The 72,089-nt window shown below is 40.4% G+C and overlaps 1 protein-coding gene across 1 annotated transcript in view; it reads left to right on the plus strand.

Moving 5' to 3' along the window:
* Slob (Slowpoke binding protein) overlaps nt 1–792 on the plus strand; it is a 221,837-nt gene extending 221,045 nt beyond the window's left edge. The window contains exon 12 of the mRNA XM_080282981.1: nt 523–792. Within this exon, the coding sequence (XP_080139107.1) occupies nt 523–792 (270 nt within the window). The remainder of the gene's footprint in view (nt 1–522) is intronic.
* The last annotated feature ends 71,297 nt before the right edge of the window (nt 793–72,089 follow it).

The following is a 72,089-nucleotide window of genomic DNA, read 5'->3' on the forward strand; positions in this document are numbered from 1 at the left end:
AGCCTGTACTAAGGCATTATGTATATATTAACCCTTGGGCTACATTTAGATATCCAGATCTGTCAGTATCAGTTTTATTTGGTCAAAGAAATGGAGCAAACAGCTTTTCACACAACTGGATGTCAACACCAAGACATATGAATGACTTTCTTGAGACTTTAGAATTGTTTTATCATCAGGTATATGCTGTAAAGGAAGTCCTACTTGATTTTTGTCAGTCTAGTGGTTAAAGGGTTAATTTATGATAATGCAGTTAGTACCAAGTGATTACATCAATATGTTTTTATTTATTTTGATGGTTACCACTTCACGTCACAGTACAATACTTATTTCCTGCAATTTCCTTATGTAAGATTATCCCAGCTTTGCATCTTAAACAGTATTAGAAATTTCAAGTACAATATCCATTTAACTTTACATCACATTGTGTAGATATTTCACGTGTATTGTCTCAGTATTGTAGCTTTGACTGTGTGTTGTGTGTATGCTTGCTGCTAGTAGCTTGGCCTGGTATCTTTGCAGCACCCCACGCACCGCCTGCTGGAAGTGTCATCGCCCCAACGCCAGCACCCATCCAGCACTTGTCAGGACGTATTCCACACCCCACCCCACACGCCGCCCACACCCCAGAACCACCCCATGCGAACTAACCACATCAGCCATGCCCACAATGACCGGCCACTCACAACGACTCGATATCCGCCCAGAGACTCTCGCAGTTCCCAGTGGTCCAATGCAAACCACTTGACTCAGAACGGTCATGCTGGAAGAAAGGGCCAACCATGGACTTGACCCAGTAGCTACCCTACAGGCATCTTCCCCATGATCAATCCCCTCCTTTGGCTCCCTTTGTAGTAGCTCTGTACTGTCTATAATTTATCATAAACAGTGAAAAAAAGTAACCTGTTGATTTTCCAGGGCATCCGCTAGCAACTGGATACAACACCAATGCTCTACTCACCTGCAGTTAAGGACAGAAAGAGATCAGAGAGTGTGACAGTGGTTAATCCTAAACTAAATGTAAATTATGCTGCTCTGACACTACAGTGTTTGCTAATCATGCTGAGTGCAAAGCTTATTGACTGAAAGTGCTCACTTGCTTTCATATCTGGAAAACTAATCTTGAAAACTATAATATCCAGTGAAATGCAAAAGGAAAAAGTGAGAGACCTAAGTGCAACAGTTTTGATGATGTTTACCTTGCTTGGCACTGCCTCATTTCTTTAGCATTATCATCATGATCCTAACCTATTTTCCCACCTAAGGATGGGATTAGGTAGGGTCCAGAAAACAAGGAATATCATGAAAGAGAGAGAACTGTCAACAGCATGTTCAGTGAAGTGAGCCAAACATTCATTCACACACCATTCAAGCTCCCCAAATTGTGGATCCACCTCGCAGGCTGCTCTGTCTGCAAGTAGATGCCACAGGACTGTTATTGTGCATCTCGACAGTTGGAGATTATGCCTGTAGCACTTGGATGTTCCTTGACAGAAGTGTGGATAGTGTTCCTTTACTGCCTCAAGGTGTGTGAGATGTTAGAATTCTTGGCTTCCTCTTCTGGTCAGCGTAGGAGCCTTCCCAGCACCTCTTTCTTACCATTTTATTTCTGCATATGGCATGTTACTGTTCTCTTGTATTTTATTTATGCAGGCTATGTCAGAGTGTAAGACCACATCCACATCAGATGCTTTCTGGCACAGGTTGGAGTTTGCATCACTGTAACCCATACATGTGGTCCCAGTAGACATGGGTGGGCGTGAGAAAGAACTTGTGTGGACATGGCCTATGAGATATAAACAGCATATAAGAGAATAGTAAGATACAACTACAGAAAATAAATAGCGAAGGGAGAGATGCATGAAAGCCTCTTAAGCCCACAAGAGTACAGGCCTTGGAACACTTCTGTCCAATGTTTTCTATAGTTTTTTGTTCATATTGTAATATATAATCACATTGCTGCAATAATTGTTGTTGGAATTTTATTTATATATTAAACACAACACATGTGATGGGCTACGCATTAATATTAAGTATTTTACAATGTTATATAACTAGAAAGTGAAATCTTATATGACATTAAGTACAATTTTCACCAAAAACTAGAGTTTTATATTATGCTCTTATCCTTATGATCCCAGTTCATGAACATAACTTCCATACATTATAATCTACCCCATTATCTTCCTGTATTGACATATGTACTGTATCTCATTGCTTAATATATTCTAATCTTTGGATAAATTTCTTTCAGAGCAAACTAATATGTGTGATAAAGAAACAGCTAATAAGTGGAAAATGGGTGACGTCTTTTTAATTTATTCCTGCTGCTACCAATATGATTTTATTCAGCCTAGAAAAGACCCCTCGTATTGTTGGGGGTTGTGAAGTATCCAACCTCTCCTATTCAAAAAAAAGTCACAAGCTGAATAAAATCATTTGGGGATAACAAGAAGCTTTAAAAATGTCACCAGTTTCAAAGGGTTAAGTGGAGAGCGCTTGAAAAAATGCAGTTGTTAACCTCCTCAGTTGGGTGATTTATTCTTCATTATATTCATGCTGTCTTCAGACTCTTTTATTCAGCTTAAGGGAGATGTTCTCCTGTAGCAGTTAAAACCCCAGACTCACCAGGACATGAGCCCAGTGGACTGCAGGCTAAAGTTGTCATCCTCCTGCAGTCTGTCATCCTCCTTTCAGGGGATAGGGAGGAAATTGAGGGACATTTGTATAACCAAGCATTGGAGCCACACACCCATATCAGTGGCACCACATGAAGGCATCCCTCTCCAGCACCACTTTTTTTTTTTTTTTTTGCAGTACAGGGCTTCAATGTGGCTTTCACTAACTCATTCACTGCTACATATCCTTCCTGAAATGAATAAAATCATCTGGAGGTAGCAAGAACAAAATGAAGAATTCATCATCAGAAAGAAGAGGTTACAGTGTTACAGGAATGGAATGCAAAATCCAGTATATTATCTGTAGTGGAGTTAACATACATATGCAGGGGTGGATCCAGCATTTGTTAAAAGATGGAGTTCAAATTTTCCTTTTTAATTACAACCATGTATTAAGAATTATAGTGATTATGGAAACATTTATTGCTTACATTAGCACAGGTTATAATACAACCATTAACTATAAACATCATCACTAGTGTCAAATTCATACAGTAAGTAATTTTCAAACAATCATTGCTGTTTTTCATGCAGCAAAAACATTTAGAGGTGCCGTTTACATAACACAGTCCATTTTACTTTCATATACAACAGACCTCCATCAGTTGGGTCAAATTCATACGATAAGAAACTTTCCAACATCTTGCAGTTTTTCATTCAGTAATTCTTTACGTTGTACTTATTGCAGGAATTAATACACATGAAAAATGAGGGGGATTCAGATTCCCCAATCCCCCTGCCCAACTTCTGGATCTGTCACTGTTACTGTATGTGTGTAGTCAAGTGACCTGCAAGCGGAGAACCTTAGGCCCATGTTATTCAAACTTGAGTGCATGGAGGTGTTAGGCAAACCTCTGATTAATGATAGTCAGTTTCAAAATACCTGTGAGGATAACAGCTGATTAGCCTGCATTCCACTTTGCATAATGCAGTTACAGTTAGCAGTGAGTCAGAAATGTCAAACTTCATTCATTTTTCTGTTGTGAATTTCAGTAGTGTAAAAATTTGGGGTTTGCCTTCCCTTTTGCAGTCTCATGTTTAATAACACAGTACTGTACATCCATTAGTCCACTTCCTGTTTTTCAATTATTGTCATTGCTCAGAAATTATAATCTTTTATATCCAGTATAGTGAACCAGTCATAAGTCGTAGAGTGGTCCTGTAGGTCCCGTTAACTAGTATTTTTTTACAAATTTCAGAATGGTTTTCACAGTAGTTGTACAAAGCCAAATTAGTCTCATCATTCTGTTAAAACCAGATATAGATATGCTTATAGAAATATCATTATTAATGCAAAGTAGAAAATATTTAGATTAATATTTAATTACAGCATCATCACATTTTGTAAACCTGCGGTTTACTGGGAGCAAGATAAAGAAGAAGACTTATGCATTTTTTATTAGTTTGGCAACACTTTTGAGAGTACTGTACTGGCTGAATTAAATGTCTCTCATAGCTTGGGCATATGTGTAGTAGAAATAAAGTTTTGTCCTGCTAATTTATCAAGAGGTAAGTGTACTGACAGGTACATGATATCAGTAACATAATGATTCTTATCTCAGGCCTCCAGTTCAGTCTGAGTAGCTACTATAATCCCTTCAGTAGTGTAGGGGCCCAGGCCTAGCCTCCTTAGTCCTAATAGGGTGAGTGCCTAGTCACATTTCCCTGAGTGGCATTGTGTGAGCAGTAAACCCTAACCAGTCCTTGGATGTAAACCCTTATGGGCCAGCTCTGGTTGGAGGGCATTAATGAAGTAGTTCACCATGCATTATGTGGTTAACAGCCATTAGAGCAAATGGTTTCTTGGGTGATGAAAGAAAAAAATAGCTTGTCATTCAGTGCAGAGTCACCTGAAGGTTGCAATCTATCATTAAATGAATGATAAATCACTTTAGTCTCTGCAGAGAACTGGAGGCCTAATATGTTCCAAATGTAGGCTTAGAAGACTCAAAATATTTTGTTGTAGATAATGGAAAATGTAACCCTTAGTTGCCATTGCAGTAATCATAAATCATATTGCAGCATTCAGCCACATTATGGGCCTCACCACTCTGAAGATGGAACTGAGCATATTCTAACACAGCATGTCCTGTCATGTACTCTCCTATTTGTATTTAACAGGAGTTGAATTATCATCATAAACCCGTCTCCAGCATTACAGTTATCTAACTTTTTTTAAGTATGGATATTTTCAGCACTTAACACTGTCTTCTAATTGGTTCCATTTAGATGTACTTCACACACAACAGGGTTAAAGTTTGGAAGAAGAATGTAGTGTTTTATTGGGCTATGCTGTGAACATTCCTGAACATTCCATTTTTTAGTGCCAGACATAATGTAGGCGGCAGTGAGAAAAGGAATGTGTGGAACTTCATCCTATATATTGGGATGTTCTTCCAACTTTCACTGTATACCCAGTCTGCAAGACTGAACAATGTGCATCACATTATGTCCAGTTCGTACTTCATTTTTGTGAGGTTCTGTGAGTAACAGCCAGTCACATACTACCCCCTTTGAGGTGCAGAGGCCAAAGTGAGGTTACTGTATAGTAGTCCCAAACATTTAAAGATAGAAAACCAACCAATGCCTCTGCTAGCATAACATGACTGCAAATCTTCCTGCAGCCTCGGAAAGCTTCAAACCCATGTACGCTCATAAGCCATAGTTTCTGCCTACCCTTTACCTCCACCCTTGGCTGAAGGGATGTGATTGTCAGAGTTTGATGCCAAATGAATTGATGCTTAATAGTCTGTGGAAAGAAACGTGTGGTTATTTTTAAACTGTACAACAGAAAAATAGTTACTCTCCTGTACTCAGGAAATCATATCATGAATGGGTTAATGGGAACTGATCTTAATGCTGCCAGTAGGCCCACAGGTGGTTTCTTCAGAGTTAAGAAGTTCATCTGGAGGTGGCAAAATTAAACTAGAAAAAAAAATGTCATTGGATTCAAAGGATTAACTACAGTACTGTATATACAGCCAGCAGCAGTCATGTTGTAAGACTTATTTTATAATTCAAAATGAACACAAAATGTTTGTCACTCCTCGGTTATCCTCTCATATGCCTATTCCATTTTGTTCTGTATTTCTTACTCAGTCAAATACTTGTATGTAAATGAATGCAAATAGAAGCCTGCTAAACTTTGGTGTGGCTATACTGATGGGTTTACAGACTTCATTTATAACAGAGACTCACTACTGAGCCATCAGCAACATTGTATAAACTAAGTATATTATCTACTAACTTTTGCTATGTTGGGAATATATTTTAGCTTCTTTTAACATACTAAGGCTTTTATAACACTTTCTGAGCAGAATAACGTCTTCTAATGATAGCAGGAATTGAATACTGCTGTTGTACTGATCATCTTGTAGTGGAGTCTGTATAAGCATGCATTGCCAAAGGAAATGTGGGGATCATCTCTTTGGCTCAAGTGTAATGTGCATGTATGTGGAGCATGGAGGCTTCCTTTCGAATCTCGGCCAGTACAGTGGTTAATTAATAAGTTTCCTATGGCTGTTAAAGTGTAAGAGTTAATGATTACAGTATTAACTCTCAGGCTCCTATGACTTACTCTCAGCTGAGTAAAATAATCTAACTTTAACTGGAATGAAATACTCGAGTTATCTTAATTATGAGAAATTTTATGCCACTGAAAGTTGCAGAAATAATTATGTTTACCCCAAGAGGCAAATTTATTGTAATATATCATAGGACTGACCTTAGTATGTAAGAGACACTAAACATGAGAGTGGCAATGAAGTATGGAAAGTCCTCATTACCATATATGTCGGTCTTTTTTCATTTGATTTTTGCAGTGGAGTCTGCAGTACTCTGCTATGCTTAATAGTAATAAAAAATGTGTATTAAAGCTCCATTTGTATCTGTAAATTGAATATCCAGTTTCCTCAGTTTATAAAAGTTGTTATTTTTCAAACATGCCGTGGGTACATCATGAGGACTTACCATACTGGACTGGGATTGGATTCACAGGTGAAACTTAAAATGCAGTTCCTGGTGGTAACTATACTCTTTTTACCCTAACTTGGTTAGAAGTTGCCAGTGCTTCATCATGAGTGCTATGCTGTAACACTGAAATATCCTGCTAGTCTTAAAGAAGTGCCATGAAAGGGATGTTGATTTGTAACATTCTTCTTCTTCCACAGAGCTGTGTGAAATAAGCTACCAAAGGACAAAAATCTAGGTCACTTTCATGTTAAAGGACTGTAGGATTTGTTTTACAGGAAGGATTATGAGAGCAGAATTTTCCCATGTCTGTCAGACACTCCTCACAAACAAACCTTGACTACAAGAGAAAAATTGGTTAAAGTTACAGACACGGAGTACAGTATTTTATTTTGTAGGAAAGATAAAGAAGAGAGAGTGCAGAGTCTGTGCCTCTTTCTAGGGTGAGGAAAGGAGAGTGCAATATGTTTTTGTCCCTCTCTTTCCCTACATAAACAAATCCTGGTATGAGAGGTAATTGATCATGTTGTGAATCTCAGCCCTAAACTGTACATTAATGCAGTGTGGCACTTATATTTTTAAGTGTAAGCTGTATTTATACCCATGGCTAGACATTCCTATTGTATATCTTTATTTATAAGATTGACTGAATTCCTGAAGCTATGCATATTATACTACTAATTATATTCAATGTGTTTGGAAGTATAGTTTCATGTCTTTCATAAATGATTACTTTCATGTATTATACTACTACAAATCACTTTATCATATTAGCTTGAAGGTATTGGTGATGTGATTTATAAAAGGATATTGAGGTGGCTGGAATGTTTGGATGGAATGGATGATGAAAATTGTGTGAAAAGATCTGGGAGTTTGATAGAGGGATGATCAAGCACCATAAGGTAGACTTAAGAAACGTGAAATGAGGTTCCACAAATGACCTGTGGGTGAAGGGACTGAATGGAAAAGTAACCCTTCCAATATCCGACGTAATAGAGCCCAAGTAATGTCCTGGTCTTGGTCTTGTCCAGGACTTGGGCAAAATGCCCCTGGACAGGTACTTGTAGACCCCAACTGAACCTAACCTTGAAAACCACCTAAATAACTCCCTACCAGACATGCACAGCACCTATTTAAGACCCTGTTCACACAAATAAGAGACGGAAACCATAAACTAAATGAAAAGGAACCAGTGAATGAGAAAGTAAGGAAAATATTTAGCACTGTATAGGGTACTTACGACACATATGTGGCCATCGGGAAGATTAGCCCGCCCCCTCTATGGCTCTGACAGTGGTGGAGGTGCAATTGAAGCACGTACAGTAATCCATTGTTGCATTGCACTTAATCCTTTGCACTGTGAACTGTAATTTTTTAACACTGCTTATTCTGTTCTTACTTGCACTGCACTTAATCTTTTGCACTGTGATTTATAATTTTTTAACACTGCACATTCTGGTGTTTACACTTGCGCTGCACTTGAAACAATCCTTTGCACTCAGAATTCAAATTTCTTAACACTGCGCATTGTGTTGTTAACACTGCACAACTACACCTCGTTGGAACTACGCACCAAAACACAGCTATTCATCACCGTGCAGCATATTTGAAGAGTAGGGATGAGCACATTTTTTTTTCTTTATTTTTATTTTTTTTTTTTAATGTATTTTGGGTATTTTTCGTGTCCCAGATCGTTTCGGACGTTCATCCAGATGACGTTTTGTCTGGATATCTTAGGGAATATCCGAGACTTGGACTGATGGACCCAAGCGCAAAATGTCCAGGACTTGGGGTGAGTGGGTCTTGGTCGGCCGGGTCCTAGAAGGGTTACTGTACTGCCAAACTGTGTAGAAATGATCTCTCTTAATCCTGTTAATTATGTACATGCTCCCCAAACTAAATAATATATCTAACAATAGCAAAATAAAATAAAAAGCACCATATTTCTGAAGGGGATCATTGACCTTAAGCTCTGTTGATCACTCAGCCAAATAAAATCATCCGCATGTTGGTTGGAATAGAATAATTAAGTTATCCTGACCAAGAACCGGTTAATAGTCTGTTCATCTGTTACCAGATGCCCTAATCCCATAAGGGGTGGTCACAAACAAATCTCTTCCACGTCGCCCTGTCCCCTGCCATTTCACTGCCCTCCCCCCAGTCCACACCCCCCTCTCTCATATACCTCTCCACTCCATCATCTCATCTCATCCTAGGCCTCCCTCTCCCTCTCGCCCCCCCTCCATCTCACTCACATACGCTCTCCTCATTAGTCTCTCGCTCTCCATCCTCTCCACGTGGCCAAACCACCTCAGTGTATTTCTCCTAACACATTCTATCACATCCACACCACAACACTCTTTCACTTCCTCATTTGTCAGTCTGTCTCTCCATCTAACTCCACATGCTCCTCACAAATAACTCATTTCCACTGCTCTCACTCTTGACTCGTGTCCTTCCAACAAGGTCCAAGCTTCACATCCAGATGTTAGTATCACAATACAGTACTGTCATGCAGTGACTTTTTTACTTCCATGTTCAGTTCCTTATTTTTTATCTCTGCTTTCAAAGATCCAGCAACCTTTCTTCCCTGTTGTACTCTTTCATGCACTTCATCCTCCATAATCCATCCTTACTCATCACACTACCCAAGTACTTAAATGAACTCACATTACTGATTAATAGTTCCAGTAATAATACTCTCATGCTCCTGTGACTCATTCCTGGCGGACTATAATTGTTTGATAACAGATGGAACAGAGTACTCGAGTTGTTGTGACTATGAGAAGGTTAACATTTCACTCATATTTTATACATGTGTATAACAACATTCTGTAAGCAAGCGTCCTTCAGTTAATCCTGTATTTACAAAACTTAAATTTTATATTTTGTACAGTGCATTTTATCTTCATCATTACACAATCAGATCCCTCAAAAGCTTCTGTAATTCATCATAGAAATGACCTGGTGTCATTATTAACCTCTTGAATCCAGTTGACTTATAACGTCAGAATAATTCTTCTGCAACCAGGCAGTTTTATTCAACTAAGGAGAGGCATTTTGTACTGAAGGGACTAAGTAGCCTAGCTCTGGACCCCTGTGCTCCTGTTTCCTTGGGGTAAAATGGGAGTGGATGATAATGATGCATTCCTAAGACTATACAGTATCAAATTCCTCCAGTTGAAAGAGCATGTTCTAATCTGAATACATTTCAGATGATAGCAAAGATATAAAAGGATATCACATGGATCAATGGGTAAATATCACTACAATTTTCGTCATTCATTTCAGGCTGTATTTGTTCACTAGTCAGGCTATAATTATCCATAAGCAGGAATGAAGAAAAAAGGGGGAGGTTTTTAACTGTTTATATACTTTATGCTTGCTGTGATATGCTGTACTATAAGTATTTCAGTCTGAGGCTTTATCTTTTTTCCCTGTGAATATTCACTTGTTCCATATAAGTTATAGTAATGACACCCAAAGAAATTACAGTAGCAAGATAAATTATGTGAGGCTGAAGAATACCCTGTAACATTATAGGTGGTAATTTGAATAGCTTTAAATATTCATTTTCAGACATAAAGTATTATGGTTATCTTTCATAAACATGATTTATGGGGGGCAGTTTTTTGTTTATAACTTTTGTAAAGCTTCATCATGCACTCATGGAATACAATGATGCCTTTTATGTTTGTATTCCTGCTACTAACAGAGTACTTTTTTCCACTTAGACGAGATATTTTGGATTCAAGGGTACAGTGAATGAAGTTCCAAATTGTATCAATCCAAAAAGAGTCTTTCATAAGCTGAATAAAATATATTATGGTAGCGGGAATAAAGCAAAAAAAATTTCTTGTACTGAAGCTCTTAACTTTACCAGTGTGTTGGCTGCCTCTGTTGAGATTTGCAGTACGTGTACTGTATGTACTGGGGTCGTATTTATAAAGAATCCTAAACAATTTTTATGATAACCGAGTCTCCGAGGCAGTTCAGTAGCATCAGGAATAATTTTCTGTCATATTTTTCACTGTATTATATACACGTTTGGTTGCGAAGCATTTTTGTGACTATGTGAGTGAAGACAGAAATACAAGGCACTCTGTAAGTAGTGCTTCACTTGAAACTCACTTGGCAGTAGCTTGTGTTGTAGTGATGGCATAGTCTGCTGGTGTGGGTGTGGGTGTGGTTGTGGGAGTAAGAAGTGAATATATGATGCAAGGTAGGCACTGATAACGCTGACTGAGTCATTCCCCTAACACACAAAAAATGGCCTGGCAGAGTCAGAGTGGAGCATTATACAGTATTTAGGGCACCTTGTATAAGCATGAGATTTTACTGAAAGCTTAAGATTAGGAGAATTTATAAATACTGCCCCTGATTTAGAGACTTCTTTTATGGCATATCAATTTTATAGCACTGTGTAAAATGTCAAACTGATGATGCAGTGCTGGATTTTATCTCTACTGCAGTAAGTCCTTGTTATAAGTCTGCCATGTTATTTTTATATTTGCCCTTAACTCAATTATGGTGCTGGAGAGGGACACCTTTTTGTGATGGCATTGATTTTAGCAAGCTTCTCTACTTCCTGGTTATACAAACGTCCCTCAGTGTCCTTCCTGTCCCCAAAAGGAGGATGGTGGACTATAGATGAAGGGTAACTTCAGCCTGTAGCCCACTGGGTACACATTCAGATGATCCTGCTACTACTACTACTACTACTGCTACCACTACTACAACCAGTTATCCACAGTCTGGACTACCAGTTGTATGGAGAAAGATGTGATATTTTAAAATTCATCTTTGACTTATAATGAGAACTGCCTGTATTATATGATTCTATTTCATCCAGCTTTGAACAGTTTCAGGCCATATAGGCTGTTGATATCAATAATTATATATTTTATACTGTATTTTGATATTGCTGTGTGACTCCATCAAGCACTTGCCTTTTTTCACCTCGTCTGTAATTGCAGTTGTCTTTTATTGATACATTTCATGCATATCTTGTCTTCTCTCTTTAATACATCCATTTCTCAGGCCATTTATATTTAATGCATCTATTTTCTCATGTTGCAGAATATATATTTGGTAATACAACTCATATGATCTTTTGTATTTGAAATTTTGTATTTACTTATGAATCTTTCCCAATGACATGCTCCATTTTGGCTCAGATATATTCCATTGCAAGAAACATAATATACTGTAATGTTGTTAAATACTTGTTGCAGCTTATCTCGTACTATCACATACTTAATTGAAAGTCTGTCTTTATTATGAGGGTTTTACTTTATGTACACATTATGTTTTTAAATGCATGCTATTTATTTATTTGTAGAACCCTTGTAACTAGTTCCTGTATTATGTAGCTGCGTAGTTGGCTATTAACAGTTTGAATTTCCTTGCGTATGATATGCTTGACAGGGACTGAAACTCTCAGGCTCCTATGACTCACTCAGCCAAGTAAAATAGTCTGGCATTAGCTGGAGCTGAATACTAAGAGTTGTTTGGACCATGAGAGGGTTAATGAGTGATAGAAACTGTACACTGTTCACTCTAAGGAGAACCCATGTTTGCTGAATTGTAGAAGTGTTCAGTAAGGATATTATAATTGCATACTCAAGTCCTAAAACATTCCTTTGGCCAGTCAGACTCTTGGACAGAATTTGTTTCCCCCATGTTCCTGTTAACCCAGCATTACAACTGGGGACCTAGATGTAAACTCAGTTGTAAATGGGATTCAAGGGGAAGATTAGAATATAGCAAATATTGATTGACTGCTTAAATGATGTGCATGATGCTGGAGTAGGATGCCTTCACATGGTGGCAATGATATAACCAAGCGGCACCTTTGTCTGGTTATGTAAATGTCCGTCAGTGTCCCTCCCTAGTCCCCTGGAAGGAGAATGGTGGACTACCAAATGGGGCAATTTAAGCCTGCAGCCCACCTTGTTCACATTTCAGATGAACTTTACAACAGCTATTACTGATGACCTGCATGCAGTCAATAGGCGTTAATCTAAGGCTTCTCCTTGAAACATCCAGCATTGCAGAAATGATCGCACCCCTTGGCCCAAATTCACAGGCAACCTAAATCAATTCTTTGCTGTAGCTATGATTAGATTTTTCCAGAAGACCAAGACACAATGGATGTTTCTAGGCTGCCCTTTTCTTGTCCTTCATAGTGAAATAAATCATAGTTATGACAGGGAATTGGTTATAAGTATTTTTTAAAATCCAACCCAAGTTTAAAGCAAACTAAGTAGGTCAGTTAATGTAGTCAGGGACAAAAGCCTGCCTATTATTCTACCGCATCTTCTTCACATTTAAGGCATGTTCGTCAGCTTCCTGTCATGTCATGCCACAGACAATCACCTGTGGGTAAACAAATACCAAGCCTCCCTCAACTTAAAAATATTAGCCAGCAGTGGAAAGTGAGAAATAGAAGAGTTGAAATGCTAAAAAATAGAAACCAAGCCTCTCTTAGCTTAGGAACATTAGCCAGCAGAGGAAAATAGAAGTAGGAAGTACAGGAAGTCCTCTTTATGTGTCACCTTTTCTTGATGTTCTTTTTACTACCATACTCTATTGGATCCACAGCACAGTACTTAAGACTGTATAAAAATGCCTATTTAATTTTCATTGCTGCCTAGAGAGCTGATTTACCAGTTTCTTAAATTTACAGTAGCAGTTGTTTGGAAAAGTTGTGATATTTTTAAAACATCATTAGCACAGAACAAGCACACATTATATTGGCAAACAGAGAAAAGTATAGGTATTAAGTAGAAGAGATGGAATATAGTACTTGGCAAGCTTTTTTCCTTGACTTTACAGTTGCAAGTAAAAGCTCACTAACACTTCTCTGCCAGCTGTGGTGATGCAAGGCATGTAATGAAAAAAATGTACAGTATATGTTATAGGTGGCAGTTTGAAGTACTCAACAGAAAAGTGTAAGGAAGGATACTCTGATGTTTGGGAAGAAGTGAAAAACAGTCGTGAACATAGTGCCAGCGGGTAACCATTGGAAAACTTTTGCTTGCGATAGGACTGTGCGTGTAGTCGGAAATATACTGCCACAATCAAAAGTTTGCTGACATTTCCCTTCCAGCTGTGGCAAAGTAAGTATTGCATGAAATATTTTGACATGATAATAGTAAAAAGCGTGCAACAAGTAGAGCATGAGAAAGGAGGATTCCCCTGGCTTATTTGGAGTTTGAGAAATTTTCATGAACATAATACTGGCTGAGGATTGTCAGTGGACTTTTGCCTGTAATGATATATGTAGCCAAGGGTATATGCAGTGGTGTAAATTTCTAAAGTGTACAGTGCACACAACCTGTCCAGAAGAAGCCATGGAAAGCATTGTCATTGCTCATGGCCCAACTCGTAACAAGTCCCTCCAGTTTCTATGGGTTGTCAGCTAGGTACAAAGCTCACTATAATGTTCGTCATTTTAAACTGTACTAGTTTTAACTTCTTTTTTGCTCTCAATAAATCATGAAACACATCCATTCTGACACAATGTTTTTGTTTTACTGAATCCCTCAGCAGGATGTAGATATTTTTTATGGAATGTTGGGACACCTAGTGACCTACCATCCACTCACTTAGGGTTGAGGAACCTTTAGGTGATACTGCAATGAGTAACAAGCCATGTGCTGTCTTGTAGTCCAGGAAGCCACTTAATACATCCGGCTGGTAACCAAATAGCAAACAGGTGGCTGTCCAGTGGTTTGGTGGGTTAAAGCACTATGGCCAGATGTGATCCAAGGGAAGCTTGCCCAGAGACAGACTGAGAAGGACTTGAGATGAGGCCCTGCTTGGAGACCTTTGAGTAGGGGTTTGAGAAGAGGAATTCCTAAGATCTTTACACATGAATATATGTGTTGTAATCTGATCATGAATTTAGTCCATCTTTTTTTGTGAGAATAATGATGACTTTGTTCATGGTGATGATAATGAGTATGATGATTTTGTTAATGGTGATGCTAAGGATGATGATGAAAATGAGGGATGTCATTTAATTTACCCCATCTTTTGGTGGGAATAAGGACAGGGGTGATAAAATGTTGATAATTATGAGAATGATATTAATGATGTCGATGATGAGAATGAAGGTAACTACTCATGTAAGCCCGTCTCCTCCCTTTTTCCTCCGGGAAGTCATCCATCCTCCAACACGCCCACCCACCTGTTCACTTATCCACCCTGCCCATCCACCTATCCACCCTGCCCATCCACCTATCCACCTTGCCCATCCATCTGCTTCACATGCCCACAAAGTTTTTCACCCTTTCACCCACCCAACCACCCTGCTCATCCACAAACCTAAGTACACTGCCCACCCCACTCATCCATTTACCCACTCTGCCAACCCACCCACCTGCAAACTCCACCCATTCACCCCCTCTGCCCTTCCACCCACCCTGCCGGCAGCCCACATACCACTCCATCCTACCTACTCACTCTGCCTGCCCCACACATCCACCCACCAGTGTTGTCTACCACGCCTACCAACACACCCAACCACCCACAATGTCCACTGTCTCACCCATCCCACCCATCCACCTAGCCACCCTGCCCACCCACCTATTTACCGTATCCACCCTTCCCATCCACTAACTTACCCACCCACTAAGTTCTGTGCCCACTCACCCACCCACCCTGCTCTCCCACCTACCTACCTTGCCCACCCATCCAGCTTACCCACCAACCTGCCCACTCACCCACCATGTGCCCCACTTACCCACTCACCAACCCTGCCTTCCAACCTATCTACCCACCCTGTCCACCCACCGATCTACCCACCCACGAAATTCTGTGCCTGCTTACCCACCCTGTTCACTCACCAAATTACACACACTCTTCACCCAACCCATCCACCCACACACAAAATCCACCCAATCACTCACCTATCAAAAAAAAAAAAAAAAAAAAAAATCTACGCACTCACTCGCCCCACTCTGCCCACCCACCCATCTACCCACCCTGTTCACCCACCCACCTACCCACCCTGTCCACCCAACCAGCCTGACTTGGAGAGGACGAAGTGGGGGCCTAAGCATGGACCGAATGAGCTTCACGACTACGAGCCTGTAAATGAAGGGCACTACGTCAACCACTTTCCCCGGCAACCCCGACATGAAGAAACTTATTAAACAAGAGGAGTTAAAAAGGAACAAAAATCTTGGAAATTTGCCTCTTCAAACTTCTGTCTCTTCCTGTGATTATACCATTTCAAATAACTCCTCTCTCTCTCTCTCTCTCTCTCTCTCTCTCTCTCTCTCTCTCTCTCTCTCTCAGCCAGCAGTGGAAAGTGAGAAACAGGTGAAATAACCAATGTTTAAAACACTAGTGAAGGCTCCACCCGTCTCACACACAAGGAAGTTAGGGGCAAATCTTAAACAACAAAATTCTTCGAGCATATCACCACTCGCGTGTAGTGATAATTATCTAACAGCTTGTTAAAATAATTTGGTAGTTAGATTTAGTTGAATTATATAGGTTAGGATACATAACCTAGGTTAGAACTGCTTTAACCCTTGATCCGGGCGACGGCTGGCACGAAGAAGAGCAAGCTGGCAGGCAGATAGACAGTGGTTGGCAGACTGGTTGGCTGGCAGGCAGATAGGATGCATGCCAAGAAGTAAGCAGGTAAGCAGACAGGGTAGATGGCAGTCAGCAAGACTGGCAGGCAGGGTAGGTGTCAGGCAGACAGCCAGGCCGGCAAGCAGCAAGGTAGATGGCACGCACTCTTTCAGGCAGGCCAGGTAAGTTACTGGTAGTCAGACTGCAGGGCAGGCAGGATAGATGGCAGGGAGGCAGATCGTCGAGCAGGAAGGCAGCAGGGTATGGAGCAGCAGATAGCCAGAAAGCTGGGTAGGTTGCAGGCAGGCACGGGAGATGGTAAGCAGATTGCCAGGCAGGCAGGGTAGGGTAGATGGCAGGCAGGAGGGCAGATTTCTCTTCAAGCTGTTCTCTGTCCAGTAATTATACATAAAATGGGCAAGAATTAGCCAGACTAAAATATATACAGCCTTGATTAACCCCTTCAGTACGAGACGTCTTTGCTAAGCTGAATAAACCCGTCAGGAGGCGGCTGGGATAAAATATATATAATACGTCCTTGGTGTGAAGAGGTGAAGGGCTTTAAAAACACTAATAATGAATAAAGGCAATAAATGAACATTATTATTACACTGATATATTTATTCCATCGGTATCAGTGGAGAGAGAGAGAGAGAGAGAGAAAGAGTTCCTCGTGCTCCGATTACAAACTATTCTAATCTAATGCTATATTTCGGGTCATTCAACTAAGTACAACTACCGGAGATAAATAATATGAACTAATTCAGTCGTCAAAGTACATTGATGAGACTAAAACGACATTTGACGGGCCTGTCTGCTGGACTGCCAACCTTCAGGACTGTTGGCCAGGCAGGCAGGCTGAGTGACAGGCAGGAAGAGTGGCAAGCGAGCAAGAAGCCAACAGGTAGCAGCTGGCAGACGAGGAAGGCTGATAGGCAGTAAGGCAGGCAGGAAGAGTGGCAAGCGAGCAAGAAGCCAACAGGTAGCAGCTGGCAGACGAGGAAGGCTGATAGGCAGTAAGGCAGGCAGGTAGGCTGATAGGCAGGCGGAATGGTAGGCAGACTGGTCAGCTTGCTAAGATGTAGGCAGGCAGGCAGTCAGGGTGAATGACAGGCAGACTACCAGGCAGGCAGGCAATTGGAAGGCAAACTGCCAAGCACGGAGTCATGGTAAGTGGAAGACACTACCAGGCAGGAAAGTAGGGTGGGTGCCGTTTAGACAGGTCGGCAGGCAAGGAAGGCAGGGTAGGTGGCAGGCAGACTGCCTGGTAGAGGCAGTCTGCCTGCTCAATAATTAGCCAGAATAAATATTATAGAGGCTTGATTTAACACCTTCAGTAAGGAGGCGGCTGGGATGGCACGTCTTCGAACGCGAAGCGCGAAGGGACAGAGAGGCCTCGCCGTACCAAGTAAAAAGTCATCCTACTCCGTTTAAATTGCCTATTTAAGTCAATATTATGCTATATTTCGGGTCATTCATTAATAAGTACAACTAACGTAAATAAATAATGTAGCTAATTGAGTCGTCAAGTACATTTTATGGACTAAAACGCCATTTTACGGGCATGCCCTACCAGTTGGAGCGTTCAAGGATTTCAAGCGGCGGGTTTGGCGAGTTACAAACAGCACAACATAAGACCCCTTCCCTGAAAGAACTCCTGACGTATTGTGACGTCACGGATTCTCGGGATTCCCCCCTTCATTCCCCCTACCTTCCCGCACAACCCAACTTAATTGACGAGCGTTTTAATATTGCGACAAGATCAAACTCCATCATTTTTGTCAGATTTGACACTGCGATTATGCAATTGCTTTTATAAAACACCGTGGGATATAATAATGATTAAAATAATACATAGAGAACGCATAATTGTGGCTAAAAATGAACAAAACCCGTCAAATTCGGATGGGGAAGTGACGTCACAGGCAACCCTGATAGTAACGCAGGAGCCTTTGTGCTAGTCCTCCCATCCTTATACCGCTTCTTCTTTGCTGCAGAATTACTCATAAACCTAATATAAACATACTGGGATATCTAATTTCAGCTGATATATGATACAAGAGGAAGTTTGGATGTGAATTAACGAAGGTGAGAGGTGCGTAGTCACAGGTTCTCTCCCCCCAACCCCCGCCCAACACCGAGCTGGTAGAATCACCAGTGAGATGCCAAACTAAATTTTTAAATATCGCCAAAACTTCTTTTATTAAGGTGCTAGAATGTCACTAAGGATATGAATCTCAAGAAAACCGGTAAGATATATGCAAGCATCACTAGATTACTGGTGAAATTTTGGAATAATGGTGAAATTACGGTTTGTAAAGAATTCACCCGTCAATCATCGGCAACTTACGGGTTGCGGGTACGCCGGCGGGACCACCGTCATTCCGAGTTGAGCCGTCGAGAAGAAATGTGTTGGCTGCCTCCCTCTCCAGCACCATTTCTCTCCGAATCCCATTTGTCTTAGCTCTCGCTTCTCATATTTTCTCCCAATTGCTGTCTTATTATTTTACTTCGTTTTTTTTTTACTTTTATTATTTCATTTCCTTTTATTTTGTCAGTGTACTCATTCATACGTTCATATTTACTTACATGCATTCATACATTTCATTAATATGAATAATGCATCCATACATGTACGTATACACTCATACATATGCAGGTTTAATACATAGGTTTGCGTGTAAGCATGTTGGAACGTTTTAAAAGATATTTGATACGACCATACACAGTATACATACATGCATACTTACTGTACATATGTATCCCTAAATGCATTCATACACACATGTATATATGTACATACTGTACCTATATATGCCTACATACATACAGGTTCATATTTATACATACAGATACATTCATTCACATTCACTTCCTATAGTACAGTAGAGTATTGGACTACTGCCTACTCGTGTGACGCTTGGCATGTATTAATAGATATTTAAAACAATAAATTTAGTACATACATTGAAATATTTACAAGGACAACACTTGGTGGAAATAAACTGTGACTCTCTCTCTCTCTCTCTCTCTCTCTCTCTCCATGGCTTGGGAGATTCTTTTTCTTCAGATCGAGTATGTTCTTGCTGACGTCGGGGTGCAATGAACAGGGCTTTTTCTCGATGGGTATTTGCCCCAGCCAATGCAAATTCCTATTATTAGCCCTAATTAAGCCTTCATTAACCAATATCTTTCCCTAGTTGAAAAGTATGGCTTAATTTAAGGCCTTTATTCTTGTGTTAGGGATTCCGTAACACATCTTTACCGGTTTCATTTGCATAATACAGCTTATTTATCATCTATTGTATATTAGAATCACTGATTATACACAAGGTCTATGAATAATACACGCAGAAATAACTAAACTAACGAGATCAGCTAGGAAGAGGCATTTCGTGCCTTGGGACTTTTTATAAATAGTCCCCGTGTGTATTATAATGTATATATACTTTTATTGGTTCCTCACAACCTATTTAAGAAGTGTAACTCATTATATCAAATAAAAATGATGAAGTAAAATGTGTTTGTGAATTAGTTCACCTCAGTAGGTAAGAGGAGACGTACTTATAAACACCTTTTAGGCTTCAGTTGTGTATAAGATAATGCTATACCTTTTCGTAACTACAAATACTTCACAATGTATATTTACTAATAACATGACTAATGTGACAAGAAGAGAGAATGTCTTGACGATATTTATGATTATCCCTTAAAGATCTTTTGTAATTTCTTACTTTTCGTGTTACACCTTCCAAACAGGATAACGTAAAGACTCCTGTAGTTAAGTGCCAAGTACAAGCCTGCCTCCTACTGATCATGCAACAAACTAATACACCTCCCCTCAAGCATCTGGCGGGAACGTGACGTCATCACTCAACTCAGGACAGGGTCTTATGTCCTGCTGTTTGGAAGCGGTTCAGGCACCACGAAAACTATGCATTTATAAAGGATTTTAAGGGGATATTTATAAATATCCCCTTAAAATCCTTTATAAATACATGATTTTTGCCTGACCTGAACCCCACCCGAACAGCAGAACATAAGACCCTGTCCTGAGTTGTGTGATGACGTCACGTTCCCGCCAGATGCTTGAGGGGAGGTGTATTAGTTTCTTGCATGATCAATAGGTGGCAATGCGATCTTTCAGGTACATGGCAGGCTCGTGACGTCATCAACGACCAGCACCGCTCAGGGAAGGAGTCTTATGTTTTGCTGTTTGATAGTGGCCCAGGCAGCTCGAAAATTAGGTATTATAAAGGATTTTAAGGGGATCTTTATAAATATCCCCTTAAAATCCTTTATAAATCCATAGTTTTTGTGGTACCTGAACCCCTCCCGAACAGCAGAACATAAGATCCATGTCCTGAGTTGTGTGATAAATATATATATATATATATATATATATATATATATATATATATATATATATGAATGAACATGCCCTTGGTTGCTACATGGTCAGGTTATTAAAAAACAAACATAACTTTATTTTTATTTCATCTGTTTTACTACACATATGTTGGGGTCAGTAGCTGCAGTGTTGCCCCAGGCTTATCTGAAATATGAACCCAGTAGACTGCAGGCTGAAGTTTTGCCCTTCTGCAACCATCCTTCTTAAGAAGTATAGCAGAGGGGTTAATGAGGCAGTACAGTACCTAACTCCTCCAGGTTGAAAAGTCTCTCCTATGCTGATAAAATCGTCTTCAGACAGCAAGAGCAAACCAAGAGATGACCATCTGTTTCAATAGGCAAAAATTTCTCCATATGGTTTATTCAAGGTCCTTTTTTTCTCCAAGTATACAAAGAAAAGCAGAGTAAATAAAGGCAATTATTAATACTACATGCTACATTTAAAATACATCTTTTCCTACAGTTTTCTCATCTCAACTTGGCTCAGAACTTTATCTTTTTACAGCTTATGTTTCATGTAGGTCTGTAACAGAATGGCAGCACAATACTATGGCTCTAAATCCTTTCCATAGCAATCCTTTGTGAATAAACCCCTTTCACTCTAACCTGGTCTAAACAGTTACTTCTTCATCTTGAATGATTGGTTGTAACATGAGATTAACACTATAATATTTTGCTACTGCTGTAATGAAGAGGTGCCACAGAAAGGATACAGAGTTATAATATTGTCTTTTTCTGCCGATGACATACATAAGCTTAAAAAGGACAAAACTCTGGGCCAAAAGAGCATGAAAGGCCTATGTGTCATTTTAATTCCCAAAGTTAAGGCCCTTGCATGCTTGAGCTGGGATGAAAGTTTTACATCTGTTCATTCGTCCCTCTCTGTGTTTGTTCATGCTGTAGAGCCCTAAAATATTAGCCAAATGACAACTGAGGTATCAAATGACTCCTCTTCATAGTCAGAGTATCCTCAGGTCACACACACACACACACACACACACACACACACACACACCAAGGCCATACAGCAAACACCGTTTACAGGAATGCTGCATAATGCTGATATCAATGGAATGAAGTAAATTATGCCCTCATCAAAACTTTCATACAACTCTCTGAAAACTGGCCAACTGAACATAAATTTGAATATGCACTTGTGTTTCTACCTCATTCGGTGGTGGTGGAGACAGACAGGGAGTTAGGAAGCAAGATAGGTAGGTTGAAAGGTTGGTAGGCAAGCAAGGAGGGAGGGAGAGCAGTGGCTAGGCAGAAAAGTAGGTAGGTAGGTCAGCAGGTAAGAAGGTAGCCAGGCAGAGAGACAGGTAGGGAGTTGGGTGGGCAGGTAGGCAGGAAGGAAGGTAGGCATGGAGGATGGTAGGGAAGTAGGCAGGGAGATGGCTAGGAAGTATGTAGGTGCAGGAAGGCCTTTGACAGAGTCCCTAGAGAGGTGGTGAAGTGGGCAATGAGAAAGCTTGGCTTGGAGGAGTGGCTGGTTAGGGTGGTTATGGCCATATATGTGGGTGCTCGCACCCAGGTGAGAGTGAATGGAGATTTGAGTGATGAGTTTTCCGTTAATGTTGGTGTGCATCAGGGGTCAGTCTTGAGTCCCATGTTGTTTATCATGGTACCTGAAGCCCTTTCACGTGACTTTAGAAACGGACTCCCGTGGGAGTTGTTGTATGCTGATGATTTGGTGTTGATTGCAGAGAACGAAAGGGAGGCGGAGGAAAGGTTTAGGAAGTGGAGAGATGGTATTGGACACAAGGGCTTAAGGGTAAATGCAGATAAAACAAAAGTGATATCTAGGGTTGGTGGCGGCACTGTCAAAGACGAGGGAGAGTGGCCATGTGCAGTTTGCCACAAGGGCATGGGAAGTAATTCCATCTTGTGCGGTGTGTGTGATAAATGGGTGCATAAGAGATGTAGTGGTATCAGAGGTAGACTGCAAGATAATGCTGATTTTATGTGTACAGCGTATCGGGAAGAGCAGGTGGAGATTGTCAGACATGAAAGGATTGAACTCGCTGGTGAATCTCTTGAGTGTGTGGAAGAGTTTTGTTATTTGGGAGACATGTTGTGTGCTGGAGGTGGGGTTGTAGCTAGCTCTGTGGCTAGGGTGAGAAGTGGTTGGAAGAAGTTCAGGGAGCTCTTGCCTCTCCTGACATTAAGAGGACTCTCCCTACGTGCTAAGGGGTCTTTGTATGCAGAATGTGTTAGGAGTGTAATGCTGTATGGTAGTGAGACCTGGGCAGTGAAGAAGGAAGATATTCACTGGCTCAGACGTACAGAAATGACAATGATTAGGTGGATGTGCAGTGCGTCCCTGTGTCCAAGGCCTGGAGGGGCTGGGTTTACGATGGAAGAGTTGAGAGGTAGGATGGGACTGGAGTGTATTGGTGTTGTGATGAGGAGAGGTAGATTGAGATGGTTTGGACATGTGGAGAGGATGGGGGATGATAACTGGGTGAGGAAGGTGAGAAGTGTTAATATTGGGGGTGGGGTTATGAGGGGTAGACCGAGAAAGACATGGGACGAGGTCATTAAGTGTGACCTCAGGGTTAAGGGACTGAACAGGGAGGCTGCAATGGATCGTGCACCATGGAGAGTCGCCATTAGGTGACCAAGGCCGACACATGCAAGCATGTTGGAGCCTTTAAAAACGAAAATGAAACGAAAACGAAAAACTCTCCCTCCATTTCACACTCAGATTCCTTCCATATTCTTCATCCACTTTCTTCTTACCCTCCTTCACCAGTCTCTTCACCTCCCTTCTCCTGCTCACATATACCTCTCTCTTCTCTTTCTCATCTTCTCCCCTACCTCTACTCACTAGCCATTCACTATATGCCTTCTTCTTTTGATCCACAGCTCGTTTCACCTCATCATTCCACCATGCTGTCCCTTGCACACCCTTGCATCTCCTCCTCACTCCACAAACGTTTTTGTGAAGCTAGAATAAGTGGTGAATGTTTTTGGCGTATCAGATACAGCCAGGATTCCGGAGGTTTGAATGGTGAGTCAATGGAAGCATGGTCCATTGGACTGGGCAAATTTGGGCTCACGGGATGTTGCTACTCCTCACCCTGCCCTAGGGTGGGAAAGAAGGTCCATGTGATGTTGATGATGATGATGATGATGATGATACCAACCACTGAAAGGATTGCAGAGACTAACAGAGTGCTGCAAATCCTGAGATCAGTGTATAACAAAGAATCCACTATACGTGTCATGGATTTTACAAGGCCTCATCTTTGGGATCCTAACATGGCAACACGCAGCTACAGGGATGAAAGACAGGTGGGACAGAAGGGAAATGGAAAGAATATGAAATGAGTGAGACAAGAGGGGAATGAGACACATGATATAGGAGAGGGGTGAGGGTTGACAATCTGATGTTACAAGTCAGCATTCAAAATGGGGTGATCACAATTTTATGTTATTATAGTGAACAAAGTATTGATGTTATTGTACATACTCACTTTACCTTCTAACTCACAAAGGTTATTATGGCCTTCATTAACCATTTAAAAACTAAAGAGTCTTCAATGACATGTTAACTAATCCGGTGACATCAAGAATAAAATAAGATAGGGTTAGGATTCAGCCTTCATTAACCCCTTCACAAACAGAGATCCTGCCAAAGCAGAATAAAATAACTTAAAGACAGCAAGAAATAAAACAATAAGGGAGCCACAACACTGAATAGGTTAACCCCTAGACTATAATAATTTACTTCCTTTTTAGTTGACTCTTGCCATCTCCAATTGATTTTACACAGCTTAGGGGACTTTTAAACCTGGTGGGAGTAAATACAACCTTCTTACTATTTATGCTTTCTCCACACGATTATATTCAAATTGGAGGGGTTAAAGCCGTCATCAATTCCATCAGTACTAAGATGCTCTCCTGCCCTGAACTGGTTGCAGCAAAAATAAAATGACTCCCTCAGCACAAGGGGTCAACCTACTCACTCCAATATAATGTCCTTATTTTAATTATTGCTACTTTCACTGGCTGATTCTGCTTATGAGAGACTTTTCAAACTAGAGGAGTAAGATATATAGCTTTCACTAACCATTCCACAACTGTTACAACCTTTCTAAGCTGAACAAAACAGCATGGAGACAGCAAGAACAAAATAATACAGGTTCTTAGGAAATGGAGTTTGAATACAGGTGCAAGAAAGAAAAAAAAATAAAAGAAATAAAAAGATGAACAGAGATAGCTTTCATTAATTCCCTGAATATGAGTGATGTCCCTTTTAGTTCATTCCTGCTTCTACCAAACAATTTTGCTCAATGTAGGAGAGGTCTCTCAAACTGAAAGGGTTTGCTAAGGCTGCATCTAACCCCTACAACTCTTGCCTAAGCTGGGATTACAACATTTGAACATCAAAAAAGAAGGATACTCCACGGAGGAACGGGAGGAGGGGGTGCTGATGTAAAAAAAAAAAAAATAGTAATTTATCTCGATGTTTTCAATGTGCTATGCACTGTGCATTACATGTTGCTTTTGTGAAGTATCGAAAGTGTTGTGGGACCAATCTTTACTTCAATTCTTCAAATTTTACTCAAATGGAGACAGGTGAGGTGGCGATAGTACGGTTTCACAATGAAAGTGAATCACAGTGACTTATGTCAGTCCTGGACTGAACTGACATGTAAATCTGTGTTTCTTTCAAGATTTAATCTTATTCCTATATCTATTCCATAGTATTACCAGTTTTGCCTGAAAAATTCTCATGAAATGTAAAATGGGCAAAATTCCAGAAAATTTTAAAAATATTTGAAATTCCTCCCCATACAAGGATAAAAGGACGATAAGGGAGGACACGTCTGGAAAAATAACGACGCATGGCAGCCATATCCAAAGCTGAATAAAACTGCCAGGAGAACAGTCAAATTTACATCAAGGTCCCTAACTGTACTGCTTTTATCTGCGGCCACAACCTTCCCTTTATAACATTACCCACGGCAGTTAGATTTGCATGAAGATCCCAATTACATAGCTTTTTTTGGGGGAAGGGGGTTTACAATCATTTTCCAGAGCATGACTTGCAGCAGTCAAATTTCTATGAAAGTTTCCAACTGTCCTGCTGGGCAAAATGAGGATGAGACAAGGGTGGTCCACTAGAAGAATTCTTTCCCTGAGCATCATCACCATCTTCTTGTTCTTCATCTTGTACTACATCTTGTTCTGTACTGCTTCCACAGTCTGACTCCTCTCTGATGCTTTTCTGTGGGAGAGAAAATACAAATGAAAAAGAAAACAATTTATACCTAACATAACCACCACAGGTGGATCAGGGGTGTTGCCCATGCTGCCCAGCCAACACCCCTGTTTTATCACACTGAAGATTAGTAGTATACAGTACAGGCATAACCCAGTTTAATGATGCAACTGGTTAAGTAAAAACCCATCGTTAGGCGGGGTACTGTATCTCAGGGTAGATTTAACATGTAAAGTACAGGGATGCGTTTCTCAGCCTTGGGTTCTGCCCCAACCAAGTCCTAAACTCACCCAAATGAGTCCAAAAAACAAGTTCCTAGTTGACCTAGACCAACACATGGCTTTAAAACAAGCTAAACTAAGCCTAAAAGCAGTTTATAACTCACCTGAACCCAAAAAAAAAATCTGAAAATCATCAAAAATGTCTGGAAAAAAATCAAACTTAGTAAACCATACCCCAAAATGACAATGTTCACCCCACCTATGACTAAAACACATTAATCTAAGTCTAAAAACAGTTTATAAATCAACCTAAACACAAAATTTAAGTCTAAAATATCAAAACCAGTAACAAAAATATACAAAAACCATCGTTATACCAGGGTTTGGCCATCATTCAGCAGGGTAGAGTGGTATTTCTATACCCATCGTTGGGCCGGGATGTTGCATCTAGGGGTATCGTATCTCAGGGTCTGCCTGTACTCTAATACATATACTTTGCATCTTCTACTGGCTACCATGATTGTTTCTACAACAGAAATGTCATGCAGACCATCCACAGTTGACAGATGTTACTAAGGTTGCTGAGGGAAAGAGGATGCTAAACTCTCATTACTCTGAAAGGTGATATCGGCAACAACTCACAAATATTCCTGGATTCATCCCTGACTACAGCCATTACCTTTGTTAGAATACAGATACAGGAAATAAAAAGGGGCACCATGCATCTTCTTATGAAATCCCTATACAAGGTTGGCCATTACTGTAGTTTCCTCACATTCACTATATTGCACTCTCACATGTACTGTCCTTGTACACTTACTGAACTGCCCTTATACTTCTTGCACTGCCTAAACACACTGGATAACTCTCACATTTAATGTATTCCCATTGTGGTACTGTGTCTCCATAAGTAGGGCATCACACTGTCACTGCAGCCAACCATTTTCTGCCCAAGGGATGGTTCTGAAAGGCATCTGTATAGCTGGCCAATTCCCACTCTCAGATCATACTGCACAAAGGTATTTGTCTTCATCAACGATGGACAACAGTGCTGGCGAGGGATGCCTTCACATGGTGGCACCAATATAATCAAGTGGTCCAGTGCCCTTAATTCCTTCCCTATCCCCTGGAAGGATGATAATGAACTGCAGGAGACTTTGGACAACATCACCCTGCAGCCCACTAGGTTCACATCTAGATAAACCTGGGACCACAACATGAGAAACCCCTGGAAAATAAAAAATTCTCTCTACCTTTGTACAGGGGACGAAGTCGCGAGGTGTGTGTTGATCCAAGCAGCTTCCTCTCTCCAGACGTACTGGCACCACACACAGACATCCCTCTCCATCACCTCCTGTGGACAACAACAACACTGAAAACATCTTACAAGCAGTTCATGACCACATCAGAAAATTCCCCTATGATGATGGATGGACGCATGGACATAAAAAAACTTACAGACATCTTACAAAAAGTTTATCTGCACATCAGCAAATCACGATGGATCAAGTCTTATTACACATCTGAGTTTTCTTTTTTCCCAGCAATTTTCAGTAGCTGTTAGGAGATAATTAATTGGTTCTGGCACTTGACTTAGCTTCCAGTCCATTGAAAACATCAGATGTACCATGGCCCTCAGTATGGGGATTCCTTAACTCCTTCACTCCAATGATGTATTTCTAGTTTATTCTTGCTTCCTCCCAATCTTATTCAACTTACAAAGGTCTTCTTGTATGGAAGGGGTTGGAGATGGTGAAGGCTACCATTTTTTTCAATCACTCCAGTTTGAAAAGTCTCTTCTAAGCCAAACAGAATCACCAAAATGTAGAAATGTAGTCTGTAATATGTCATCAGACTGAAGGTGTTAAGATGAAGCATGGCATCATCTGATTTGATCTGATCTAGGGAAGGGGTATAATGAGACAGTGCATGGCTTAATAGTGACATTAGTGTGGTCATCAGCAGGGTTGGCATGATTTAAATCAAGTGATTTAAAACAGTGATTTAAATCATGATTTAAATCAGCAATTTTTGACATACAGTTTTTGTGTCATAAATGTCATACATATAAAAAATATTACATGCATAATTTCACAAAGTTTTATTTACTCATTTTCTCCCCAAAAAAATGCATTGCCTAGCATATGTTTATATCTTATTTATTAATATACTGTTATTGCCTCTTCCGCAGGGGTTGAGAGAATATTTTCGGCATTTGGTCTTGTCCACACAAATGTGCGAAATGTACTTGGAAATGACAAGGCAGGAAAGTTAGTCACTGTATTAAAGCACCTGAACCAATGAAGTATTATGCATATAGTGAAGTCCTGTATAGTGATGTATATTTACTAAAAACCATTTAATATACATAATACATAAACATAACAAACCAGTTACAGTTGAGCATTGTAGTTATTAAATGGAAAAATGTTCTTTAATAAAATTTAAGAAATATTTTGCAGTACAGTACCCTAAATCGAAATGTTTATTCTTTTTATTTGAAATCTTCAGGAATAATAATAAAATTTTAGTTTCAGAAAGAATAATTATAAAATTTATAATTTATTAAAACAGTAGAAAAAATATATAATTTTTTATCACTTCCATCAACTCAGAAATATTTAATTTTATCTTTTAAGGAGGAGCCATTATAACTTATGCATGTATGATTGTACTGTATGGTTTTGTTTCATTTATGTCGTCAGAGTGTAGTGAATTCTTGGCCAAGTAAAGGTGAACTAAAATACATGACATGTTACTTTATTTGTCCTTATCTGACATTCTGAATGTAGCTATGGTATTGTGGGACAGCATGAAATACAGCTTTATATACTGGTAAATTTTCATAGTTTCTCAAATGTATACAATTTGGTACATATTTTTGGAAACTTGGGATGTTATATATTTAAGACATTCATGACATTTATGACTGATTTAAATCACTGTCTTGTCATAAATCATTTATGACATGCTTTTTTCCAACCCTGGTCATCAGGGAGAAAAACAATGAGTGGGAAAATTAATCTATTTTACAGGCATTTTGCTGGTGGTAAAACAAACAAAATGCAAAAGATTGGTCCATGTTATTGAATCTATCTATTATTGTACACATATTGTATTACTTTAGTCAAATAAACAGTGCTCCCTAAATTACAACCATCAGGCATTTCCGTTCCTCCTTGACATACAGTATATGGTTCTCAATTTTCAACCTCCACTCCACTCCTAGTGGCAGGTGGTGGTGACCATCATCCACTCACTAGATGTAGTGCTGCCTACTTCTTCCTTAGCCTTTATCATTCTTTTTCTGTGCTCTGCCCTCCTCTCTTCCTATTTCTACCATCTTTCCTGTCACTTCTTATTGCTTTTTTTCCCTTTACAGATGACTTTACTTTGAGTGACAAACCAAATGGTTTCCTGTAAACAACACCAGGTGGTAACCATATAACCAAACCATACGTGCTCCCTACGTGTCAACAAGTGGGTTGGTGGAGGGTTAGTGCCCCTCCCCGTCAACAAATAACTCAGTGTCAAATGGCCACCCCTTACGGGATTAAAGCATCTGGCAATAGATAGACAGATAGATAGACTCCACAGGGCTTGCATTCCAATAATCCTGTGGCCACAACAGTAATGACACTACAGTATTTTTTTGTACCTACCTATTACTTGACACACATTCCTGTACCGAACCTATGTATTACTGTCCTTGACATTTAATTCTGTACCTATCTATCACAGTATTTGACACTTATATCTGTATCTATTTACCGGTACTGTTCATCCACCTATGGTATGTATGTTTTACATTAACTATGTACAGTACTAATATATCTATCACTATACCTATGTCTTCCCTGACAATTAATCATGTAAGGTACAGTATTTCTGTCGTCCTCCAGCCTGCAGTCCACCGAGTTCACATTGAGGTGATCCTGGGTGTACAACAACTACAACACCATCAACCCTCCACCCAGGCCATATCACAGCACTGTCCCTTATATGCTCCATCATCTTGGTATGCTACCTGTGCAATGATGGAACAGAATAAGTGAACAAGGAACGGAGAAAAATTTGAAAGGGAAGAAACTATTATAAACATGGTTCAAAATAATGGGGAAAAAAAAAAAAAATGCTGAGGAGAACAACTGTGCAGTCCAGCCCTGCCACTGGTTTCTCAAGTGAAATTTCAAATGACAGGTACAGTAGAGTATCGAGTGCATGAACAAGTGCACCGCGTTCAGCCAAAACAGGGCTCTGCTCCACCATGGCCCTTCCATCCATAGAGACCTGCCTGCACCACTGTTAAAATACTGTACCCAATCATAAATAACTCACTTCCTGCCCAGAGGAAAAAAAAAATCTGATTGCACAGGTATGATTATGTTTGGCTGGGAGACGTTATGGCTTATGACGTCATAATTCACTCATTTTTGCATACTGTATTTCAATCACTTACCAAGTTATTAAGCTCTGATTTTTCCTACAGTATATAAAGTGATTTAAATGGTCATTTATATAAAAAATGGTGGACAGAAGTATGCAATTCACATTAAAAAAGAAAAAAAAAAAGGAAAAAGCAGAAATTGCTGGTGAATCCACTGGGGTCTGCAGGTTAAAAATTATTCTGAATTTCTGAGGTGGCTGTTTATTGGGTGGGTTAAGCCCTATTTTATTTTTTTTTTTTTTTATTTTTTTTTTACTGCAAAAGCAACTAGCTAAAACGATCAACATAACTTTCCATCAATCAATTTGGTCTTAAAAGATAGGGACAGTGCTATATAATTATCAAAATAAAACACACACCAAATACATCCTAAAATAATGCCTTCTTCTTACATACCAAATAATAAAGGTTGAATTATTATGAGAAATGAAATAACTGCTGTCACTCAATAACGTAACCATCTTTTCTGTGTCCCACATTAGTCAGCCTTTATTACAAACTAAGATAACTAATTCTGAATGTCCTGTGTAATGAAAGCTGTGCATTTTTAACCTGAGAACGAGAATAACAATAAATGGTTTGGATAAACAGGAAAAAAAAAATAACATGGTGCCCCAGTTTTGTCCCCTTTGGCATACCATTTCCTGTCCTGTCTCCCCGCTTACTATTCATTCCGTAGACCATGACGTTCCTACTCTGCCATAAAAATACCAGCTTTTTCTGCCTGTGGTGTATATAAACTATCTGGCTGCCATGATCTGGGATACTGGGAGGCTGGGGATCACCGATGCCCCTTCCAAGTGGCTACCCTCATTGCACCATAATTTCCTTCCGCGTCACTCACAGTTCCTTCACCTGACCTTCAAAACACTGCCCTAGCACATGAATAACAAATTGTCTTACCTGTGGTGTGAGTGTGTAAGGACCTGTTCTGCTGCCACAGTCCGAAACTGACGACGGCCATGGGAGCACTCGCCTCCATCCCCTACCACTGTTGGACCCAAACTGTGCTCTTGTAAAACGCATATTTTGGCACCTACAGGCTCAAGTCCACTCTGCCAAGATTAGTTTACATACCATAATAGCGGCAATCACATCCACTGCTGTCAGAAAATACGCATAGTCTCAGTATTTACGGTTGAACATACGAGAAAGTGACCATAGGCAACCGAACTTGGACAACATCAAAGGAGCCGCCAGCATCCATACACGATCACACTCTCATATGACGTTATTTTCACTAACACAGCCACAGTAGCACATCGTATGGATTAATTCACGTACTTTATCAGCGCTAATTACCACAAAAGGCTCCAGTAAATAGACATAGTCCTGAGATTAACTGCTATAATTGTGAGAAGGTGGCGTGAGAAATCTTTGGCAGCTATGTTTGGCCAGGGGGCAAAACTGACAAGAAATTTATATTTTGCGAATTTCATTATCTTAAGGCTAATTTCCCTCGTTTACTGTACATATGCAGGACAATTAAAATAGCATGCACATTTTGAATGGTAGCCCCCAAAATAGCCCAATAATGACACAAGAGAGGGCCACAAAAATTAGTTCCCTCAAATGAATTACGTTTCTTACTTGCAAGAGTTGTATGTATATGGGTCCTGAGTTGTACATCTTGGCTAGTCTCAGACGCAACTCTCCACACCTTGAGGGTGACAAGGTTAGCGCTGGTCCAAGATTATGAGTTGGCTGTCGTCCATTGTGAAGTTCGTCAAAAGTGGAGGGATTGTGACAGACGACTTGTCTAGCTACACCAGCTCGGTATAGTTCTTGGCCTCGAAATCTATCTTCAAAGCAGATTTGTCAGACACTGACATCGTCGCTGTCGTTCTCCCGCGCTCGCTGAATGAGTGCAATAGCCATGCAACGTACAGTACGCGTGGATCTTCGTCAGCAACAGCCAACAGCAGGATATTTTCAGGGTGACAGAAGTAACTGTTATTGCTGAGTATTGAGCGAACGATGCTCTGATCCTCTGGTGACAATTCTCGCAATAGTTCCACCATATAGAAGAAATTCTTGGTGCCATCCCGACACAAGCTGTTCGCTCTCCCTTTGAACCAAGCTGACCAGTAAAAGTTGAGAATGAATGAAACAAGTCGTTTCAATACTGGAGATGGCTCTTCTGACGACATGTAGAGCCACAGTGTACGGTTGGCTTCAGTTAGCCATCTGGGTGGTTCAGTAGCCCTGGCTGCGCAGATGGTTTCAAAACTACGCCTTGGGCTCCTCCGACTTGCACTGCCAGACATGCACGGTGCAAGTATCTTTGCTGAGATCCTTCTCAGCTTCATCTGGTAGAGTGCAAGTTTTTCCACACACCCGTTCATAGTCTACAGTTGTCAGATCCTTTGGATCGAACTCAAGGGATCTACCCACTTCCCCTCTGGAGCCAGCTGGACCCGTCGTTGCACCGTCAGTGGCTTCAAAATACCGTCTGAAAACTACTTCGATGAGATGTAACAAACAGACAGGCCACTGTAATGGTCTCTCCAGCTGGGTTTCCAGCACATGAATCACCCCATTCTTCTTGCCAGTGTTTACGTTCGTGCCATCACAAACAATAGCTTTGCATTGATTCTGCTGAATCAGTCTCATGGACAACCGACATGATCTCCTTGGCGATATCCACTGCTTTTCCACTTTCAGGGGAGACATCATCTATGTAAGCGGCAGCAGGGAAGCCAGTTACCGAGTTGTGGTCTTCCTTGATGACCCTCTCACCATGAGGGGCTTTACTCAGAGTCTTGTCAATTTTACCATCAAAACCCAGACAAACTACCCTTGCCACGGAGGTTTGATGCTGTTGAACGGCAATATCCCTCCAGCATCTTCTTTGATGCCGAAGTTTGCTAGTTTCAAGTTTGTTTTCCTCAGCAAGAATACCTACGTCCTTCGGTGCAGCATTCACTATGGTCTGATACACAGTATAGTTCAGGATATGCCAAGCTATTCTGATCCTGCTTGCCTCTCTCTACTTCTTCAGTACCGTAATCATCATATTGATCATCTGATACATTACAACTAGTATCATCAATATCATCCCTACATGCTGTTCCTGCATCTTCTTCATCATGCATGGCTTCTTGAACTGACTTTTCATGAAGCTTCCTTTTCCTTTGTCTGTTTGCGGCGAGTTCATTTTTTGCTGTCTTTTGCTTGTCTACTTTGCCAATGTACATTTTCCTATAACTGTTTTGGTCCACCCAAAAGGGCCACTCTTCAGGAGGTATCTTGAAAGCCCTGGCTCACACTCAGACCTCTCTCGAGCGTCAACATTTTTGTAGCATTTACAGCAGCAGATGTCATATAGAACATCAAAGCTGGCCAACCTTTAAAAGCAGGTGCTTGAAGTCCTCTTGTATGCGGAGTATTTTCTTACCTCCTGAGCTGTTGTTATCAAGCGTTTCACACGGATGACTGTGTTCTTGTAGTCAATTATAGGAATATGCCTTCTCATATATTTCTACTATTTGGTCAGCAGTAGTTTCAGTGTGGGCTTGCGTGCTTGATAATGGATGTCATTCTGTGTTCTCTAAAGACATCTTTGCATGTAGGCAGCTGATGCACTGGAAGACTACGAGGTAAACCAAATACGGAATCTTTGACCTTTTCCCTCGCACTGCAGGTAGCCATCATTCCAACACAGGGTAAAATATGAACGCGAAAAAAAATATAACAACTGACAAGCACATCTCGTTTGAGTAACCGGTAACAAAGCCGTCAAATTCAATATTGTCACTATCAAAGCTGCCAAAGTTCGTATTATCGCTAAATTATTACTGCATTCATTCGGTACAAGCGTATAATCATATTGGTGGAGAAGTGTTGGCGGATTTTCAGTAATACAGTTATATTATGTGAAAATGGTGTTTCGGCCATCAAAATATCCATGTTTTGTTGAATTTAAATTTTTCGACCCGCCTTATTCCCAGTATCTTACACCCTTCCCAGCATCTTACACCCTTCTCAGCATCTTACACACCCTTCCCAGCATCTTACACACCCTTCCCAGCATCTTACACACCCTTCCCAGTCACTTACACCCTTCCCAGCATCTTACACACCCTTCCCAGCATCTTACACCCTTCCCAGCATCTGACATCCTTCCCAGCATCTCATACACCCTTCCCAGCATCTCACACACCCTTCCCAGCATCTTACACACCCTTCCCAGTATCTTACACCCTTCCCAGCATCTTGCACACCCTTCCCAGCATCTTACACACTCTTCCCAGCATTACATACCCTTCCCAGCATCTTACACCCTTCCCAGCATCTTACACACCCTTCCCAGCATCTTACACACCCTTCCCAGCATTACACACCCTTCCCAACATCTTACACACCCTTCCCAGCATCTTACACACCTTACCAGCGTCTAACACCCTTCCCAGAATTTTACACACCCTCCCCAGTATCTTACACACCCTTCCCAGCATTTTACACACCCTTCTCAGCATCTTACACACCCTTCCCAGCATCATACACCCTTCCCAGCATCTTACACACCCTTCCCAGCATCTGACATCCTTCCCAGCATCTCACACACCATTCCCAGCATCTTACACACCATTCCCAGCATCTTACACCCTTCCCAGCATCTGACATCCTTCCCATATCTTACACACCTTTCCCAGCATCTCATACACCCTTCTCAGCATCTTACACACCCTTCCCAGTATCTTACACACCCTACCCAGCATCTTACACCCTTCCCAGCATCTTACACACCCTTCCCAGGATCTTACACCCTTCCCAGCATCTGACATCCTTCCCAGCATCTCATACACCCTTCCCAGCATCTCACACACCCTTCCCAGCATCTTACACACTCTTCCCAGTATCCTACACCCTTCCCAGCATCTTACACACCCTTCCCAGCATCTTACACACCCTTCCCAGCATCTTACACACCCTTCCCAGTATCTTACACACCCTTCCCAGCATCTTACACCCCTTCCCAGTATCTTACACCCTTCCCAGCATCTTACACACCCTTCCCAGCATCTTACACACCCTTCCCAGCATCTTACACCCTTCCCAGCATCTTACACACCCTTCCCAGCATCTTACACACCCTTCCCAGTATCTTACACACCCTTCCCAGCATCTTACACACCTTTCCCAGTATCTTACACCCTTCCCAGCATCTTACACACCTTTCCCAGTATCTTACACACCCTTCCCAGCATTTACACACCCTTCCCAGTATCTTACACCCTTCCCAGCATCTTACACACCCTTCCCAGCATATTACACACCCTTCCCAGCATCTTACACCCTTCCCAGCATCTTACACACCCTTCCCAACATATTACACAGTATCGAAATAGGCAAAATAAATCGCTGAGGTCCTAAAAAGCCTCCTAATCCATCATGGTTATGTCGCACTTCTTATCGATGTATTGTGCACGTTGAACTTGGGTATCCTCTTGTGCATGTGAGTTCTTATTATAATCATCTTCTGTGTGTCACGTTCTTATGATAACCTCCTAAGCCTAGCACAGTTCTTGCCAAGTTTTAAGCTTAGCAGCTTTGAATCAGCGTATCAGAAAAAGCTTAGCGATTTTTGTGGAGTGATTAGGCAACTCTGGCATTTCCTTCGCACTGCGAGGCTGGGAGAGGAGCGGCTTACTTCGATGTGTTATTAACCACTGTTTTACTCAAATTTCAATTATATTTTCATCCTAAGCCTAATGATCAAGGTTTTGGAATGGGATAAAGGCCGTGAAGGTATGCAGTGTGTGATGTAGTGGAGGGAAGTGTGTAAAACAGGGAGGAAGGTGAGACGAGGTATCAGGGTGGTGGTTGTGGTGCTGATGTATCCATGGCAAGCAGCGGAGATGTTGTGGAGGGAGGGAGGAAGGTTATGAATGAAAGGAAGGAGGGATGGACGAAGGAAAGCTAAGAATGGAAGGAAGAAGAGAGGAGCAGAGGGAAAGAGAAACAGAAATAACGAAAATTATGAATGGAGAGAGAGAGAGAGAGAGAGAGAGAGAGAGAGAGAGAGAGAGAGAAAGAGAGAGAGAGAGAGAGGGGGGGGGAGAGGAGTGTGAGAATGGAGGAGTTGTGGCAGTGATGATAATGATGAAAATAGGATATCTGATTAACATAGGGCCGTACCAAGGTGTATTTCAAGGGTGGCCAGGTGTATTTCAGGGGTGGCCAGGTGTATTTCAGGGGTGGCCAGGTGTATTTCAGGGGTGGCCAGGTGTATTCCAGGGATGGCCAGGTGTATTTCAAGGGTGGCCAGGTATATTTCAGGGGGGGCCAGGTGTATTTCAGGGGTGGCCAGGTGTATTTCAGGGGTGACCAGGTATATTTCAGGGGTGGCCAGATGTACTTCAGGGGTGGCCAGGTGTATTCCAGGGATGGCCAGGTGTATTTCAGGGGTGGCCAGGTGTATTTCAGGGGTGGCCAGGTGTATTTCAGGGGTGGCCAGGTATATTTCAAGCTATCTAAAAGCATTTTCACACCGGCTTTCGCAGCATCTCCTCCTCAGCGATTTCTTTTTGATTATCACACGCTTAATATTCCCTTATATGATGCTAAGTTTCTAGCTAATGATAAGGTTTGCATCAGTAAGGTTCAAGAGGATGCTGAGGAACAATGTGCAAAATAAATCGCTAGGGAAGAGGAGCCACGACATCTCAGACACTTAGATTAGAACTCTTAGAAAAAATAAAATGTATAAGATGCTTGTTGTGAAGGCGTGACGGGAGCCGCTGGGGTAGGTGTTCACGCAACGGTGGTAGGGAGAGAAATGAGGGTTTTGGATTATATATTGACTCTGGCCACGAATCTTTGGTGTAGCCGTCTGTATATAGGGTTATTTTGATCATGAGATCGATTAGTTGGACTTATTAAAGCTTTCGAAGTTTGTTAGAGGCGAAAAACAGTGAAGGTCAGTGTTGCCAGATCGTTGACTTGTCCAGCATCAAAGGTAGTTCAAAACATGCCTTCAAAAAGCAAAACAAACGAATCGCACCTTATTTTATGGAAGTTTTTAATAAAGTTCGGAGGTATTTCGTTAGTACACATCCTTTCAGATATTTTCCTCTACCACACAGTATCATATGTCATCATTGTACAGTGAACCAGGATGTGGCACCTTTGATGGCAGAGATGTATAGCGAATGAGTCAGTTATGAATCAACTGCCTCAATACCAAAGGACGAAACTTACCTAGGTTAAATTAATGGCGGCCCATCAGGTACAGTTTTTATGCCATGATGTTGCAGTCCATAAAACATCACACGAAAACCATCTTCAGTGTAGGAACTCACAGTCTTTTTAATATAATACAAACTAGATGCTGCTGATCCGAGCCGTACTCAGCACTGCTCGAGTCAGAGTACACTACAGACTTCAGGTAGAGTTGTTGGTAAGACGCCTCACTTTGGCTACTGAGAAGGGTGATAAAATTTGGCAGAATGATTTATTCACAACCAGTTTTATGCTCCCATACCAGCCTTAATTCTTCCCATTGATGTGGCTGCACGCGCCAGAAAAAATGTTCCCAGTAATGAAAGAGCATAATATAGCAACAATGGAGTCTTGGAAAAAATTTCGCTATGCCAAATGGCTAGCAAAAATCTTGGGAATATCCCCTGCCCCCCTTGGCTGGGATGTGGGGGAGGGGATGATGTGACGTCATTGCTGTAAAGATGCCATGTGTCAATAGAACCTTCTCTTGCCCTCAAAAACTATCATGCACAGCACCTCCCATGGCCAGAATATACGATTCATCATACTGTTTATTGCTTTTCCTGATGTATAAAAGGAAAACTACCAATGCATAAGCTTCAGATATAACCACTTTATTATCCCTTTCGTGAGAACCTAATTACCTGCGAGGTGTGGAGTTCCCAATTTATGGTTATTATGGCTAGATCTACAGCTTATTATTTATCTTATCAACAGTTTTTTGCTAATTTTTACCTCGTTCTTGCAATAATTACTTAACTCTATCATAGTTCTTACAAATTTTTGTGATTAGAGACTTTCAAGCGTCTTCTTAGAACACGTTAAGCGATTTTTGTGTCGTGATTTGGCAACTTTTAAGTTTCTGTTGCACTGTGAGGCTGGAGGAGGGACTGTCATCGGAGTGTTATTACCCCTTTTCTGACCCATATCTCAGGTATGTTTCCATTCTCAAGTATTTAATCATGGGTCTGGAATGGCATAAAGGCCATGAAGGTATGCAGTGAGTGATATAGTGGAGGGACGCGTGTAAAACAAGGGATGAGGTGAGATGAGGCGTCAGGGTAGTGGTGGCGGAGGCTGCGTATCCATGGCAACCAGCGGAGATGTTATGGAGTGAAGGATGAAAATCAAGAATGAGGCGATGGAGAGAGGGATGAAAGTAAGTTGCCGAAGGAGAGATGGAGGAAAGATAAGACTGGAGACATGGAGGAAAGATAAGAATGGAGACATGGAGGAAATATGAGAATGGAGGAATGAAGGTAAGTAAAGAATGGGCGAAGGATGGAAAATTATGCAAGGAGAGAGGGATAGCTGAAAATGCGTCTCCCAGTTACCAGGATGACCGATGGAGGTGTGATGGATGGAGGAGGAAGATGGAGGAATTAAGAAAAAGAAAAAAAAGGCAAGGAGAGAAAGGAAAGGAGGGAAGCAAGGGGGAATGAAGGAAATATGAAAATTGAGGGACAGGAGTGTGAGCGGATGGGCGTGACGCTGGCCAGAGATGATGTTATTGTCTTGTCCTCCATCTTGCTACAGAACCGTACTTTCTTTAGCATAGGTTGGTACTTGAACATGGTGCTAGTCACGAAGAAGTTCTAGGGAAAGTATGCAAGGCCAGGGTATTGTCTAACTGTGCCACTGAGCTACGGGGAAGATAACTTGCAGAAAGATGAAAAACTCCACCAAGTTAACCCCTCCTATTCGGTGATCCATTTTAAATTTTCCTCCTGCTAGCCTCGAATAGGAGATATATTTGAGATGAGGGCTTACTGAAGAACAGATCTACCCTCTCCTGTTTTAATGTCGTCCTCAGGCCAAATATAACCGTCTGAGAGTTGCAATAATACAGTGACAGGGACGGCATTGAAGAGATGGGTGAAGGCGAATCCGCTAAAGGACTTGACAGATGGCCGCCCTAATTATGGGATTTCATTGATTCGCGGAAAGATCTCTCATCAAACAGGGTAATGGAGGCTTTCTATGGCCCCTGTCGTTAAGAAAATCTGCCTCAGGCTCAATAAAACGGCTAGGATATATTCATTTTTTTTCATTCATCATCCAATCCTACGTTGCCCCATAAGGAGCGTAGGAGCCCGGGGCTAGGCAAGTTGGTCCTGACTTTTAAGATGAGAGTGACCAGCCTCACTCATCCCTGAGTGGCATTACGTGAGCAATAAACCCCAACCATCCCTTGGATATAAACCTGCACCGGCTCAATCCGACTGGAGCTCCGTAAGTACCCACTAAACCACCGGACGCCAAAATTTGGTTATATGGTTACCACCCAGCGTGGTAAATGGTTTCCTGGTGTACAGGAAACCATCTGGCATGTCACTCAGTGTGAAGTCACCCACAGGCAGAAAGAAGAGGAAAGAATGAAGGAAAGAAAGACAGAAGAGGATGGAAGGAAAGAAGGATGGAGAAGAGGAAAGGGCAGACACCCGGGAGCAGCACCACATCGAGTGAGTGGATGGTGAGCTCCCCCACCTACCACAACGAGAGTAAAATGAATACAAGTTGGACGCCGTTCGAGAAGGGGGGTAGCGCCAATGTAGGTCACTCTTGCTCCTTCACTCACCTCGCTCATCTATATTTCTCCACATCGCCCATTTTTCTCTATTTCTCCACATCGCCCATTTTTCTCTATTTCTCCACCTCGCCCATCTTCATCTCTACCTCACCCATCTTTCTATATCCCTTCACCTCGCCCATCTTTCTCTATTTCTCCACCTCGCCCATCTTTATTCCTCCACCTCGCTGATCTTCATCTCTCTCTCATCCATCTTTCTATATCCCTCCACCTCGCTCAACTTTCTCTCTCCATTTCCTCTATCATCGAGTCCAGTCCTCGTTTGGAAAAAGTAGCTTGTAGGTGGGGATTAAGGAACTCACTCCAGATATTTTGGGAGAGACTGTACCCTCCAGTTTGGTCTAAAATCCCATCTCTCCATCTTAATGTCGAGTTCTATCAGTAAATTAAAACTAGAATATGATGCTAGTCACGAAGTGCTGTGGAGAATGTTTTGCCACAGAGCTACGTGAAATAAGCAGCAAAAGGACAAAAATCTGGTGAGAGAGAGAGAGAGAGAGAGAGAGAGAGAGAGAGAGAGAGAGAGAGAGAGAGAGAGAGAGAGAGTCCTGAAGTCATCTCGATATTCAGAACTTGCCTATGAAGTGAAAAGATCGGACAAAATACCTCCAGAGAGAGAGAGAGAGAGAGAGAGAGAGAGAGAGAGAGGAGAGTCCAAATTTCCCGCCAAAGTTCTTGACATTGGGCGAGGGGGTTGCCGGCTGTGGCTATTTCTTCAACTAATAGGCCAAAACCAAAGCTAAATAATATTACTTGTTGGTTTTATAGGTAGATATAATATTAATGGAGTGTATTGGAGAAGGATTTAATCAAGAATGTGTAAATAAAGGTTAATTATGGACGATGAAATGAAGGAACGTATGGTGCTATGATGGAATGAGGTACTACTGCTACTACTACTATTACAACAACAACTACTACTACTACTACTGTTCAACTGGGGTTACAATTACTGCTACTACTACTACTGCTGCTGCTGCTGTTCATATTGGGATACTACTACTACTATCACTACTGTTCATTTGAAGATACAGCTACTATTACTACTACGGCTGTTTATATGGTGCTACTACTACTACTACTACTATAATTACTACTACTGTTCATATGGAGATACAACTATTACTACTACTACTGTTCATGTGGAGACACTGCTACTATTACTACTGTTCGTATGGGGCAGCTATTACTACTATAACTACTACTACTGTTCATTGGAGAGACAACTTCTACTACTACTACTGCTGTTCTTCTGGGGATACTATTACTACTACTGTTATTCTGGGGATACTATTACTACTAATGATCTGGGGATACTGTTAAATCTACTACCCTTCTGGGGATACATTACCACTACCACAACTAATACTGTTCATCTGGGGATACTACTACTACGGCTACTACTATTACTACTACTACTACTACTACTGTTCGCCTGGGAACACTACTACTACTATTACTACTAATTTGGTGGGACGGTCTCATATTTTAAATGTGAGATCTCCGTTGGACGTTGTAGATTATTCAGTGTTATAAAATTTTGTCCTTATTATAATTACAATTTAACTTATTCATGACTGTTCAAGGTGAGGGTGTTCATAAAATGTTCTAGAGTATTCAAAATTATTCTAGATAGGGTGTTTTGTGTATCATAGAAGGTTGTAGATCATTCAAGATCATTAAATTTGAATCACTGGCGTTATGTAGTAGTTGTTGTAACCCCCAGGTCATCTGAAATGTGAACTCAGTGGACTGCAGGCTTAAGCTGCCCTTCTTTAGTCCACCATCCTTCTTTCGGGGGATAAGGAAGTATCTGAGGGACGTTTGTATAGCCAGGAGGTAGAGTATTGGTTATATCGGGGTCATCACATGATGGCAGGGGGGGGGACTGTTATGGCGGACGGTTTGAATTTTGAAAAGTGCCAGACGTTGCAAACTGAAGAGATTATCATTTATAGTATTAAATCCCTTTGAATTACAGCAGTCGATGAAGTATTTTGAATTTCTAAGTCATTCCAGTTGTAATAAACATAAAACTGTTCTGTAATTTTGCGTAAATTTGGAAATAATTGAGTTTGGCACGATTTTGATTCAGGCGGGAAGTTTTGGCGGGGAGTATATAAACCAGGTGCGCGACATTCACGCCTCAGAATGATGGTGATAATTGTGAAGTGAGGATGTGCTGTCCTGGGTCGTCTCCTCCCCCTCTGCCTTTTCTTGTAAGTAGTTGTTCATGGCTTTTAGTTATAGGGTTTATAAGAAGAGTATGTGGAGATAATAAGGTGAAGTTAGAATCAATATAGGATAGCTATTTCGAGAAGCAGGGACTCCTGAGGAATAATGTTGCATGATCGTGTTGATGTGCAGTGCCCTAGGCTTTTGTACGGGATATTTCTGCTGTGAATTAGGTGAACAAAAATTAAATGAAGAAAAATGGGTGAACTGATATGCCTGGAAACAAACCAAGGAGTCCTAGGTTTTGCAGTGCTAAGTTGAAGCAAGTAGCCTTGGCTAGGAGTGTTCATCTGACATTTCATACTTTAATGATTTTCATATAGAAATTTTTGGGAAACTGGCCTTCCATTTTTTTTTTTGCCTATTTCAGTTTTCATAATTGGTATAGGATCAACAGGCCTACCAGATTTATATGCAAGAAAACCAAAGGCCAGGATTTACATGGTACCTTATATATTTTGAGATATTTGCGGATTTACTAGTTTATGAGTACATTGCAATGGAGCATATAGGTACAGTGTTTTGATTTACTTGTTTTAAATTTTGCCACCGTAACTAGTTTGCCTGGTAGTGCTGTACCTGGCAAACCGATTGACACCAAAAAATCCAACAAAATGTGAACGTAAAGCCGGTGGACTTTTTTGTGTCCGCCACCATGCATTCGCGGGATTGGGAAGGAGTTGAATATAACCAATGAATCCACCCAGTTGTAGGCAACCAGTGCCACCACAGTAAGGCGTCCCTCAAGCACCGGACGTTTGGTTTTGTCGGGAAAGGTCTAGTTTCGCAAGGAAAGGGGTCATTTTTCGGAAAATACATTTCTGATAGCTAGTCAGGTCAGGTGCGGGTAAGGGGATGGGTCTGTTATGATGTGGCAGGGGTAAATCAGCTCTGCTGTCGGGCCCTGCTGTGGATGTCACTGATTGCATTGCGCAGTTGACCCTTGTGCAGTGTGGGGCGGTGAGGATCTGTCCGTTCTCTCCGTTGGGGCTAAGATGCGAATGTGTTTGGATGAGTAAATGGGGAGTGTGTCGTCCTGTCTCGGCTATCTCCCTTTTCTTGGGGGAAGCAGCCTAGGTATATAGACAATATATAGACATTTCTTGATCCAGGAAATCTGACAGCCACGTTGTAGACCATATCATTCCAAACTAATAACCTGCCAATACTAATCCTTGGCCGCCAAAACCACTTACTTGCCCAAAACACTCCCGCCAAACCCAATCACTCACCAACTAATCCTTGCCCGCCAAAACCAGTCTTCCTGCCAAAACTAATTTCCCGCCAAAAATCATCCGCGACTAATGCTTTCCCACCAAAATTAGTCACCCGCCAATAGTGCTTTCCCGCCAAAACTAATGACGCCAGTACTAATTCCCGCCAAAACCAATTACCTGCCCAAAGCTCCCTCCAAAACCAATCACCTGCCAATATTCTTTTCCCGCTGAAACCAATCACCTGTCCCAAACTCCCGCCAAAACTAAACTTCCCGCCAAACCCAATCACCCACCAACTAATCCTCGCCAAAATCAGTTCATGCCAAAACAAAATTTCCCGCCAAAATCAGTCTTCCTGCCAAAACAATTTACCGCCAAAATCAATCACCTGCCACTATTAATCCTTTCCCGCCAAAATCAGTCACCCGCCAGTACTAATCCTTTCCCGCCAAAACCAGTCACCCGCAATAATCCTTTCCCGCCAAAACTAATCACTCGCCAGTATTAATTCTTTCCCGCCAAAACCAACCACGCTAATACTAACCTTTTCCCGCCAAAACCAATCACCTGCCCAAAAACTTTCCCGCCTAACCCAGTCACCAACTAATCCTCTCCCGCCAAAATCAATCACCCGCCATTTAATCCTTTCCCGCCAAAATCAGTCACCCGCCAATACTAATCGTTTCCCGCCAAAACCACATCACCTGTCCAAAACATTTTCCCGCCAGAACTAAATTTCCCGCCAAACCTAGTCCCCCACCAGCTAATCCTTTCCCTCCAAAATCAGCCTTCCTGCCAAGAAATTTCCCGCCAAAACTAATCACTCGCCAGTACTAATTTTCCCGCCAATACTAATCATTTCCCGCCAAAACCAATCACGCCCAAAACATTTCCCGCCATATCTAAACTTCCCGCCAAACCCAATCACCCACCAACTAATCCTTTCCCGCCAGAATCAATCTCCCTGCCAAAACAAATTTTCCCTCCAAAATCAGTCACCCGCCATTAATCTTCCCGCCAAAACCAGTTACCCGCCAACTAATTTTCCCGCCATAACCAATCACCCACCAACTGATCCTTTCCCGCCAAGACCAATCACCCGCCAATTCTAATTCTCCCGCCAAAACTAAACCATTAGTTTTAGCGGGAAAGGATTAGTATTGGCGGATGATTGGTTTTAGTGGGAAATAATTAGTATACAGTAGGGTGATTGGTTTGGCTGCACTTTAGTTATTTCTAATGATGCAATATCTAACCTCGCCAGATCAAAAACGTGTCTAATAATGCAATATCTAACTTCTCCAGATCAAAAATGTGCCTAATGATGCAATATCTAACCTTGCCAGATAAAAAAAAAAATGATAATTCTATATCTAACCTCTCCAGATCAAAAACATATCTAATAATGCAATATCTAACCTTGCCAGATCAAAAATATCTAATAATGCTATAATTAACCTCGCCAGATCAAAAATGTGTCCAATAATACTGTAAATTCTCCAGATCAAAAGTGTCAAATAAATCAATATTCAACTTGTTCAGATCACAAAAACTTGTCTAATAAAGCAATATTTAACTTGTTCAGATAAAAAATGCAACTAATAATGCCTTATCTAACCAGATCCATAATGCGTCTAATAATTCTATATCTAACCACCAGATCCATAATGTGTCTAATAATAGCTATATCTAACCACCAGATCCATAATGTGTCTAATAATGCTATATCTAACCACCAGATCCATAATGCGTCTAATGCTATATCTAACCACCAGATCCATAATGCGTCTAATGCTATATCTAACCACCAGATCCATAATGCGTCTAATGCTATATCTAACCACCAGATCCATAATGCGTCTAATAACGCATCTAACCACCAGATCCATAATGCGTCTAATAACGTATCTAACCACCAGATCCATAACACATCTAATAATGCTATATCTAACCACCAGATCCATAATGCATCTAATAACGCTATATCTAACCACCAGATCCATAATGTGTCTAATAACGCTATATCTAACCACCAGATCCATAACGCGTCTAATAATGCTATATCTAACCACCAGATCCTTAACATATTCTAATAACACTGTATTTAACCACCAGATCCATCAAAAATGTGACTAATAATGCTGTATCTAGCCACCAGATCCATAAAGTGTCTTAATACTCTGTCTGACTTCTCCAGATCAATAATGGTGCCTAGTAATGCTATTTTTAACACCGTATTAGTGTTGAATGCTGTACGAGTATCAACATCTCCAGATCTAAAATGTTTAATGATGTTATGTCTGACTTTGTAAGATCGAAAATGTCTCTTAATGCTGTATCAGATTTCATATAAAAAATGTTTGCCTATGCTGTACCCATCCAGATCAGCAGTGTTTTCAAATGATGCTAATGCTGTATCTAACTTCCCGATCAAAAGTGTTGCATGCAATATCCAAGCCAATAGAAAATGTCTCCTGAGCTGAGTAAATAGTGTGTTGGTTGCAGTGATAAAACCAAAATTGGTCATTGGAGTGAAAGGGTTCATTGCAGTGGCTACAGCACCCAAATTTGGCTTAACCACTGATGTGACGATGTACAGTACATTATACTGTCTTGACTCGGTTTTAATAAGTAATTTCATGCAGTAGTAAGTATAGAAATAAACCAGAGGAATGAGACCAGAGAGAATGCTTACAGTAAGAATGGTGTGTGTGTGTGTGAGAAAGATAAGATGAGAAAGACAAGCTGATTTGAAGAAAAATGGGTATACTAGATATACCCATTCAAATTAAATGTATTTATCACATTACAGTACCAGTCAACAGAAATCTGATACCCAAGGACTGATCTTTGCATTTCTGATCTCCTTGGTTTTCCTTTTCCAGATTATGGGACGAGATGAATAGCCTACTAAAGCATCAAAGGAGTGAAGATCGACCAAGTATTGCGTAAGAAGAAACCGATGATGTGACCCTAGGTTCATTTGAGTGTAAGCCCAGTGGACTGCAGGCTGATCCAACTGATGTGTAAGTGGTATTACCTCATGTTACTTACCCCTTCCTGTAACCAGGTGATTTTATTCAGCTAATGAACATTCTAAATGCCAAACTGCAGGGTAAGCAAAACTCTGCTTCATTTATGCAAGAAAGTAAACATTTGGTTCTTCAAACTCTAGTACCTGCATTAGCTTGTGTACAGTGCTATAATGTATAGTGTACTTTCAGCAGATAATGTTTAGCACTTGGAGTATGAACAGCAACTCACACCAGAACATTATCATTTGCCTACTTAATACATGTATATTGTCTTTTTGTGGTTTAATTTATTGTTGATTTAAAAACTTTAGTAGGTAATGGTTAATACCTGTGTATACAATACAGTACTGATTTGTATAATACTATGATGTACCTAGTGAACCAGGGATGGTATATAATGAAATTAAGATGATTCTCTAAATTAGTATGTTGTATAGGATATACTGAATGAACATCGGTTTTAGTGAATCTTCTACTTAATGAACTTGGAAAGGTATGTAATGAAATTAAGATGATTCCCCAAATTAGCTTGTTGTATGGGGTTTACTGAATGAATGTCAGTTTTAATTAATGCAATTTTCCCCCCCAAATTAGGTTATGTAGAGGGTTAACTGAGCAGTTCTCCCATTTACTTCATTAAATAGTTTATACACTGTCATTATTTTACTCTAGGTTCTGACGGTTATGATTTTTGCAGATTTGGCCAATGGAGTGCTGGCAGAAATTACACAAGCTCAGTTTGTGGCCAGAGGTATTGCATGTGTGAAGATGAGCTGGCCATTAAGTAGCTTCAGCACAGATCACTCTCCTCACCCAGCTCACCAGTAGGAGCTCCATACAGGACCCAACACGCCACTGGGAGCCTCATATAGAACCTAACTTCACCCAAATGAGGACCATCCACTCCTTTAAAGTTGGTAACATTCTTAGGACTTGTGTTATGTATTTTGGAAACTACCATGATTGTGTGTGTAGTGCGTCCCTGAATGCGAGTTCTAGGGGGATTAGGATTACGATTGAAGAGTTGTGAGGAAGGTGGGACTGGAGTGTAATGGTGTTATGGGAGAGGTAGATTGGTTTGTTTTGGGCTGGAGTGTATTAGTGTTATGAGAGAGGTAGATTAGGTTGTTTTGGGCATGCTGAAAGGGTGAAGGATAACGAGTGGGTGAGGAATGAACGTCGGGTAGTCATAGAGTGTGGCTTCAGGGATAAGGGACTGAATGGGGAGGCTGCCAAGAGATTGAGCAGCATGGTGATTTACCATAAGGTGTCAGGCCAATACAGGCATGGATGTTGGAGCCTTTAAAAATGATACGATATGATGACATTGTTCTCATAATTTTGATCCTACCTATTAATAGGGAATATTTAGAGGAATTGAATTTCATTAACTTGGCCTCACTGATGTTCCAGTCTACAGTTGCTCCCCTACTAATGAACTTGAGCTTTTTTACTTTCAGAGATAGATCTTTTAAAATATTAGCTACCTGGTACAGTATTTATTTCTTCCTGACTGAAAATATTGCACATGGTAAATACCAGTACTGTCTTAAACATAATGATAGGGATGTGTTTACATAAAGCAGTTGGTACTGCAGTGGTATTTCACTTCTTGTTATAATGCTCAGTGATTTGTGCATATGGATATTAGGATTCTGGTGTTAGTGAATTTCAGCTTATGAACGTTTCAAGTAATGAAGAAGCTCATTCTCAGTTGAATTCACAAGTAAGGGGTATTTGTGTTGGACTTGAAGTATTTGTTTTGTCTTGGTAGAAATAAAAGTTATGACAAATTTCAATCATTGCTGTTCAGACACATTTACTTAGCTGCTTTCTTGTCAGATTTGGGTTTCATAATATTTTTTGCAGCACTGTAAGTCTTATAGTTTCGTTTCGTTTTTAAAGGCTCCAACATGCTTGCATGCGTCAGCCTTGGTCACCTAATGGCGGCTATCCATGTTGCACGATCCATTGCAGCCTCCCTGTTCAGTCTCTTAACCTTGAGGTCACACTTAAGGACCTCGTCCCATGTCTTTCTCGGCCTACCCCTCAACCCCACCCCCAGTATTAACACTTCTCACCTTCCTCACCCAATTATCATCCCCCATCCTCTCCACATGTCCAAACCATCTCAGTCTACCTCTCCTCATCACAACACCAATACACTCCAGTCCCATCTTACCTCTCAACTCTTCCATTGTAATCCCAGCCCCCCCGGACCTTGCACGCAGGGATGCACTACACATCCACCTAATCATTTTCATTTCCGTGCGTCTGAGCCGGTGAATATCCTCCTCCTTTACTGCCCAAGTCTCACTACCATACAGCATTACACTCCTAACACATGCTGCATACAAAGACCGCTTAGCACGTAGGGAGAGCCCTCTCAGTGTCAGAAGAAGCAAGAGCTCTCTCAACTTCTTCCAACCACTTCTCACCCTAGCCACAGAGCTAGCTCCAGCCCCACCTCCAGCACACAACAAGTCTCCCAAACAACAAAACTCTTCCACACACTGAAGAGATTCACCAGCAAGTTCAATCCTTTCACGCCCGACAATCTCCACCTGCTCTTCCCGACACGCTGTACACATAAAATCAGCATTATCTCACAGTCTACCTCTGATACCACTACATCTCTTGTGCACCCATTTACCACAAACACTGCACAAGATGGAATTACTGTACTTCCCACACCCTTGTGGCAAACTGCACATGGCCACAGTCCTTCGTCTTTGACAGTGCCGCCACCAACCCTAGATATCACTTTTGTTTTATCTGCATTTACCCTTAAGCCCTTGTGCCCAATACCATCTCTCCACTTCCTAAACCTTTCCTCCGTCTCCCTTTTGTTCTCTGCAATCAACACCAAATCATCAGCATACAACAACTCCCGCGGGAGTCCATTTCTAATGTCACGTGAGATGGCTTCAAGTACCATGATAAATAACATGGGACTCAAAACTGACCCCTGATGCACACCAGCATTCACAGAAAACTCGACTCAAATCTCCATTCACTCTTACCTGGGTGTGAGCACCCACATACATAACCACAACCACCCTAACCAGCCACTCCTCCAAGCCAAACTTTCTCATTGCCCACTTCACCATCTCTTTCTCATATGAGTGAAATTATGGAACTTGATCCATTACACTGAGCATCTCGTTGCCAGCTCATATTTCTGGATGTCTACACATGAAAGACGAATAAATTTTTGTAAGATGGTGTGCTGGTATTGCTGGTTGGTATGTGATAGGTAGGATAGTGATATGATGATACTAATGACTGATTTGAAGAGTGTTGGTCATAGTTTGATGATTATGGTAAGAGCTACATGATGATGGTGTGTTGCTATAGTGATAATGGTGTGATATTTACACAGTACTAAAGGTGATAATTGTGTTGCAGGAGTGACAAGCAGATACATCATTGAGCTTCTCAGCTTGACGGCGTCCAATTAACCATCTCGCCTGTTCCATGGACCATTTTTCCCAGCTGTATGATCACCTCAAGTCCTGCCCCATGGAGAGATAATCAAGGTACAGCAAATTCTTCATTTAACAGTATAGTAATGTTTTTACCTGATAGCTCAGGTAGTAATTTTTTAATTCTTTGGCTAACATTACAGGTAGTCACTATTTCCATAAAGTATGTAAGCTAAATTTGAGGTTAGTTGGAACTAAGTGCAAACAAAAATATTTACTAATACACCTAGACATTCCCCAGTGTACTTCCCCTTTGTATGTTTAAAAAAAGAAATGGGGTACTATGTGTAGTAATGTTTTTAGAGATTATGTAGTAATGTTTTCAATAGAATAAACCAGTACAGCAAAGGGGACTGCTCGTACTGTTTTTTTCTGTAGGTTATACTTGTATATGATTATTTTTCTCTTGTACCCATGATTTTTTTTCCAATTTTTTGTTCAGTACAGTATCTGTTTTTCTCTTACAGGTAATGTCTTAAAATGGTGATAACATCTTGGCGTTGGAACTTGGTGTCACCAGTGGTGAGTGTTGTGCTTTTAATTTATTGGGTCATATTTAAGTGGCTTTGGAGATTCATACTTCGTTTTCCAAAGTGAATTATTTTGCATTTAACATCTTAATAGCCTTTTGTATAACATTAATGGCTTTGATGATACATAACACCTCGATATGTGGTATTCTGCACTTAATAAATGATAGAAAGTATATTAGCAATATAAATAATTTGAATTGGAAAGTTAGCCTTCCCAAGTGATTTATTCTTCACATTGCACTTAATAAATGATAAAGTATATTAAAGCAATATAAATCATTTGAATCAGAAAGTTAGCCTTCCCAAGTGATTTATTCTTCACATTACACCTTATTATCCTTCTTGTTACTGATTGAAGCTTTGTTCAAATTAAGATGATTTAATTAACTTGAATAAGGTCTTTTGTGGGATTTAATTTTCTTATTACATCTTAGTATTCTTATTTGATCCTGATGCAAACTATGCATATATTAAGATTATATAAATAATTTAAATGAGATAATTAAGGTTTTCCTGGGTGATTTATTTTCTTGTACATTACTGATGCAACCTGTCCATATTAAGACTAAGTTATGCAGCAAATAATGTGTAAAAGTTGAAATAAATCATTAAGCCTCCAATGTCACTTGAGTATGGCCTATTAACCCATAAACTGCAAACCAGATGCTATGATACAGGTAGTCTCCTATTTGAATAAAGATCAAGTTTGACAAGACATTATGTAAGAGTTCTCTTTCTTGTGGCCCCAGGCATATCTGAACAGAATCCTGCTGGACTGCAGGTTGAAGTTGCCATTCCCCTGCAACCTGATGTTCTCCTCTGGGAGAAGTAGGAGGGAGTTAAATAATTACGTAACCAGGCAGTGGAGCGATTTGGTTATATCATTGACAGCATGAAGTTGTTTATCCCTAAAGGGGCCAATTGGATTAATTCATTCAAAGAGAAAAATATCCATAGAAAGGTTTACTTTGAGAGAGATGTGCCAAGATGAAAATCCAGAAGTCCTGTATATGTTGCCACCCATTTTTACTGAATGTTCTAAATACAAAAATAATAAAGGGTTTTGTAAGGTAATGTTCTATATTTTGGCATGCAAGTAAGGATGGTTCTATTACTTAGAGGAGTAGCGATTTTGATCTGTTACAATTAAATTAACTAGAACACTAATGCAGCAGTTTATGGGTTAAATTTGTGCATTGAATAATGATGTTTAAGTTTTTGCTTTGCTTTACCTTTTTTTTTTACATTTTTTATTTGAATATATCCAAGGGGTGATTGGGTTCTATTGCCCATGTAATGCCACTCAGGGATGAGTGAAGTTGGTCATTCAGATCTAAAATGTCAGGACTAAGTTGCCTAGCACCGGGCTGTTATGCTCCTTTTGGGGCAACATAGGATTGGATGATGGGTGGTTTTTTTTTTTTTTTTTTTTTTTTTTTTTTTTTTTTTTTTTCCTATGAACATGTACAGTCAATGGTAGAAATTTGCTTCATTTTTCCCTCTGATGACATTGAGATTGTGTAACATTGTATGGCAGTCAGCTTAATGATTAATTATATGGAGAGAATGGAGGATGACAACTGGGTGTGGAGGGTGAGAGCTGTGAACTTTAACTGTACAGTTATGAGATGTAGACTGAAAAAGACCTGGTCATACTGTTTGACCTCAAAGATAAAGGACCGAATAGAGAGGATGCTAGAGATTGAGCAGGGTGGAGGGCTGTCATTAGGTGACCAAGGCCAATGCCTGTTGCATCTTAGAGTTAATTACTGCACCAGTAATGTGTTTTAATAGGCATATATAATTTTTTATTGACAGCTTATGGTAAGTTTCTCACTTGTTAATGGAATAAATCTGATATAATTGTGTTTTATAACCATAAGCTATATCATTTATTGACTGGTGTAAAGAAGACTTCTAACATGTAACAGACTAATTAGACTCATAACAAATGGTTGAAGCAGATTTGTGCTGTTGACTGTACATGATGTTACAGTATTTTTTACATGGTGATTCAAAAGTCAGGTGATGCAGGTAAGAAGGGGCATTATGAATACAATTACTTCTGTGGACAAACATTTGAGCCCATGGGACCAGGTAAGATGTAAGCAGATCTTTGAGTTTTCTTTTTGGGTCATATTGCTGTCAGCTTGGTAGGCTGTGTGGCACCGTATCCTTCAGTGATGTATTTTGCATAGCACATTAATATGCAGATATTGCTTCTGTCTGGTATCAGTCTTGTATAAATAAAGTATCATACAGCAAGTGATAGGTTTTGCTCAGTACAGTATTATTCTCAGCGTCTGGATTGACTGTATTGGATACATTTGTGTGAAGCTACAGAACGTGGTGAATGTTTTTGACACAGTATCCGATAGAACCAGGATTCCAGGGGCTTGAATAATGAGTGAATGGAAGTGTGGCCCATTGGATTGGGCAAATTTGGGCTGTCTGGACATTGCTACTCCTCACCCTGTCCTAGGGTGGGAAAGGAGGTCCAGATGATGATGATGAACTACTGAGGTCACTAAAGTGAGAAAAAGAAAATGGAGATGGATGAAAGTGTAATTAGGAAAGAAAAGTTTTGGAAATGTGATGAGAAAGGAGGTCCAGTTAGCAAGCACTTGGAGAAAATTAATGAGAGAGAAGGTAGAAAGAGGAAAGAAAAGATTTGGAAATGTGATGAGAAAGGAGGTCCAATTAGCAAGCACTTGGAGAAAATTAATGAGAGAGAAGGTAGAAAGAACAGATTAGATATCACTGAGGAAACAGTTTCTAGGTTGAGATGATGTGGACATACAACTGTGAAGGAGATCCATGAGAATATAAAACAGAGGCAGCAGATGAGATGAAAAAGAATTTTTTATTTTTATTTTATTATGCAAGAATGAAGGAACCAAAGGCCAGGAGCCCGCAAACTTCCTTCCAAGAAGAAAACAATATAAACGAGAGCCAAATTCAAGATCTGTTCATTTCAAGATGCCTGGACATTGGACACACTGTGTTTGAAAGACTGAAGATCATAGGAAGTAGGAAATACAGACAGAGGGAGACAGTTCCAGAGTTGACCTGTTGCATAAATGAAAGACCAAGAGTAACAGGTAACTCTTGCATTAGAGAGTTGGACAGAAAAGTGATGAGAATTTGTTGCTAGACGGGTGCTACGGTTCCATCGTAGAAGTGAAGGGATACAAGCATGCAGTTCAGAGGAGCAGTGACTACTGAAGTAGCAATAGAAAAGAAATAAAGGTGCAACAGTGCGGCAAAGAGACAGAGGTTGAAGGAAGCCAGTAAGAGGAGGAGAATTAATGAGACGAAAAGCCTTTGACTCCATCCTATTTAGAAGAACTGTACGTGGGAAGCCTCCCCACACATGAGAGTTGTACTCTAAACGGGTGAATAAAACCTGTGTATAAAGTCAACAACTGTGCAGGGGTAAAGAAGATACATAGTTGGGTTAGCATGCCCAGTCTCTTGGAAGCAGATTTTACAAGAGATGCAGTATGAACTTTCCAAGATAAGGCCTGGGTGAATGAAACACCAAGCATGTTCAAGGATGATGCAGGATTGAGCTGGATGTTATTAAACATTATTGGGTACAAGCTGCAAGGCTTGGTGGATGAGTTTGGGAGAGTGTGTAAGAAATAATCTAAAGGTGAATGTAGGGAAGAGTAAAGTGATGGTCTCCAAGAGGAGTGAAGTCAGTGAATGTACAGTGAGGTTGGATGGGGAGGGAATGGAGAATGTGGGTGTGTTTAAGTAGTTTGGTAGTGTGATGAGTAAGGATGGAAGTTTAGAGGGTGAAGTGCTTGAAAGGGTGCAGCAGGGAAGAAAGGATGCTGGTTCTTTGAAAGCAGTGATAAACAGGGAAGTGAGCATGGAAGTGAAAAAGTTACTACGTGACAGTATTGTGATACCAGCTTTAACGTATGGAAGTGAAGCTTGGACCTTGTTGGAGGGACAGAAGTCAAGAGTGAGAGCAGTGGAAATGAGTTTTTTGAAAGGAGCATGTGGAGTCACATGGAGAGACAGACTGACAAATGAGGAAGTGAAGGAGCATTGTGATGTTGATGTGGATGTGATAGGAAATGTTAGGAGAAACACATTAAGGTGGTTTGGCCATGTGGAGAGGATGGAGAGAGAGAGACTGATGAGGAGAGTGTATGTGAGTGAGGTGGAGGGGGGTGGAGGCCAAGGATGAGATGGAGGGATGAAGTGGAGAGAGGGGGGGTGTGAGCTGGGAGCAGGGCAGTGAAATAGTGGGGGACAGCAACATGGAGGTGATTTGTTTGTGGCCACTCCTTACGGGATTAAGGCGTCTGGCAATAGATAGGTAGGGTACTTCTGTGGAAGATTGTGTCAGGTTGATAGGTGTAAAAACTGAGTTTTTGATGTGTTAAAAACAAGATTATTTTTACCCCAGTCAGAGATACGAGCCAAGTCAGATATTAGGTGAAACTGATAGGTGAATATAATAAGTTTTTATGATGTGGCCCTGAGCTCATCTGAATGGAAACTGCATTGGACTGCAGATGGAAGTTGCCTTCTTCCTGCAGTCCATTATCCTATCCTCCTTTTGGGGGTTAGGGAGGCAGTTAAGATGTTTCTATAAGCAAGGAATGGAGCTGCATGTTACAAGATGTTTATATAAGCGAGGAATGGAGCTGCGAGCTGCATGTTACAAGATGTTTATATAAGCGAGGAATGGAGCTGCATGTTACATATGCCTTGATATGAACACATCCCCCCCCTCTAACACCTTGAGATATTTTACTGTGATACAGTGCTGTATTTGAAATATTGGGAAGTAGCAGATTAAAGATTGTCAAAGGAGAAAAGACTGCCATTTTTCACAAAATATTATTAGAAAGTGGTAGAAATATTGCAGTTCTTTACAAAATGTATATATTCAGGACAGTAGGAATTCCTGCATTTGTTTATGGAAATATTTTCTAAGCAGTGGGGATTTCTGTGATTGATTTTTATCTGATATTCGAAGCTGAATTACTGTGATGGATTACGAAGTGGGTACATTCAAAGCAATCCGAATTGCTGTGATTGATTAACGCAACTTGCATTGAGAAGACCAGAGAAGTTAGAGTGAAATTCCTTGTGAAAGGAAAGTAGGTGAAACTTCAGGCATTGTTACTGTCATTGAGGAGAACTGTTGAGAGTATTTACAAAATAATGGTGTTTGAGAGTTGAATTTCTGAGGAAGCAGGAAGAGCCAGATTGTGACTGGTTTATACATTTTAGGAAGGAGTGGAGAATCCATGAGGTGGCAGGACTGTTTTAAATTTATGAGTTGCTAGAGTCACTAGAAATGGTAGATCAAGATTTTTGGATGTGTGACTTGAAAAGGGATCCGTTGAGCTGGTGCGGAAAACGTCAGTGAAGTAGAGGGAAGGATATAGAATACTGTATGAAACAATGAGAATTGCTGTAAGTCATTAAGGTGGCAAGAAAAACTGGATTGAGATGGTTTGTACATGTGATGAAGGAGATCCAATTAACAAGGCTTGTAGAGAACTGGTGAGTAGGAGGTAGAGGGAAAGAATAGGTGAGGCAAAGAAGAGAATATACGAAACTACTGGTGACAAGTTTAGACATTCGAGGAAGGAGTGCACAGTGTTGGAGATGTGGAGAGAATATTTGAAGTTAATGAATTGCTGAAGTCTAAAGAAGTGAGATAAGATAGATTGAGGTGGTTAGACATGTAATTAGGAAGGAGGTACTTTGGGCAAGCGTGGAAAACATCAGCAAGGTAGAGAGAAGGATATACAGTACGGTCTGAAACTAAGTTATTAAGGTGCCAAGAAAAACTGAATTGAGAAGGTTTGGACATAAGGTTTGAACATAAGATGAGAAAGGAGATCCAGTTAGCAATGGTTGTAGGGAATCATTGAGGGGGAAAAGATATAAAGACAGTAGATGAGGTGAAGAAAATAAATGAAAAATTGATATTACTGAGGATGCAAGATTGACATGGTTTGGACATGGAAAGGAGATTCACTGAGGTAGGCTTAGAGAGAATCAGTGAGGAGGAGACAGTGGATGAGCTGAAGAAAACAAGTAAAATGTGGACATGAGAGAAATGGAACTGATAGATGAATGCACTGAATAGGTTTTCATGGTTTTGTGGCTCAATGCTCATTTTCCCCACTGGACTGCGGATGTAAGTTACCTTCGTCCTGTAATCCACCATCCTATCCTTCTTTGGGGGGGATAAGGAGGGAGTAGAGAAATCTGCATCAGTGGAGCTGCAAGTTAATTCTGCCAGGACATGAAGAAGAGATCCCTGTCAAGCGTCTTGACATTACAGTCATGATTAAAGGAAAATTATTATAGTATGAAAAGGAAGCCTTTTATTTAAAAATGAATGAGGACCAGAGGAGGAGTCATATCTAAATGTTAACTGTTAGTTGATATTGGGGCAAATTGTTTTAGAAAGCATTTATGCAGAAATGTGTACAGTGTTAACAGTGCAGGGAGATAATGTGTGCTATATGGCAGTGCAAGAAGTTTGTGCAGAAACATTAGTTGCAATGTACATTGTATTGTTAAGAATATACTGATAAATCCAGGCAAATATGGGTGTTCAGGAGTAATGTTATGTTGATGTGGATATTTTGTAAGTTGTTAGAAGTACTCAAAGATGGTATAGTGATGTGGAGAATGATGAAATGTACTTGCAGTTTGTGTGAGATGGTTAAGGAGGGGGGAATCAAGGATGAGGTAGAGACAGTATGGGATGTGTCCAAAAATGTTTGGCACTTTAGAGAATGAACAGACTGATGGGTATGTGAAGTAGAGAAGAGGAAGACAAGATAAGGAGGGAAGGTGTGGATTGGTTTATGAATTAGGATGGTGGAAGGAAGGTAGCCAGACTGCTTCAGAGTGGTTCCATGAGGATTGGTACAGCTAGGAAAGGATTAGTCAGGGATGTCGAAGGCTTAGTGTGGAGGAAGGCAGCTGGGTAAGGGTTAGTGTGGAGAAAGGCAGCTTGGTAAGGACTAGTGTGGAGGAAGGCAGCTGGGTAAGGATTAGTGTGCAGGAAGGCAGTTGGGAGCTGAGTGGTGTGTAGGAAGAGCTGGGTAAAGGTTAATAAGGAGGTGGATTGAGAAAGGCTTAGGGAGGTCATAGAAACTCTTGATTAGGCAGAAAACTTAGATGTGGGGAAGAGTAGGGATTCTGGGGAAGGAATGGTAGGTAGGGAGAGGACAAATTTGCAGTTTTGGACAGTCAGGTCATTCCAATAGTCTTCAAATTAACAACTAGTTGGTTTGTTTTCACCTGGTGGAACTGGGTCAGTGTGAATACTTATTTGTAGTTTCATGAAATTTATTAAGGTTTGTCCTGGAATATGAATGAGCATCTTTGGTTACTAAAGAAATTAACCCTGCAGTCTAACTACACCATTTTTACTGAACTGGAACAGGTTTATGATCGTCAGGTTAGAACAAACCTGCTGTAACCTAAACTAACTAAACTAACAAAACTAACAATCTAATAAACCTGAGTGATGTGGCTGTCCAAACTACAATAATACCATCTAAGAAATATACTTTATTTGGGAAAGTTATTTTACTGGGAGGATATAATAACTTTCCCCAATATAGATATAGTTCCTCCCTTTCATGATTGGGCACTGATTGTTGTTGTGGCCCCAGGCTCATCTGAGCATGACCCCAGTGGACTGCAGGTTGAAGTAACCTCTCCTTTAGTCCACCATCCTCCATCTGGGGGATATGGAGAGAGTAAGGAGCATTAGGGTAACGGGCGTTTATTGTGGCCCCAGGGTCATCTGAACTTTGTCCCAATGGACTGCAAGCTAAAGTTTCTCTACACTTGCAGTCCATTCTCCTGGGATAGAAAGGGAGTTGAGGGACGTTAGGGTACCTGGGTTGTTATGTCGGTATGCTTGAAGGCATCTGAAGCACCGCTGTGATAGCGAGACAGTAGTACTTGTAGGACTGAAGGGGATTGAGTAGTAAAAATAGTGGAGCTGGGTAGGCTTCGTCAAGAGAAAAATAAAGAAGGATTGGTAGGGGGAAGACTGGGGAAGGATAATGTGGGAAATAAGGAAGGATTGGTTAGGAAAAAGTGTAAGAAGTTGGGAGGGAGAGGGAAGGGAGATGTTGGGAACAGGCAGATACAGGTTAAATGAGACAAAAAATTGATTAAGAACAGGATAGGAATAGTCAGAGGGCAGATGAGAGCAGAATGCTGATTGTATGGCCCCAGATTCAGTTGAGCTTTATATGGTGGACCGCAGGCAGAAGAGTTTCCTTCTCCAGCAGTCAACCATCCTCATCCTCCTTTTGGAGGATAGGTCAGTTGTCGAGGGGTGTTTATATAATGGCAGTGGATCTACCTGATTAATGTTGGTGCCACCTTGTGAAGGTGGGAGCGGATAATTGAGAGAAGGATGCTTTAAAGAGAAGTGGAGTTGAAGTGAGCATATGAGGACGATTCTCTCTAAAAAGGATATTGCAAGTATTGGAGTGTGAAAGTAGGAGTGGTTATAGATGGAGATGAGAAAGAATATGGAGAGTAATTAGGTGAAGGATTGGAAAGAGGGTAATAGAGAAGAAAATTGTTGCTGGTGTGTCTCCAGGCTTACTATGTTGGTGTGACCATGTGAAGAAAGTTTAGCAGAGAAGATAAGCTAAAGATTGCTAGGGAATGGAGATGAGAAGGACTGAAGGGTAGTGAAAGGATGGTTTGGAAAGAAGAAAAACAAAATATTATAGTAAGCAAGAATTAGTTGAGAAAGGAGACATAAAGGATTGGCGAGTTCAAAACCAAGATGAATGTATTAGAGAAGACAAGAAGAAATGGAGAGAGTTAATGAGAATACTTGCTGTTGTGTCTTCCTACTCCTTTGAACGTGACTGGTGAAGTTGGTCTTCTCCAGCAGTCCATCATCTTCATCCACATTTTGAGGGATAGAATTGGAGTTGAGGGACGTAGAATCTGACATTGGATGTACAAGAATCGTCAGTGTAACCATTTGACATCAGTAGAAATTTTGGTGGAGTGTAAACCAGAGGACTGAATAGGAAAGGAAACAAAAAGAAATTGAAGAGAGGGAAAATGGGAGGATTGGTAGTGAAATGAGACAAAAAAAGATTGGAAATTGAGTAAGCAAGAGGAGGCTTGATTGGGAACAGAGACCAAGAAAAGATATATTTTGTACACTTCTCTTCAGGTCAGTACTAACGCTTACGTAGTATATTGTATATACCGGTAGTTATTTGAAGTGTTACGTTGCTTGAATTACGATTCAGATAAAACTGGCCTAGTTAGTCTGGCAGTCACAAAAATCAACAATTGTACAATAAACACGATGTTTTGGCAGTTAGGTTTTTAGTACGACAGCTGAATAGTCTCATGAGAAGACACACTTACCATATTAAGTAAGGGCCTGTGTTGGGAACCACTAAATTTGTCCAGTACTGTAAGCATATTTCATTCAACCTCATTTTCGTAACATGACAAGTTACTGTAGAAAATTTGTAAACATTTATCCAAAATCTTGATGAGGTATTGATAAAAGAGTGAAGGAGATTAATTTAGGTTATAGGTTGTTTGTAAAAGCAGATCACTGGTAGTAAGGTACAAGTGCATCTGATAGTTAAAATGGTAAACAGATCTTCAATCTATAATCGAGGATAATCTCTGCTGTAAGGATCTTATGGAAAGATCTCGATCACAAGACGGCTAAGAAACCCATGTTGCCTCTGATCGTTCATTTAATTTTTGAGATTTTGTTTCTAGATTATTCACTGCAAACCTAGGATATACAGTATCTAGAAGTTTGTAGTACATTTTCACAGTCACCAAGATAATTATGTAAAAAAATAGAAAGAAGAAAGAAAAAACATGTCAGTCATCAGCTTCACATGTAGACATATCACAGACAAAGCTGTAAAGAAAAAGAAAAGAAAGAATATATACGGCTCCACATGTAAACATTTTGATTACAAAGTATGAGTTGATAGGGGGGGAAGTGAACCAGCTCCACTTGTAAACATTTTTAGCACTGAGACAGGAAGTCATAAAGGGGGGGGGGGGTGGAAATGCATCGGTCACTGGCTCAGCATGTAAACATTTTCAGCACCACAATAAAACATTTTGTTCATAGAGACAATAAGAGTCAAAGGGGGGGGAATGAACAAATATCAGTCACCAGCTCAGCATACAGTAAACATTTGCAGCCTGTACTCGGATGCTATTTGCACCTCACAGGCCATGATTTTAAATTATTGATATATTGAGAGAATTTACATGAATTTTGCTCATAAGCCATACACCACCGTCAGTCCAAAAAGAGTGATTGAATACTGTTAACACTGGACAGTCAGTTCTCCCCAGTCATTTGTAAAGAAATTGATACTTTATTTTCATTTTTAGTATCAGTTCATTGTATGACTATGACTGAAAAGGACCTGAGATGAAAGGATGGAGTAGTGAAATAAATGAAAAAGGGGAGGTGAGCTGGAGGAAGACCAACCAAGTGATCATAGGTCAACATGGAGGTGATTTGTTTGTGGCCACCCCTTTAGGATGAAGGAATTTGGTGATAGAAAGATCTTGGTTTACAGAGCAATTTTTAAAATATATGTTTTAAGAATTGTTCCCAGATTCAGTAGATACATAGTACTGTATATCCATGATTTAATGCACTGATCCAGATGCTACCTTGCGCACAGAACTGACACGTTAAACCAGGAGGATCTCCATTTATGACTCTGCTCGATTGAGCTACATTAAATACCGGTAAGATTCTAATGAAGGAAAATGACCACCAAAAATAATGAACAGTACTCATGCAGCGAAAGGATGTCTTAAACTGTTACATTCCATTAGAATTGTAAATCGTTAAAGCGGTTAATTTCCATTACAAACCATTTGTTATAATCCATTGGAAATTTTACTTTCTGTTAGTAGGGAGGAGACTAGCACTAGCTGAACAGGGCAATACTCCTAAGTTCGATGGAAAGCTGATGATAGGGAGAGCTGGAGCTCCTGTTTCATTAGCCCTCAGGATAACTTGTGACCATCCTTCTTTGATGACCTTCTGTGTCTCAGTACATAGAGTAGTCCAGCATACTTTCACGAAGTTAACATCAACTTTCTTCATACAACTACATGCATATTAACACATTACACTTCAACATTAACAAGGTTTAAAGAAGACTATGGCAGGAAAGAGGCATGATTGAAAACCATAAAAAATGAAAGCACAAGGTGCATTGGGGAAATGGAAGTTTGGAGAACGAGGAAGAAAGGGCTGAGAATGATTGTTAAACAGGCAGATTGGTAGGAAGAGAAGACATGCTTGGAAAAAGAATAGGAGTGACGGTGAACTGGAGAGATTGATTGGAGATGGTTAAACAGTTGGCTGCAAGGGAGGACTGTGTAAAGACGGGCTGTGCGAGAATTAGGAAGAGCTGAACGATACCTTAAGTGAAATAGGTAGAGCTGAAAGGTACTGAACAGAAATAGCTAGAGGTGAAGGTTACCTGAAGAAAAATGGGTAGAGCTGAAAGATAAATAGGCAGAAATAGGTAGTGCTGATGAAAGGTACCTAAAGAGAAATAGAGCTGAAAAGTGAATGAAAAATAATGATTTTTGAAGAATGCATGAAAAGTGCCCCATCAGTTGGGTGCAATACAAGATGGATGGGGGCATGTATCGTTCGGGTGGTGCTGCTGTTGGTGAAAGTTCGTGGATTGGGGACCAGTAGTTGTGAGTGGGTTCTCGATTGTCCTCTTGCGTGGAAGGAGCCGATCCGAGTAACTGATGAGAAAGGTTTGGCTCTGACCCCGTGGAACCTGCGAGGTGGAAACCCTTTGGGTTGCTTACTCATCTCTTCTACTGTGATCCACCCTGAACTGATCTTGCAGTTGTTCTCCCCACCTACTTTTGGTTTACTCCAAAGTAGGGTAGTATCCTGTCCCCCACCTACTGTGGGTTTATCCCAAAGTAGGCCTCTGTACTTCAGCTTAGCCCTGGAGTAGAATTCCTTTTGAAGGATTGATTAGTAAAGAGATGGAAATATAGGAAGTATAGATGACGGAAAGGTCTAGTTGAGGGAGGAGACAGGAAGGACTCCTCAGGATGGAGAGAGGAAAGGTATGGATGGTAAGAAAGACTCATGAAAAGGATGAGGTGTAGATAATAAGGAGTGCTAGTTGAATGAAAAGAGGGAGAGAGGCATATTGTAGATGAGAGGAAGAAACAGATAGTAGATAATAATGTATAGCTGTAGATGACAGGGAGGATTAGGTGAGTGAAAAGAGGAAGATAGCTACTATAGTTGAGAGAAAAATGATGATGCAGTTGACATAATGAAATGTATACATTAGATGGTAGGGAGGATTAGGTGAATGAAAAAAGAGCGAGAGGAAGGATCAGGCAGTAGATAATAAAATGTATAGTCACAAGAGAACAGTGGCGAAAGATAAATCTGGAAGGTGAGAGATATCAAAGGAATTGTTTCGAAGGTTAAGTGGATTGAGGAAGAATGAAAGGAAAATAAAATCTGAGTACCTGTAAAAGGATGAAGAGCATATTTGGTTGTAAGAGAGAAGGAAAGATAAAGAGAGAAGGGGGGGTGAGTTTTAGGGTAAGTTGGTGAGCTTTGGCTTGGATATAGATTGAAAGTGAGAATTTAGAAAATGGACTGATGACGAGAGTGGTTGGAATGGTCAAGGCCTAGTTGAATGAGAAGTCTTGAATAGTTTAGTTAAGAATAAGAGGACTATGGATATACTTGCCAAGACAGAGTACTGGAAGCTTTGGATGTGAAAGCTTAAGAATGAATTGGTCATGTACACACATGGAAACTTAACCCTTCCTGGCCAGATATCACCATTGCTGATGCAGATTTTTAAAAAAGCAAGAATTGTCTGTGTATTTATTTATATAGAAGTATATAAAGTTGAACCAAAAATTACCAAAATCCTCAAGTACTCGTACCATTGTGAAAATATGAGGAGATGGACGTTTAGCTAGGAAATTGTAAATGGCTTGAATTCCCTGCCAGAGGACATACTGGCTGCTACAAGTGTGCAACAGTTCAACAGAAATCTAGATGGGCATTGAGAGAGTACTGTACTGGTATTTCTTCCTGGAGTGGCCGAAAAGAAGACCCTTGTAACTGTTTGTACAGGGGTACTAAGAAAACTACCCACATGCCTGTACACATGAATGTGCCCAGTTGATGCAGTTAGCAAGCTACAACAAATGCTGGTGTGGAAGAGTGAAAAACTAAAATTTTAAATGAGAAGAACGTTGTAAAATACAAGAAAATTTAAATCGGTGTAAATATAGCGAAGGAAAGGTGCAGTGTCTGTACTTCTGTATGCCGAAGCTAAAATATATATTGGTGTGAATAAAAGCAGACATGGAAAATAAGTAGACATCAGTATACTGTAATGAGTCGAGGGAAGGAGATAGTAGTGGTAAAATGTGTGCTGAAACTAAAGTGAGTATGTTTGTGGAAGTGAAACTAAATATGGATAATTAATTATAAATCAGTGAGACTATGATGTAATGTACGAAATCTGCTAGTGCTCTGCAGTAAGTATGTACAGTATGGTGCTATTGTGTGGAAAAACTTGTGGAATTGTTAATGTAAATAAAGAAATATGGAAGAAAGTCAGTATAATGGAAGGATCCATCGGTGGTGAAGTAGCTTGTCATAAAAAGGCTACAAAAAAGGGTGGAATGAGGGGAGTAGGGACCCCCTCCTCTTTTTTTTTTAGTTCATACAGTGAGACAGGGAAGTCATTGATATGTTAAATACATAATGAAAATAGTGAGAAGCAGATGTGAGGCATGATAATGCTGGAGTATGTTGCTACCGACTGTGAGGAAAATACGGGTAAGGTGGAAGGAAAGAAAGAAACCATAGTGAGTAGATTCTTCCCCTTAGCTAGGCATTAAAATTGTCTTGTTCCGTCTTGAATACTGAGCTGTATGAGTGGAGTAACATCAGAATATGTTGATAATCATAAGTGTTGTGGATAGTATGTGTAGCCATAGTATTGTCGTAGTCTGCCACTGATATACAGGAAATATGATGCAAAAGGTTGAATATCTCCTTGTAGTTAGGCAATGTGAACTGTATGTATATAGAATATGTAAAATTAGTGTCAATATATAAAAAAGTTAAAAGGTATAAGTACGGTAATGTAATGAGGGCATCAACTGTGATGCTGTATGTGTGTATGCAGGGTATTATGTTATCATTGAAACAAAATTGTAAATGTCAGTATCGGAAGCTAGTGTGAAAGTGTCAAAACTGTAAAACAAGGAGCCACCAGTGATACAGTAAATGTGTATAAGATGCTCCAGTATGCAGAAACCAGGCAGTGAGTGAATAAGGAAAAAATTTTGATCAGTGTTAGTATAGTGCCAGAAAACTGCAAGTAAAGAAGTTCATTACTGTATGTGTAAGTGTGGTGATTCCATATGAAAAATTACTACCATGAAAGTGAAAAAAAGTGTACAAGTGTAAATACAAGTGACACAAGAATGGCAGATGAAAGACAAATTATTGTTTGGATGACAAGACTGGAAAATGAATGGTTGAGAAAAACTGTAAGAGCTAAAAGATACCTGAAGAGATATTGGGAAAGGAAAAAAAAAAGAAAAAAAAAGAAAAAAAAAAAAGAAAAAGAAAATGCTTGGAGTTGAAATATACATTTATGTGAAGTGTGTGAACAGAAACAAGTAAAACTGAAAAATAATTAAAAAATAAGGAGAGCTGAAAGATGCCTGAAGAGGAGAAAGGTGCAAGATGCCTCAAGGGAAATACTGTAAACACTTCCTGGAAAGATATCTGACTAAGAACAAGTAGAGCTGAAATATACCCAAAGGGAAGCACGTGGAGCTGAAATACAGGGTGTCCCGGAAGTTAAGTCAAAAACTTTGGGAAATGATCGAGGAGGGAATTCTAAGGAAAAAATGTTATATGAAGATGTGTCCAAATTCCAGCCATTACGGAGCTACAGTTAATGATGACCTTACGGGCGAATTATGAAGGAAACCATTTTTGCTTTTAAGGTCATCAGTAACTGTAGCTCTGTAACGGTTGAGATTTGGACACATGTTCATAAAACATTTTTTGCTTAGAATTGTCTCATCTGTCATTTCTCAAAGTTTTTGACATAACTCCAGGGACACCCTGTATTCGCAAAGGGAAGTACGTGGAGCTGAAATATGCTTAGAGGAATAGGTATAGCTGAAAGATACCTGAAGATAAATAGGTAAAGCTTTAAGGTATCTGAAGAGAAATGTTGATTTTTGAAGAATGCATGAAAAGTGCCCCATCAGTTGGGTGCAATACAAGATGGATGGGGGCATGTATTGTTTGGGTGGTGCTGCTGTGGGTGAAAGTTCGTGGATTGGGGACCAGTAGTTGTGAGTGGGTTTTCGATTGTCCTCTTGCGTGGAAGGAGCCGATCCGAGTAACTGGTGAGAAAGGTTTGGCTCTGACCCCGTGGAACCTGCGAGGTGGAAACCCTTTGGGTTGCTTACTCATCTTTTCTACTGTGATCCACCCTGAACTGATCTTGCAGTTGTTCTCCCCACCTACTTTTGGTTTTCTCCAAAGTAGGGTAGTATCCTCTCCCCCACCTACTGTGGGTTTATCCCAAAGTAGGCCTCTGTACTTCAGCTTAGCCCTGGAGTAGAATTCCTTTTGAAGGATTGATTAGTAAAGAGATGGAAATAGGAAGTATAGATGACGGAGAGGTTTAGTTGAGGGAGGAGACAGGAAGGACTCCTCAGGATGGAGAGAGGAAAGGTATGGTTAGTACGAAAGACTCATGAAAAGGATGAGGTGTAGATAATAAGGAGTGCTAGTTGAATGAAAAGAGGGAGAGAGGCATATTGTAGATGAGAGGAAGAAACAGTCAGTAGATAATAATGTATAGCTGTAGATGACAGGGAGGATTAGGTGAGTGAAAAGAAGAAGAGAGCTACTATAGTTGAGAGAAAAATGATGATGCAGTTGACATAATGAAATGTATACATTAGATGGTAGGGAGGATTAGGTGAATGAAAAAGGAGCGAGAGGAAGGGTCAGGCAGTAGATAATAAAATGTATAGTCACAAGAGAACAGTGGCGATAGATAAATCTGGAAGAAGAGAGATATCAAAGGAATTGTTTCGAAGGTTAAGTGGATTGAGGAAGAATGAAAGGAAAACAAGATCTGAGTACCTGTAAAAGGATGAAGAGCAAATTTGGTTGTAAGAGATAAGGAAAGATAAAGAGAGTGAGAAGGGGGGGTGAGTTTTAGGGTAAATTGGTGAACTTTGGCTTGGATATAGATTGAAAGTGAGAATTTAGAAAATGGACTGATGACGAGAGTGGTTGGAATGGCCAAGGCCTAGTTGAATGAGAAGTCTTGAATAGTTTAGTTAAGAATAAGAGGACTATGGATATACTTGCCAAGAGAGAGTACTGGAAGGTTTGGAGGTGAAAGCTTAAGAATGAATTGGTCATGTACGCACATGGAAACTTAACCCTTCCTGGCCAGATATCACTATTGCTGATACAGATTTTTAAAAAAGCAAGAATTGTCTGCGTATTTATTTATATACAAGTATATAAAGTTGAACCAAAAATTACCAAAATCCTCAAGTACTTGTATGGCTTGAATTCCCTGCCAGAGGACATACTGGCTGCTACAAGTGTGCAACAGTTCAACAGAAACCTAGATGGGCATTGAGAGAGTACTGTACTGGTATTTCTTCCTGGAGTGGCCGAAAAGAAGACCATTGTAACTATTTGTACAAAGGTACCGTACTAAGAAAACTACCCACATGCCTGTACACATGAATGTGCCCAGTTGATGCAGTTAGCAAGCTACAACAAGTGCTGGTGTGGAAGAGTGAAAAACTAAAATTATATATGAGAACAACATTGTAAAATGCAGGAAAATTTAAATCAGTGTAAATATAGTGAAAGAAAGGTGCAGTGTCTGTACTTCTGTATGCCGAAGCTAAAATACATATTGGTGTGAATAAAAGCAGACATGGAAAATAAGTAGACATCAGTATACTGTAATGAGTGGAGGGAAGGAGATAGTAGTGGTAAAATGTGTCCTGAAACTAAAGTGAATATGTTTGTGCAAGTGAAACTAAATATGGATAATTAATTGTAAATCAATGAGACTATGATGTAATGTATGAAATCTGCTAGTGCTTTGCAGTAAGTATGTACAGTATGGTGCTATTGTGTGGAAAAACTTGTGGAATTGTTAATGTAAATAAAGAAGTATAGAAGAGAAGTCAGTATAATGGAAGGATCCATTGGTGGTGAAGTAGCTTGTCGTAAAAAGGCTACTAAAAAGGGTGGAATGAGGGGAGTAGGGACCCCCCTCTTCTTTTTTTTTTTTTAGTTCCAACAGTGAGACAGGGAAGTCATTGATATGTCAAATTCATAATGAAAACTGATAAACAGATGTGAGGCATGATAATGCTGGAGTATGTTGCTACCGACTGTGAGGAGAATACGGGTGAGGTGGAAGGAAAGAAAGAAACCATAGTGAGTAGATTCTTCCCCTTAGCTAGGCATTAAAATTGTCTTTTTCTGTCTTGAAACCTGAGCTGTAAGAGTGGAGTAAGATCAGAATATGTTGATAATCATAAGTGTTGTGGATAGTATGTGTAGCCGTAGTATTGTCTTAGTCTGCCACTGATGTACAGGAAATATGATGCAAAAGGTTGAATATCTCCTTGTAGTTAGGCAATGTGAACTGTATGTATATAGAATATGTAAAATTAGTGTCAATATATAAAAAAGTTATATTGAAACAAAATCATAAATGTCAGTATGAGAAGCTAGTGTGAAAGTGTCTAAACTGTAAAACAAGGAGCCACCAGTGATACAGTAAATGTGTATAAGATGCTCCAGTATGCAGAAACCAGGCAGTGAGTGATTAAGGAAAAATTTTGATGAGTGTTAATATACTGTAGTGCCAGAAAACTGCACGTAAAGAAGTTCATTACTGTATGTGTAAGTGTTGTGATTCCATATGAAATATTACTGTCATGAAAGTGAAAGAAATGTACAAGTGTAAATACAAGTGACACAAGAGTGGCAGATGAAAGACAAACTATTGTTTGGATGAGAAGACTGGAAAATGAGTGGTTGAGAAAAACTGTAAGAGCTAAAAGATACCTGAAGAGATATTGGGGGGGGGGGGGGAATGCTTGGAATTGAAATATACACTTATGTGAAGTGTGTGAACAGAAACAAGTAAATCTGAAGGATAATTAAAAAATAAGGAGAGCTGAAAGATGCCTGAAGAGGGAAAAGGTGCAAGATGCCTCAAGGGAAATAAACACTTCTTGGAAAGATATCTGACTAAGAACAAGTAGAGCTGAAAGATGGGTAGAGCTGAAATATACCCAATGGGAAGCATGTGGAGCTGAAATACAGGGTGTCCCTGGAGTTAAGTCAAAAACTTGGAAATGATCGAGGAGGGAATTCTAAGGAAAAAATGCTACATGGACATGTGTCCAAATTCCAGCCGTTACGGAGCTACAGTTAATGATGACCTTACGGGCGAATTATGAAGGAGACCATTTTTGCTTTTAAGGTCATCAGTAACTGTAGCTCTGTAACGGTTGAGATTTGGACACATGTTCATAAAACATTTTTTGCTTAGAATTGTCTCATCTGTCATTTCTCAAAGTTTTTGACATAACTCCAGGGAGACCCTGTATTCGCAAAGGGAAGCACGTGGAGCTGAAATATGCTTAGAGGAAGAGGTATAGCTGAAAGATACCTGAAGATAAATAGGTAAAGCTTTAAGGTATCTGAAGAGAAATGTTGATTTTTGAAGAATGCATGAAAAGTGCCCCATCAGTTGGGTGCAATACAAGATGGATGGGGGCATGTATCGTTTGGGTGGTGCTGCTGTGGGTGAAAGTTCGTGGATTGGGGACCAGTAGTTGTGAGTGGGTTCTCGATTGTCCTCTTGCGTGGAAGGAGCCGATCCGAGTAACTGATGAGAAAGGTTTGGCTCTGACCCCGTGGAACCTGCGAGGTGGAAACCCTTTGGGTTGCTTACTCATCTTTTCTACTGTGATCCACCCTGAACTGATCTTGCAGTTGTTCTCCCCACCTACTTTTGGTTTTCTCCAAAGTAGGGTAGTATCCTCTCCCCCACCTACTGTGGGTTTATCCCAAAGTAGGCCTCTGTACTTCAGCTTAGCCCTGGAGTAGAATTCCTTTTGAAGGATTGATTAGTAAAGAGATGGAAATAGGAAGTATAGATGACGGAGAGGTTTAGTTGAGGGAGGAGACAGGAAGGACTCCTTCAGGATGGAGAGAGGAAAGGTATGGTTAGTACGAAAGACTCATGAAAAGGATGAGGTGTAGATAATAAGGAGTGCTAGTTGAATGAAAAGAGGGAGAGAGGCATATTGTTGATGAGAAGAAGAAACAGTCAGTAGATAATAATGTATAGCTGTAGATGACAGGGAGGTTTAGGTGAGTGAAAAGAAGAAGAGAGCTACTATAGTTGAGAGAAAAATGATGATGCAGTTGACATAATGAAATGTATACATTAGATGGTAGGGAGGATTAGGTGAATGAAAAAGGAGCGAGAGGAAGGGTCAGGCAGTAGATAATAAAATGTATAGTCACAAAAGAACAGTAGCGATAGACAAATCTGGAAGGAGAGAGATATCAAAGGAATTGTTTCGAAGGTTAAGTGGATTGAGGAAGAATGAAAGGAAAATAAGATCTGAGTACCTGTAAAAGGATGAAGAGCAAATTTGGTTGTAAGAGATAAGGAAAGATAAAGAGAGTGAGAAGGGGGGGTGAGTTTTAGGGTAAATTGGTGAACTTTGGCTTGGATATAGATTGAAAGTGAGAATTTAGAAAATGGACTGATGACGAGAGTGGTTGGAATGGCCAAGGCCTAGTTGAATGAGAAGTCTTGAATAGTTTAGTTAAGAATAAGAGGACTATGGATATACTTGCCAAGAGAGAGTACTGGAAGGTTTGGAGGTGAAAGCTTAAGAATGAATTGGTCATGTACGCACATGGAAACTTAACCCTTCCTGGCCAGATATCACTATTGCTGATACAGATTTTTAAAAAAGCAAGAATTGTCTGCGTATTTATTTATATACAAGTATATAAAGTTGAACCAAAAATTACCAAAATCCTCAAGTACTCGTACCATTGTGAAAATATGAGGAGATGGACGTTTAACTAGGAAATTGTAAATGGCTTGAATTCCCTGCCAGAGGACATACTGGCTGCTACAAGTGTGCAACAGTTCAACAGAAATCTAGATGGGCATTGAGAAAGTACTGTACTGGTATTTCTTCCTGGAGTGGCCGAAAAGAAGACCCTTGTAACTGTTTGTACAGGGGTACTAAGAAAACTACCCACATGCCTGTACACATGAATGTGCCCAGTTGATGCAGTTAGCAAGCTACAACAAGTGCTGGTGTGGAAGAGTGAAAAACTAAAATTTTAAATGAGAACAACATTGTAAAATACAAGAAAATTTAAATCGGTGTAAATATAGTGAAAGAAAGGTACAGTGTCTGTGCTTCTGTATGCTGAAGTTAAAATAAATATTGGTGTGAATAAAAGCAGATATGGAAAATAAGTAGACATCAGTATACTGTAATGAGTGGAGGGAAGGAGATACTAGTGGTAAATTGTGTGCTGAAACTAAAGTGAATATGTTTGTGCAAGTGAAACTAAATATGGATAATTAATTGTAAATCAATGAGAATATGATGTAATGTACGAAATCAGCTAGTGCTCTGCAGTAAGTATGTACAGTATGGTGCCATTGTGTGGAGAAACTTGTGGAATTGTTATTGTAAATAAAGTAGTATGGAAGACAAGTCAGCATAATGGAAGGATACATTGGTGGTGAAGTAGCTTGTCGTAAAAAGGCTACTAAAAGGGTGGAATGAGGGGAGTAGGGACCCTGCCCCCTTTTTCTGTTTCTTTTTTTTTTTTTTTTTTTCCTCTCCCCCCCAGTGAGACAGGCAAGTCATTGATATGTTAAATACATAATGAAAACAGTGAAAAGCACATGTGAGGCATGAAAATGCTGGAGTATGTTGCTACCGACTGTGAGGAAAATACAGGGTGAGATGGAAGGAAAGAAAGAAACCATCGTAACTAGATTATTCCCCTTAGCTAGGCATTAAAATGTTTGTTTCCA

Source organism: Coenobita brevimanus, chromosome 12 (assembly GCF_032717465.1).
Source record: "Coenobita brevimanus isolate Jiangsu-jjx chromosome 12, ASM3271746v2, whole genome shotgun sequence".
Lineage (NCBI taxonomy): Eukaryota > Metazoa > Arthropoda > Malacostraca > Decapoda > Coenobitidae > Coenobita > Coenobita brevimanus.